Source organism: Nannobrachium achirus, assembly GCF_963921795.1.
Source record: "Nannobrachium achirus genome assembly, chromosome: 23".
NCBI classification, from domain to species: Eukaryota; Metazoa; Chordata; class Actinopteri; order Myctophiformes; family Myctophidae; genus Nannobrachium; species Nannobrachium achirus.
The window spans coordinates 5,301,207-5,364,808 of NC_137830.1; the positions used below are offsets into that span (position 1 = coordinate 5,301,207).

A 63,602-nucleotide genomic window follows, 5' to 3' on the forward strand; every position below is an offset into this window, starting at 1 on the left:
TCCCAACCCCATTCACTGGGGTCTGGGATCTTGGGAGCTTTGGAGAGGGACAGCTTCCAGACAAAGGCTGCAGTGTGCAGGGCACGTTTCGCATGCTGGAATAGAGCATTCTTGGTTGGGGGAATTGAATCCAGCGATTTGAGGCTATGGGTGAACAGGAGCTTCCTTGCTTCATTCACTGAGACTGCACTGCAATTCTTGCTGTACATGAGTACAGTCCATTGTTCAAGACGTTGCATGTGCACTGATTCCAGTGTGAGGCTGGTCGGGTCTTGGGTGATTGCTTTGACGGTGTCTGTGACTTCAGGAAAGGCTGCCCATGCATTCCATGCAGTCTTTTTGCCAATTCCAAACATTGCTGACACAACGTCACACCCTGTGAATGCATGGAAAAAGGGCAGTGCTTGACATTTTTGAGATCCCAGCATTTGAGAGATGTGGTGGACTGGGATGTCTTTATATGCCTTTCCTGAACCAAAGCCGATCCACAGCTCTGAGAGGCCTAGCTCCTGGAACAGGTTGATGGCCAGCACAACCACATCACTATCTACCGTCCTGAGGTAGGCCTTGGTGTGACCTTGCTCGGCAGCATGACGCAGATGGAGCATCATCCGTGTGTCTGCTTCTTCTTGCTGACATGGTGACAAGGCTGCTAGGTCACCGAGGGACCGAACGACCGACCGACCGACAAAGCCTTATGTAGGCCGACCCCCTGGGTCTGGCAAAAAGTGACATTATATAACAATCTAGTGCAAAACATTGCTAAGATATGACATTTGTACCTTCCAGCAAGCACCAGATTAAAGTGATTGCAAACAGGCCACTAGGGGGGCGAGCCCAACTTGTTTGCGATGGTTTTTGAAAACCTTATGCCCATACCTAACACCATACCAAAAATCGAAAACTCTTCACCAAGTGCAGATTTATTATGATTTTTTACACATTAAAACCCAGTTTATAGGCATTTTCAGCTCCCGGCAGCCATCGTGGACGCCATCTTGAAAATGGTGCCTTTACGCTAGTTATTTTTTCCAGATTTTTTAGTATGTTGTTTATCATACCCAATAGTAACAGAATCCATTGAAAAATCTCTTATATCAATTATTTGGGGTTTCAACCATATACTGATGTATCGAATATTTGATTCATCGCAAACAGACCACTAGGGGGCGAGCCCAACTTGTTTGCGATGGTTTTTGAAAACCTTATACCCATACCTAACACCATACCAAAAATCTAAAACTCTTCACCAAGTGCAGATTTATTATGATTTTTTACACATTAAAACCCAGTTTATAGGCATTTTCAGCTCCCGGCAGCCATTGTGGACGCCATCTTGAAAATGGTGCCTTTCCGGTAGTTATTTTGTCCTGAATTTTTAGTATGTTGTTTATCATACCCAATAGTAACATAATCCATTGAAAAATCTCTTTCATCAATTATTTGGGGTTTGAACCAAAAACTGATGTATCGAATATTTGATTCATTGCAAACAGACCACTAGGGGGCGAGCCCAACTTGTTTGCGATGTTTTTTGTAAACCTTATAACCATACCTAACACCATACCAAAAATCAAAAACTTGTCACCAAATGCACAATGTTGATGTTTTTTGACGGATTGCCTCCCAGCTATATGTAAAGTGTCATACAAATAAGAAATTATGTGTCTGATCTCAGCTGCATGTTTTAAACATCCATATCTGGCCTTGCAGTTTCAAAATCAGGAATATGTCTCCTTACATAACTCCTAATCTGGAAGTATCTAAACACATCTTGCTGGGGGAGGCTATATCGCTCTTTTAGCTGCGCGAAGGAAGCAAATATCCCGTCCATATAATATAGATCTGTAACACGCACTATTCCTTTTTCCCTCCAGTCAAGGAAAACGCCATCCATGTTGGAAGGAGCTAACGAGGGGTTTGCTGCAATGGGTAGCAAAAACTACATCGCCCTGAGTTTGAAGTGCTTTGTGATTTGTTTCCAGATCCGTACAGCGTTATAGATGATTGGGTTATTATTGTATATCTTTTTGTTTAATGAAACCGGTGATAAAATGACTGCCCCTATGGTGAATGGTAGACAGTCCTCTCGCTCCATCTCCAATCCGTCAGGCAACAACGCTAGGAGAGGGATTGAGTGTTAGAGGCCCACTAGTAATAACAGAAATTTGTAAGTGACAACCCCCGTCCATTTTGGATTTACACAGATGAACTTTCCCTATTCTATGCGTTTTATAATCCCACACAAAAGAAAGGATAGTGGAGTCCAGACGCTTGAAGAATGCTTTGGAAATAAATACAGGTATGTTCTGGAGTATGTATAACAGCTGCGGAAGAAACACCATTTTTACAGCATTTACACTCCCCACTAGTGACTGAGGAAGTGTTCTCCAAAACTGGATATTGTTCTTAAGTTTGTCTATCAGGGGGTCCAAATTAGCTTTAGATAGCAAGCTAAAATCTTTGGTGATAATTATTCCGAGGTATTTAAATCTCTCCTTCGTCACTTTAAAGGGACTGCCGTAGTCATTCATTATCTACACTCTAAAAACTGCTGGGTCAAAAACAACTCAACTTGGGTTATTTTTGATCCAACTCACGGGTCAAATAGGGACCGATGCCCAGTTTGGTTATTTTAACGCAAGAAATTTGGTTATGAATGTTGACCCATAATTTGGGTCAAATAAATAACCAAATTATTTGTTTAAAATGACCCAAGATTGTAGTCAATATAACCCAAGTTTTGGGTTGAGTGGGCTAAATGAATACAACCTACATTATGCATGGTCTGGAGAATGACAATGCCAATATTATCTAACATTAACATAATATCAGAAATGTTTCAGGGTTTCTTCTCAGATGATATGTTCAAAGTTTAGTAATATCAACATAAAAGTGCATAATTAATTATATATGCAACAATGTTGATAATACTATAATCAGAAAAGTTTAGAGAAGATAAACAAATTAATCTCAAATGTATTAGTGATGTGTCGTTCATGAGTGATTCGTTCATAAGATTCGAATCATTAGCATGACTCGTGAACGATTCGTTCAAATCCCTGAAATGGGTCGTTCACACTTTCGTTCACACCCCCGCCCCTCCCCCTAAAAGCCCCGGCCAGCAGACAGGACGCGAGGGCGGGCTGTACTCGCGACGTAATAAAAACGCTCCCGCGATTGTGTTTTTCACGGGACGATCGCACTATGAACGAATCATTTGAACGAATCTTTTGAACGGATCATTACCATGAACGTGAACGAAATGATCCGATCACTGAAATGAACGGGATTGCCCATCACTAAAATGTATCATGAGTTCTTCTCTTTCAGACCAGCTGGGGGAGGGAGCTCAACCCTAAGCTAGCAGCCAAGCACCTATACGGTTAGGGTTTAGGTTCAAATACTGACAAATCAAATTCAGACATATGACAGTCAGCTTGCCGAGACAGACACATAGATATGACATATTTAGCATTTTTAGCTCCCAACAGCTTAGAAAATGTCTCTGGAAACCTAGACAAATGCTTTTCCCAGCATGCTTTGCAAACAGGTTTATGGTGCCTGTCCCCTGATTGGCCCAAAGCTAGACCACTGACCCAAGTATATGGGTTACCACTAACCCCCAAAACGCAGCAAGAACCGTGGACTCTCTGCGTCCACGTCTGAGACGCGTCTTATGACGCGTCTGATGACGCGTCCGTGCTTAAATAGCGGTCAAGACGCAGCTTTGCGTCCAGGACGGAGCTCCCGCGGCTCAAGACGTGAAACCGCGGCTCAAGACGCGATTCGAGTCAAAGGACGGGGCTTTGACACTACAATCGCGTCTTTTCGCGTCTTTTCGCCAAAAGACGCGGCTTGGATCGCGTCTTTGAGCCCAAAGACGGAGCTGGGACACTACAATCGCGTCTTCCGTCTCATGACGCGTCCGTGCTTAAATAGTGGTCAAGACGCAGCTTTGCGTCCCTGCACGGAGCTTGAGTCTTCTAGACGGCTCAAGACGCGATTCGAGCCGAAAGACGGGGCTTGGACACTACAATCGCGTCTTTGATCCCAAAGACGTGGCTTGGAGGCTACCGCGTCTGGCTGGAACTCGGAGCGGAGTCAAGTTCATTGAAAATAACGGGGCCGTATGTTTTGACGCGGCGCCTCCGTGAGGCCGATGAGGCTAGTGTGTGTTCCCCTTCAGACGTCTGCTGTCTGCTCTCCGTGGGAAAAAAAAAAAAAAAGGGTGTCTATTGTATGTATTTTTTGATGGAGAATTCAAATATGACCTTCTTTTTTGCATAGGACAACTCTAACCTGCATCAATTGGTATTTTATGATTGCCAATTGTACCCTATCCATCTAAAAAAAACAAATTGGATCTCTATTGTATGTATTTTTTGATGGAAAATTCAAATATTACCTTCTTTTTTAGATAGGACAACTCTAACCTGCATCAATTGGTATTTTATAATTGCCAATAGTACCCTATCAATCTAAAAAAACAAATTGGATCTCTATTGTATGTATTCTTTGATGGAAAATTCAAATATTGCCTTCTTTTTTAGATAGGACAACTCTAACCTGCATCAATTGGTATTTTATAATTGCCAATAGTACCCTATCAATCTAAAAAAACAAATTGGATCTCTATTGTATGTATTTTTTGATGGAAAATTCAAATATTACCTTCTTTTTTAGATAGGACAACTCTAACCTGCATCAATTGGTGCATCAACCTTCTCTCTATCTATCTATCTATCTATCTATCTATCTATCTATCTATCTATTTATACTTCACCTTTAGTCAAGAAGAGAGTTCAGCCTCAGGAACTTGCACACCTGGAACTGTGTCATGACTGTGTCATGGAGCTAAGCAGAACTATGTGAAATACTCACAATGAGTCTGATGGACCAATCAGAGTGGTGGTGGGGGGAGGGATCAACAATAGACAGAAACTGGATAATGCTTTGTTAACTGTCCCACCTAAGTCCCTGCTAGTCTGAACAAATCACCTTCCCTCTCAGAACACTACTACTACTACTACTACTACTACTACTACTACTACTACTACTACTACATTTATATAAAGCTGCTCTTGCATTTGAATTCAAGTCTGACACAAGTTAAGGTTAACTTAGGTAGTAGTTCATTTTGCTGGCTTTTGTGTGTGAGTGTGTAGGCCCACAAATTATTATAATTGTCTGTCATTAAGTGACTCAAAGGGAGACGTCTAATGGGTGTTTATTATTTTAATATTAACTGTGGGAAGATTATATATATTTTATTTTGCACTTAAAGTGTTGTGATATTATTCCTGAAGGAAGAGGGGTATTTTCACAGCCCAGGCTTTGAACCTAAATGCTGTTTACATGCTCTATAAATATTTATTTCTATATAAAACTCAGTTGTGTGGAGTTATTGTGTGCCTTTTCTTGTAGCTAAAGAGTCCATTTGTTCACTAGACATTAAGTCAAGGTTACTATTTTGAGTTGAAGCCAAGTGTTTTATTACTTTGTGGTTTAACATTATTTAAAAGGCAAATTCATAGTTATGGTTACTTTAGAAGACTGCTTTTGCATTCATGAGTTATAAAGAGAGCCAAGCTAATTCAAAGAGTTAAGTTAAAGGAACACAAAACGTGACTTAACTCACAGCTGCCATTGGACAGACAGTTATAACATACTCTTATCTTTCACAGAACAGACAATTATCATTTAGTTTATCTATTTGAGACATGTAGCTGCTCTAGGGGAAATAGAGCATTAATTTGGGATCAGCCTATTCAATTGATAATGACCAATGGGTGCCAGTTTCTAAGTAGTTAAGCATATTACCATAACAATATATGTGGCCTAGACATGGATATTGCCCACTCAACTCGTAATCTACAGAAATGTCCACCACATCACACAGTATAAAACCTAGTAGAGAAATCTGCCTTCTCCTGTATTGTATTAGTGACATTCATTAATAAATAGTAAAATAACAGGACAGAGCAGAACAGGCCTCTGCTGTGTCTTTATTATGGGTGCATTCCAATGCAAATGGATACTCTGGAACAATCTGAAACAATGTATCTTTCCTGTGGCTGTTATAATGAACACAAACAGATCAGAACGTAATTTAACATTAACCAGTTACATTTATCATACAACAATGTAAGGGATGGATTCCTTTCTATTGTGTGAGTTACTTAAATGCTGATCAATATGTGAATCTGGCTCTTATCAGGTGGGTGTTTTCTCTCCCTGGCCTGTGCTGTCCTCAGTTAAACCAAGACAGTGCTGTTGTCACCAATGTGGAAAAAGCTTCAGCTCAATTTATTATCTCAAAGTAGACCAGAAAATACACACAGGAGAGAAACCATACGGCTGTGTCCAATGTGGGGAAAAGTTCAGTTTAATGGCTGCTCCGAAAGTGCACCAGAGATTTCACACCGAAGAAAAGCCTTACTGCTGTGAACACTGTGGCAAACGTTTCACTGTAAAATCTAGCCTCGTACAACACAAGAAGATTCACACTGGAGAGAGACCTTACTGCTGTCACCAATGTGGGAAAAGGTTCACTCTGAAGACGGCTCTGAAAAGACACCTGAAAATCCACACTGGTGAGAAGCCATATACTGCTGTCTCCAGTGTGCGAAAATGTTCAGTGATATGCATCATCTTCGGTGTGAAATCTCTGGTGCACTTTCGGACTATCTTTTCACCACATTGGACACAGCCGTATGGTTTCTCTCCTGTGTGAATTCGTTCATGTATTTTGAGATAAGACAATCGAATAAAGCTTTTCCCACACTGGTCACAGCAATAGGGCTTCTCTCTAGTGTGAATTCTCTGGTGTTCTTTTAAAATCCCCTTTTGAACAAATCTTTTCCCACACTGGTCACAACAATAAGGTTTCTCTCCAGTATGTGAACGCTTGTGATCTTTTAGCAAAATACTTCCCACAATGTTCACAGCTGAATGGCTTCTCTCCTGTGTGTATTTTCTGGTCTACTTTGAGATAATAAATTGAGCTGAAGCTTTTTCCACATTGGTGACAACAGCACTGTCTTGGTTTAACTGAGGACAGCACAGGCCAGGGAGAGAAAACACCCACCTGATAAGAGCCAGATTCACATATTGATCAGCATTTAAGTAACTCACACAATAGAAAGGAATCCATCCCTTACATTGTTGTATGATAAATGTAACTGGTTAATGTTAAATTACGTTCTGATCTGTTTGTGTTCATTATAACAGCCACAGGAAAGATACATTGTTTCAGATTGTTCCAGAGTATCCATTTGCATTGGAATGCACCCATAATAAAGACACAGCAGAGGCCTGTTCTGCTCTGTCCTGTTATTTTACTATTTATTAATGAATGTCACTAATACAATACAGGAGAAGGCAGATTTCTCTACTAGGTTTTATACTGTGTGATGTGGTGGACATTTCTGTAGATTACGAGTTGAGTGGGCAATATCCATGTCTAGGCCACATATATTGTTATGGTAATATGCTTAACTACTTAGAAACTGGCACCCATTGGTCATTATCAATTGAATAGGCTGATCCCAAATTAATGCTCTATTTCCCCTAGAGCAGCTACATGTCTCAAATAGATAAACTAAATGATAATTGTCTGTTCTGTGAAAGATAAGAGTATGTTATAACTGTCTGTCCAATGGCAGCTGTGAGTTAAGTCACGTTTTGTGTTCCTTTAACTTAACTCTTTGAATTAGCTTGGCTCTCTTTATAACTCATGAATGCAAAAGCAGTCTTCTAAAGTAACCATAACAATGAATTTGCCTTTTAAATAATGTTAAACCACAAAGTAATAAAACACTTGGCTTCAACTCAAAATAGTAACCTTGACTTAATGTCTAGTGAACAAATGGACTCTTTAGCTACAAGAAAAGGCACACAATAACTCCACACAACTGAGTTTTATATAGAAATAAATATTTATAGAGCATGTAAACAGCATTTAGGTTCAAAGCCTGGGCTGTGAAAATACCCCTCTTCCTTCAGGAATAATATCACAACACTTTAAGTGCAAAATAAAATATATATAATCTTCCCACAGTTAATATTAAAATAATAAACACCCATTAGACGTCTCCCTTTGAGTCACTTAAGGACAGACAATTATAATAATTTGTGGGCCTACACACTCACACACAAAAGCCAGCAAAATGAACTACTACCTAAGTTAACCTTAACTTGTGTCAGACTTGAATTCAAATGCAAGAGCAGCTTTATATAAATGTAGTAGTAGTAGTAGTAGTAGTAGTAGTAGTAGTAGTAGTAGTGTTCTGAGAGGGAAGGTGATTTGTTCAGACTAGCAGGGACTTAGGTGGGACAGTTAACAAAGCATTATCCAGTTTCTGTCTATTGTTGATCCCTCCCCCCACCACCACTCTGATTGGTCCATCAGACTCATTGTGAGTATTTCACATAGTTCTGCTTAGCTCCATGACACAGTCATGACACAGTTCCAGGTGTGCAAGTTCCTGAGGCTGAACTCTCTTCTTGACTAAAGGTGAAGTATAAATAGATAGATAGATAGATAGATAGATAGATAGATAGATAGATAGATAGATAGATAGAGAGAAGGTTGATGCACCAATTGATGCAGGTTAGAGTTGTCCTATCTAAAAAAGAAGGTAATATTTGAATTTTCCATCAAAGAATACATACAATAGAGATCCAATTTGTTTTTTTAGATTGATAGGGTACTATTGGCAATTATAAAATACCAATTGATGCAGGTTAGAGTTGTCCTATCTAAAAAAGAAGGTAATATTTGAATTTTCCATCAAAAAATACATACAATAGAGATCCAATTTGTTTTTTTAGATGGATAGGGTACAATTGGCAATCATAAAATACCAATTGATGCAGGTTAGAGTTGTCCTATGCAAAAAAGAAGGTCATATTTGAATTCTCCATCAAAAAATACATACAATAGACACCCTTTTTTTTTTTTTTTCCCACGGAGAGCAGACAGCAGACGTCTGAAGGGGAACACACACTAGCCTCATCGGCCTCACGGAGGCGCCGCGTCAAAACATACGGCCCCGTTATTTTCAATGAACTTGACTCCGCTCCGAGTTCCAGCCAGACGCGGTAGCCTCCAAGCCACGTCTTTGGGATCAAAGACGCGATTGTAGTGTCCAAGCCCCGTCTTTCGGCTCGAATCGCGTCTTGAGCCGTCTAGAAGACGCAAGCTCCGTGCAGGGACGCAAAGCTGCGTCTTGACCACTATTTAAGCACGGACGCGTCATGAGACGGAAGACGCGATTGTAGTGTCCCAGCTCCGTCTTTGGGCTCAAAGACGCGATCCAAGCCGCGTCTTTTGGCGAAAAGATGCGAAAAGACGCGATTGTAGTGTCAAAGCCCCGTCCTTTGACTCGAATCGCGTCTTGAGCCGCGGTTTCACGTCTTGAGCCGCGGGAGCTCCGTCCTGGACACAAAGCTGCGTCTTGACCGCTATTTAAGCACGGACGCGTCATCAGACGCGTCATCAGACGCGTCTCAGACGTGGACGCAGAGAGTCCACGGCTGTCTCTCCCAAAACGGGTCACCCCCAGATAAATATTACCTAACTCGAACAACCCTGGAATTGGGTCAAAATAATATCCCAATAACTCAAGGAAGGGTTGTGGCTCTGAGAAATGACCCTGAAATTTGACCTAACACAAATGACCCATGATTTGGGTCAAGAAATGACCCATGAGTTTTTAGTGTGTAAGGCTAAGTCTTTGAGCTAACATATTTCCAATTATTTTTTGGTCGGAATTTAACAACGATACTGGCCTATAAGAACCCACCTCCTCCAAGTCCTTCCCTTGTTTTGGAATCAACGTAATAATGGCCTCATTCAGTGTTTGGGGGAGTTCTCCATCAACAAATGCTTGAGCGTACATTTTATTTAAATGAGGGACCAATAGGTTGCTGAACCTCTTGTAAAATTCATTACTAAACCCATATGGTCCTGGTGTTTTACCATTTTTCAACACTTTGATTGTTTCTGTGACTTCGCCATATTATGTAAGCTCAGCTCCCAAAAGGTCACGGTCCGTTTGACTCAGAGTCGGTAGATTGCACTCATCTAAAAACGTCTGCATTACATCGGGAGTTGCTGTCATCTGGGATGAATATAATGTTTCACAAAACTGTTGGAATCTTTTATTAATATCCACATAGTTCAGGAGATCCCCAGCTCCAGATTTAATTCTATGAATTGTTCGTTCACTTTCCATTTTGCGTAGCTGTCTTGCAAGCAGTTTTTGGGGTTTGTCACCAAATTCAAAATATTTTTGCTTTGTGAACAAAAAGGCTGTAGTGATTCTTGCAGACAGTAGGCTTGAACCTCCAGGTTCCGTGGCGCCTAAGAGTATCTGGGAGTCTTAGAGAGAAAGTTACAGGGCCGTGGTCAGAAATAATAATAATATTGTATTTAGCATTATAAGAATATGGCAATAAGTTCCTGTCTACTAGAAACTAGTCCAATCTTGTGTGCACATTATGTACAGGAGAGTGAAAGCTATATTCCCTGCCCACTACTGGGTTAGATGCCCTCCACAGATCACACAAATTCATGTTCTCTATATATGTCTTGAGGAGCTTACTAGCGTTGGACTGAGGTTTAGTTTGTGTTGACGATTTGTCGAGATATTGGTAGAAAATTGCGCTAAAGTCTCCACCGATAATCAAGTTGGTAGTGGCAATATCAGGTATTAGTCCCAGCACCTTCCTGAAAAAAATTGGGTCATCTTGGTTAGGTCCATAAATATTTAATAATGTTACTGGTGTAGATTGTAATTCTCCCACTAAAACATATCTTCCCTCCCTGTCCGCAATGGCAGAGTGATGTTTAATTGGAATCCCTTTGCGAATTATGATGGCTGTTCCTCTAGCCTTCTGATTGAAGGTAGAGTGGTAAACCTGACCTGCATCTGAGTCTAAGGTGTGAATCCTTCTCTAAGAACCTTTCATGCAAAAACACGATCCCAGATCCCAGAGATTTTAAGTGTGCAAGCACTTTGCCTCTTTTAACTGGGTTATTAATCCCTTTGACATTCCATGTAGTAAAGATGATTTCACCCATTTCTCCTTAATTTGACGTAATTTATCCTGAGTCGTATTCCCACGCCATGCTGTAACGACGGCAGCACTTCTCCCACTTCTTCAGGCCGTGCTATTGCGATACTTTTGGAGAAAAAAAAAACATAACATGCGCTAATCAAGGGATTGTGGTGGTTGTGCAACAAGAAACGACATTTCCAAACAAAGTCCATGGGAGTAGTAGATATGGACAGTGTTGTACCCGAACGCGTTCAAAGAACGATCGTTCATGAACACGTTCATATTTTGGGCGAACGTGAACTGAACGTAATTGTTTTCACTTGATGAACGATATTGTCGAACGCGGTCATTCTGACGCCCGTGAACGGAGTTCGTCGGCGTTCGTCGGCCGTTCATGCGGCGGTCCGCGCCTCCGCGGTCGTCTGTCCTCTAGTCTCTCTTTTTATTCACATGCTCCAATAGCACACACTGCACGCAGCCCCGGTGCTGTCTGACTCTGCACTCTGCAGCCTCACTGTGAATCTCCTCCTCGTTACGTGTCTCTCGCAAGCCTGACTATACTTTGTCCTATGTGTGTTGCACGGCGAAAATAGCTGATCTGCAAGCTCACAACGCGTCGCATCCACGAGAGAACGTGAGCTTGTAGATCAGCTATTTTAACCAACGCGGAAACATGCTGTGTGCAAGGTTTAGAAACGTATGCCTTCTAGTGGGGTTCCTTGTATGTCATTTTTAGTTTTCATTTCAAATGTGTGTTAAAGTTTATTTTTCACTTCCAATTTGTAGATTATGGTCTATAGAACAATTTTGGTTCGAGTGTCTGAATTGTCTGGATTGAAGAAAAATATATTTTTTGCCCTATTTCCAAAATGACCAAAACCGGAATTGTGTTTTTTGAACAATGTCTTAGTTTTCCCACAACTGCTGTGTGATATATATTTTTTATTGCTATATCAAGTCAATACTGTGTGGGGAATCAATTGGAGTCAAATATTTGTTTTGAATATTATGATATTTCACACAATGAGACAATAACATGGTTATTACATTCAGCCCTTCACAATAAGGGTGCAGGAAGACTGGGAACTAGGCAGTGGGCACATAAATATTGTGGGCACCTCAATGTTAAGTTGGATGAAATTATTGCTGTGTGTGGCTCTATATGGGCTGTGTCAATAATTTTGACAAATAATAGCATGCAGCAACGTCTAAACATTTATATAATACAGTATATATATAGACCTAGGCTATATATTTTTTTCTTCTTTTTTTTTTTTTTTGAATAGCCAAAGTATAAAAAAAAATATGGTTAAAAAAAGAACTAAAAAAGAACTATGTAGTTCATTTTGGGGAACCATGAACTTTAGTTCATAATGGGGAATTATGAACTAAAAATGAACTAGTTCATTTTAGAAGTTCTGAACTTGAACTTGAACTAGTTCCTTTTTAAAGTGAACTTTCCCAACACTGGATATGGACAACACTTGTTGTCGATCTAAGGATAGCATTTTTAGTTCCCTTTATAGAGTTTAAAACGACCAATTCCACCGGAGCTAGCATTAGCCATTAGCAGCACTGTGTAAGGGTAGGGTGTTGCCAGATTTCTGTTTTGCGAGATAAACAAGCGAACAGGTATATAAAACAACTTTGGCAGCCACTAACATATCTTGACTCTCTCTTCTCCTCGAAAAACATTTGCCTAAATTAAATAGGCATATTATTGATTCTGCTTTTAGATAAATATGCTATTAACCAAGTAAGAAGAAATGTTATTGAATATAATTGAAAGATAGTGACATGGTGTGTTAAAGGATGAGTTCAACAATTTTCAAACAGGAATTTCATTATTATTATCACAAGAACAATGACTTTCATGCATTTCATTCATCCCTCCCTATAGCACATTAACTTTCAGGAATAGAAAGCCTGTAGTTTCTATTAGCTTGGATTCCCGATCGGTGGTATGACTGGTATGCAGGTTTCTGAAATGCCCACATCCCTCCTAAGAGACACAGACCAAATAGACAAATATTCTGACATTTTATCATTAGTGAGGACCATGTATATGAAAATATATCTAATATACAACCAAGCTAAAGGTTGAATTACAATGAAACAAAATACAATATCGAGAATAAAATTAATATTGATGAAACCAACAGGGTAAAGGAGGTAGAGTAAGTAACATACCAAGGTCTTTGTTTTCCTCCTGTTCAGCAGAGTTGAGTTTGAGAGAGTTCATCTTATCCTGAAGTCCACAGTCAGAGGACAATTTGATACTCAAACAAAAATGTTGAATTTGCCAGAAACAATGACAATATATGGCCCCAATGAGACACAGAAGTTATCAAGTATCAATATCATTAATGTTTTCATTTTGCCAACGGTCCCTTGCCATTTTGTAATATGAACCACATGTTCAGCTATTTTAGTAGGCATATCCCTAACATAGGGAGACAGAAAGGAAGTCAGATCTATATAATCCATTTGTTTTGTTTTCATATTATTGCTAAAAGTTAAATAAATAGATTCTTCTTTGGATTCAGCAGCACACATGAAGATGTTCTTTGTCACAATGACGTTTTACTTTATGGACTTTGATATCTCAAGAAGTAATGGGAGAGAACTGCACAACCTATCTGACTTTGGAAAGTAAAATATAAACAGTAACGGTGACTTAATGAAACACCTATTCTGCCCTACAAAGCCAAAGTACATAACTACATTGTTGGACACACATAGCCTGGTCATTAAGACATCTCCATGAATTGTTTAGTAACAGCTGTGATGTACTACAACGAAGCACTATGAGCCCAAAATAGCAATCATGTGTCCTTCACCACACCAGGTTGTATTGTTCTGAAGGAATTTAGAGCAATCGTGTGCAAATGAAGTTTCTCTATAGGAACTTGAATGGCCTTGAATGTGTCTTAATGGCTCTGCTTGAATAACAACATAAAGAAGAGAGACTCTCTTTCACACATGGGGACATTGATAGAGTTGTTTAGCATTTAAATATTCAATGATAGGGATATATTATTGCTATAGAGATATGTTAATATATTTATATTTTTGTCATAAATAGATCATGTTGTTAGATGGTCAGTGGCCTCCCTTTACTTTTTGAGAGTCCATAAAGTCCATGAATTGAAATGTCTGTGTACAGAATGCATGTTTACATTTTCACTGGAGTCCACATTAGTTATTCTATTTATGTAACTTTTAGTAATAACATGAAAACAAAACAATTAGATGAATCAAGCTTCCTTTCTGTCTCCCTAACAGATATACTCTAATAGCTGAACCTGTGGGGGCCAATTGGTAAAATGACAACATTAATGATACTCGATAACTTGTTTTCTGACAAATTAAACATTGTGTTTTTAATATATAGATATTTTTGTCATGTTAAGAAAATGTAGAAGGTTGCATAGAGCATGTCTGGGGGGAGGAGGGAGGGGTGGAGCACACTAGCCTATGCTAGATTGTGATTGGTGGAGAGATGGTTCTATTGTTGTCTTTGGCCAATCATTCAGAGCAGTCAGTGTTTCACCCAAGACTCTCTAGTATAAGAAGAGTTGGTCTGTGTCATTTCTCCACAAGTCTTCCAGGATATCAATCATTTCTGATCAGATCTGACTGTGGACTCCAGACTTCAGGATAAGATGAACTCTCTCAAACTCAACTCTGCTGAACAGGAGGAAAACAAAGACCTTGGTATGTTACTTACTCTACCTCCCTTTACCCTGTTGGGGTCATTTTATTCACAATCTTACACAATATTGTTTATTATAATTGTAGATTAAATGGAGATAATATATGTTGTTCACAACTGTTAATCAACTGAATCATCCACAAATAACGCTAGTAATTTTAATATTACTTAAGTCTCAAGATACCACATATATTTTTATGGCATGCAACATTTCTAAGTTAAGTCATAGTTAAATAATAGGATTTTTTGTAATGTTATTTCTTACTATACAATGAACAACAAGGTTAAAGTGTTAAGTCTACCTCTCAACAATCTTTCCTTTGTCTTTGTCCCAATCCAGTGTTGCATCATCAGTCTGGCCTCCCTGTCCTACCAGAGCTGAATGTAAAAAGAAGGTTGGCGAAGCAAAAACAACACAGCTGTGATCAGTGTGGAAAACACTTCCCTAGCAACTCTAGCCTTAAAAAACACCAGAGAATGCACACTGGAGAGAAACCATATGGATGTGATCGGTGTGGACAACACTTTTCTCAAATATCCAGCCTTAAAAGACACCAGAGAATTCACACTGGAGAGAAACAATATGGATGTGATCATTGTGGACGATATTTCTCTGAATTGTCCAGCCTTAAAAGGCACCATAGTATCCACACTAGAGAAACCCCCTATGGCTGTAAGCAGTCTGGACAACACTTCTCTACCGTGTCCACCCTTAAAACCCACCAGAGAATTCACACTGGAGAGAAACCCTATGAATGTGATCAGTGTGGACATGGCTTCTCTGCGTTGTCCGCCCTTAAAATACACCAGAGAGTTCACACCGGAGAGAAACCATGTGGATGTGTTTATTGTGGACAACACTTCTCTACTGTGTCCACCCTTAAAACCCACCAGAGAATTCACACTGGGGAGAAACCCTATGGCTGTGATCAGTGTGGACAACACTTCTCTCAAATGTCCAGCCTTAAAAAACACATGAAAATCCACACTGGAGAGAAACCCTATGGATGTGATCAGTGTGGACAACACTTCTCTGAAAAGAGAGACCTTAAAACCCACCAGAGAATTCACACTGGAGAGAAACCCTATGGGTGTGATCAGTGTGAACAGCACTTCGCAAAAATGTTCAACCTTAAACGTCACCAGAGAATTCACACTGGGGAGAAGCCCTATGGATGTGATCACTGTGGACAACACTTCTATGAAAAGAAACAGCTTAAAAGCCACCAACGCATTCACACAGAGAGAGACCATATGGATGTGTGATCAATTTGGAAAATACTTCTTTCTCTAATATGAAGGGCCTTAAAAGCCACCAGAAAATCAACACATGGGAGAAAATACTTAAAAGACACCAGAGAAACCATATAAATGTGTGATCTTTTTTTTTTTTTTACTATTCAAGCATCTGAAAATGCCATGAGTGCACTCATGTGAAAGATACATTTGATTTGTGATGCTATTAGGACAACTGCTTCTCTTGAGAGGGTGAAAAACATCAGCTTGTAGAAGGACACCATTATTTCACCTGTTTTAAACACATTACATGTACAGTATATGACCACATTGATTATATTGTATCATTGTGTTTGTGGAAAATGTCACACATACATTTCTGTATATTTAGTCATACGGTTCTATTGCTCTGAATAATTGTTTGTAATGGTTGTGCAGTCACAAATAAAGACAAACATTCAAAGTCAATAAATGTTTTTGGATTTTTTTTTTAAATAGGAGTACTGTGTGTGGTAATTTCAGTCAACCACAGGAAAATAGGGATACACAAACGTGCTACGTGTCCAAAAGGTAGTTGCTACGCTTTGTCTTTGTAGGGCAGAATACGTGTTTAATTACGCTACCTTTATGGTTTTACCTTTTGAGATATCAAAGTCCATAAATTAAAACATCATTGTGCCAAAGAAATTATACATCTTCAGCTGTTGAAAATCCACCAAAGTTATTCTATTTATTTAGCTTTTAGTAATGACATGAAAACAAAACAAATGTAAAGATGATAATAGATCAGAATTCATTTCTGTCTCCCTATAGGGGTACGCTTTCAAATGTTGTGTCACATTCGCTTTCAAAATGTGTTACACATTCAAACATACTAATTATTCTGTTCTCCTGCAAAGCCATCTATCCCATCACGCTTTTGGTTGTTGTTTAATTGTTATGCTAATATCGGCAGATAATATCGAGAGGCATATCATATTGGACATCCCTATTTTGGTAGAATAGATAGATAGATAGATAGATAGATAGATAGATACCTTTATTATCCCAAGGGGGAAATTCAGTTGTCCAGTAGTAGCACAGCAGTATACAGTTATTTACAAAGTTACAGAGACGTAAGAAAAAAAAAACATAAGAGGGAAAAAACAAAAACAAAAACAAGAGCAGTACAGTACCAATAAAGAGAAGGTGCATCAGTAGAGGGGGCGAATAAAATATAAGTATATATACATAAAGTGTCTTGCAAAAGAGACCATTAGCAGTCAATGCTAGTTAGTGCAAACAAGTATCTCACTGTCATTGTTAAACAAAGCAGAATACTCAGAAACTACCAACACAACCTAATAGTGCAATGTCAAAAATCAGTGCAAAAAAAGAAGAAACAAAAACAAAAAAACAGCTCAGAGAAGAAGAAACTAGGAAGCGTGTCACCGCAAGACGCACATGAGCACTCTTCCTGGAAGGTTCTTAGAGGTCAAAGTCAATACAGCAATAGTTCCTTAGAGGTCAAAGTCAATACAGCAATGGTTCCGTAAGTCTAAGTTAGGAAGGGAGACCTTTTCAAGCGTCCGGTATGTGTCTCGTTGTACAGCTTAAGGGCAGCCGGTACAAAAGATTTTCCTAATCTCTCACATCTCCGTCCTGGGTAGGTAAAGCGGTCGTTTCCTCTCTTACTCCAGTAACTGGTGATCTCTAGGTGGAGGGGGTGGGAAGAGTTCTCCAAGATGGAATCTAGCTTCCTCGCTGTGCGCACCCTGGTTACTTCCTCCACCCCCTGCAGAGAGGACCCAACGACAGAGCCTGCTTTCTTCACCAGTCTGTTTAGGTTAAACGTGTCACCTGCTCTGTTGTTGCCACCCCAGCATGTTATACCAAAAAAGAGGACACTTGCCATGACAGACTGATAGAACATCTGTAGCATCCTATTGCACACCCCAAACGATCTCAGTCTTCTCAGGAGGAACAGCCTGCTTTTCCCCTTGCTGTGAATCGCCTGCGCGTTGTCCGACCAGTCCAGTGAACTATTCAGGTGTACTCCGAGGAATTTGTAGTTATCCACAAGCTCAACCACCTCGCAGGTGACACGTTTAACCTAAACAGACTGGTGAAGAAAGCAGGCTCTGTCGTTGGGTCCTCTCTGCAGAGGGTGGAGGAAGTAACCAGGGTGCGCACAGCGAGGAAGCTAGATTCCATCTTGGAGAACTCTTCCCACCCCCTCCACCTAGAGATCACCAGTTAATTGTCTTTAACTTCAGTCACCCTTCAGTTAACACCAGTTGCCTTTATCTCTATATCTTTTTTTTTACTTCCACGTTCTACTAATCACATTAATTTATCAATAGGCTACTATTTTGTAAATACAGCTTCAATTTAATTTGCATTTCAAACCCCAGTTTGAATGCAATAACACACCATAGTGTCCTTTGCGATACACGTATGCCGTTGTATCAAAAAAGGGTAGTTACTGCACTTTGGCTTTGTAGGGCAGAACAGGTCTTACATCACCTTTGCTGTGTGTGTGTGTGTGTGTGTGTGTGTGTGTGTGTGTGTGTGTGTGTGTGTGTGTGTGTGTGTGTGTGTGTGTGTGTGTGTGTGTGTGTGTGTTAATATCAGTCAACCACAGGAAATAAGTCAATTACACACCTTGTAATCACCTTTGGGATACACAAATATTCATGTGTGTTGAAAAGCACGGTTTTTACGGTTCATATTTTACTTTCCAGAGTCAGAGATAGGTTGTGCAGTGCAGTGGTCTTCAATTACCCTTTGAGATGCCATATGTGTAGCCATGAAATAAATATAACAGATCAGTAACTTCTTCTATGCCAACTTGGGAGTTTCACCCAATAGAAAAGTAGAGTAAACACCCTGAATTGCAATTGGGCAATCGTGTACAAATGAAGTTTCTATAGGAACTTGAATGGCATTGAATGTGTCTTAATGGCTCTGCTTGAATAACAAGGAGACAAGAGACTCTCTTTCACAAATGGAGACACAGATAGATGTTTAACATATAAATGACAGAACAATATGCAGAATGAATAGCAGGGACTTTTACAAAGTCAAAGATAGTTTATGAAGTGGTCCCCCATTACTTTTGTAGGTAGATTTCCAAGTCCATTAAGTAATTTCCCATGTAACAAAGAATTGTGCATCTTGTCATTGTGACACACACAAATATGTAGTCAAATGTCTTTATGTATTATGTATTGGTTTTATTGTATTTCTAAGAGCCTTATTGTGTATTGGAATAAGCGCAGCAGGAAAAAGCAGTAACATTAAGAAAAGTGCAAAAAGAAATCAAAGAAAAACTAGAAGCAGTGTTCTTCCGAGAACAGGTCTCCGGCAGGTCAGGTAGGTTTCTTTGGCCACCTGGTGGCGCTACAATAGGCCAAAGTGAAAATATAATATCGCCTGTAGACTTTTAGGATTTAGTTACAAAGTTTCATCTTTAAATTAATTTCACTTCCACTTAATATAACTAGAAGACCTAGCTGTTGTTAGAACAGGGATCCCCTTAATGCCCAGTACAGAACAGTCACCAGGCTTCATAGACCACTTTGCATTTCAATACATCCTAGGTGTCGATGGGCTGCTTCACCATTTGCAGCTGGGTGGTAAAAAGTGGTATTTTATAATACAGGTGTAAATGTCCTCAAAGAGGACAATTGGATACTCAAACAAAAATGTTGAATTTGCCAGAAAGATCGACAATATATGGCCCCAATGAGACACAGAAGTTATCAAGTATCAATATCATTAATGTTGTCATTTTACAAACGGTCCCTTGCCATTTTTGTAATGGTTCAGCTATTTTAGTACCCCTAAAATAGGGAGGCAGAAAGGAAGTCAGATCTATATAATCCCTTTGTTTTGTTTTCATGTTATTGCTAAAAGTTAAATAAATAGAATAACTTCTTTAGATTCAGCAGCACACATGAAGATGTATAATTTCTTTGTCACAATGACGTTTTACTTTATGGACTTTGATATCTCAAGAAGTAATGGGAGAGAACTGCACAACCTATCTGACTTTGGAAAGTAAAATATAAACAGTAAAGTTGACTTAATGAAACACCTATTCTGCCCTACAAAGCCAAAGCACAGTAGCTACATTTCTGGACACCCACAGCCTGGTCATTAAGACATCTCTATGAACTGTTTAGTAACAGCTGTGATGTACTACAACAAAGCACTATGAGACCAAAATAGCAAGCATGTGTCCTTCACCACACCAGGTTGTGACGGAATTTAGAGCAGTTGTGTACAAATGAAGTTTCTCTAGGAACTTCAATGGCATTGAATGTGTCTTAATGGCTCTGCTTGAATAACAACATGAAGATGAGACTCTCTTTCACACATGGGGACATTGATAGAGTTGTTTAGCATTTAAATGACAAAATGCAGCAGAGATCTTTACTACGTCAAGGATAGTTTGTGAAGTGGTCCCTGATTTGTATAGATATTCAAGTCCATGATGGGATCTTGCACGTGTCAAAGATTAAAATTGTACTTGTGAGTTAGCGTAGTTATTTCACGCTTAGTAATAAGATGGTTACCTGGACCTGGTCTCCTCTCCACCACACAAGGGTTAATAATGAGAACATATACATCCCTTTCTCTTTAGGATTAGAGATTCCTGCTTTGAGCCTGACAGTGCCTGTTCTTTTGGATTTCTATTGACTCCTGCTTTAATATATGTATATGTGATTCTATATCACTAAGATTTTTGAGTCCTGTTGACACTGTAAATACATTCAAGTTATTGATTGCATTTGTTCCATAGTTTATATTCATACATATATTAAATGACAGGGGTATGTTATTGTTATAGAGACAGTTTAATATGTTGCAATTTTCTTCATAGATAGATCATGTTGTCAGATGGTCAGTGATCTCCCTTTACTTTTTGAGAGTCCATAAAGTCCATGAATTGAAATGTCTGTGTACAGAATACATGTTTATATTTTCACTGCAGTCCACAGAAGTTATTCTATTTATGTAACTTTTAGTAATAACATGAAAAGAAAAAAATTAGATGAATCAAGCTTCCTTTCTGTCTCCCTAACAGAGATACTCTAATAGCCGAACCTGTGGGAAACATTACAAAAATGGTAAGGGGTCATTTGATAAAATGACAGCATTAATGATACTTATTAACTTGTTTTCTGACAAATTAAACATTGTGTTTAATATATAGATATGTTTGTCATGTTAAGAAAATGTAGAAGGTTGTATAGAGCATGTCTGGGGGGAGGAGGGAGGGGTGGGGCACACTATGCTAAATTGTGATTGGTGGAGAGATGGTTCTATTGTTGTCTTTGACCAATCATTCAGAGCAGTCAGTGTTTTCACCCAAGACTCTCTAGTGTAAGAAGAGTTGATCTGTGTCATTTCTCCACAAGTCTTCCAGGATATCAATCATTTCTGATCAGATCTGACTGTGGACTCCAGACTTCAGGATAAGATGAACTCTCTCAAACTCAACTCTGCTGAACACGAGGAAAACAAAGACCTTGGTATGTTACTTACTCTACCTCCCTTTACCCTGTTGGGTTTCCTCAATATTCATTTTATTCACAATCTTACATAATATTGTTTATTGTAATTGATGTAGATTAAATGGAGATAATATATGTTGTTCACAACTGTTTATCAACAGAATCATCCACAAAGAATGCTAGTAATTTTAGTATTACTTAAGTCTCAACTTACCACTTAATACATATATTTTATGGCAAGCAACATTTCTAAGTTAAGTCATAGTTAAGAAAATGTTTTATATGTATTTCTTTATACAATGAACAACAAGGAACATTTTAATGTATTTCTTTATACAATGAACAACAATGTTAACAAAGTGTTAAGTCTACATCTCAACGATCTTTCCTTTGTCTTTGTTCCCAATCCAGTGTTGCATCATCAGTCTGGCCTCCCTGTCCTACCAGAGGTGAATGTAAAAAGAAGGTTGGCGAAGCAAAAACAACACAGCTGTGATCAGTGTGGAAAACACTTCCCTAGCAACTCCTTACTCAAAACACATAAGAGAATTCACACTGGAGAGAAACCATATGGATGTGATCATTGTGGACGACATTTTTCGGACTTGTCCAGCCTTAAAAAACATCAGAGAATTCACACTGGAGAGAAACCACATGGTTGTGATCAGTGTGGACAACACTTTTCTCAAATGTCCAGCCTTAAAAGACACCAGAGAATTCACACTGGAGAGAAACAATATGGATGTGATCATTGTGGACGACATTTCTCTGAATTGTCCAGCCTTAAAAGGCACCATAGTATCCACACTAGAGAAACCCCCTCTGGCTGTCAGCAGTCTGGACAACACTTCTCTACCTTGTCCAACCTTAAAACCCACCAGAGAATTCACACTGGAGAGAAACCCTATGAATGTGATCAGTGTGGACATGGCTTCTCTGCGTTGTCCGCCCTTAAAATACACCAGAGAGTTCACACTGGAGAGAAACCATGTGGATGTGTTTATTGTGGACTACATTTCTCTCAAATATCCAGCCTTAAAAAACACATGAAAATCCACACTGGAGAGAAACCCTATGGATGTGATCAGTGTGGACAACACTTCTCTGAAAAGAGAGACCTTAAAACCCACCAGAGAATTCACACTGGAGAGAAACCCTATGGATGTGATCAGTGTGGACAACACTTCTCTAAAATGTTCAACCTTAAACGCCACCAGAGAATTCACACTGGGGAGAAACCCTATGGATGTGATCAGTGTGGACAACACTTCTATGAAAAGAAACAGCTTAAAAGCCACCAACGCATTCACACAGAGAGAGACCATATGGATGTGTGAATAATTTGGACAACACTTCCTTCTCTAATATGAAGGGCCTTAAAGGCCACCCGAAAATCAACACATGGGAGAAACCCTTTAATTGTTCTGAAGGATTAGGGATTCCTTCATGTTCTCGCGTGACTTCACTGGCCTATCAACCTTAATGACTCTAATCATGAGTATTGTTTAAGTTAAGGAGGTATGATATTTTTGGTTATTTTTAGGGATGTCTGATAACTGATGTTGTCCAACTCTTAATTTCCGATCTTGTACTTGTATTTTTTTTTCCCCATTTCATATGAAAACAGAAAATCACATCAAAATAATGACAAATCGGTTAATTAGATTGATTGAATAGTTTTGAAACAAATCACCATTTGTTACACATTCAGAGATACTAATTATTCTGTTCTCCTGCAAAGCCATCTATCCCATCATGCTTTGTGTTGTTTAGCATTTCTGATGGGCTGTTCTTTTAATTGTTATGCTGCTATCGGCCGGTAATATCGAGAGGCATATCATATTGGACATCCCTATTTTGGTAGAAAAGTTAATTTTATTTTACTTCAATCACCCTTCAGTTAACATCAGTTGCCTTTATCTCTATATCTTTGTTTAATTCCTCGTTCTACTAATCACATTAATTTGTCAATAGGCTAATAAAGCTTCAATTTAATTTGCATTTATAACCCTTGGTTCAGGTGACAGGAGTTATTTCACGGTGTGTCTCAGGACCCCTAGACTGGGGCATAACAGTGTGTATTCCTTTACTGCTTTGTTACGTGTAAATAATAGTTGGTGCACACAAATAAAGACAAACATTCAAAGTCAATATGTGTTTTTGGAGCTTCTTTAGTACTGTGTGGTAATTTCAGACAACCACAGGAAATACCATTTTGAATGCAATAACCTTCCATAGTGTCCGTTGCGATACACAAATATGCCGGTGTGTCAAAAAAAGGGCTTTGTAGGGCAGAACAGGCCTTACATCACCTTTGCATTTTGCATCATATGAGTCATCATGCTGCATCATATGATGCAAAATGCATCATCATTCTTGCTGAAATACTAAAATATCTCAAAACACAGATTGAACACAAAAAATAACTCAGGATTGTGTTGATCGTGTCCCAAACAACAATAAAATAAGATCTGGTTGTCCCAGAGGTGAACTGGCCCTTTAAGTAATTTCCCATGTAACAAAGAATTGTGCATCTTGTAGTTGTGACACACAAATGTGTAGTCACATTTCTTTATGTATTATGTATTGGTTTTATTGTATTTCTAAGAGCCTTATTATATATTGGAATACGCAGGGAAGTTATAGTTTAGGAACAGACATATCCCACTTTTCGCCACAAGGTGGCAAAAGCCACAGGTGAGACAGGTATTAATAGGTGGTCAGGTGACATCTCTGTGCAGATCAACAAGGAAGGAGAAACAAACAACACCTAAACTGACTCTGTCTCCCCTTTGTCCTGTTTTACCAGGTAAATTACCTGTTAGAACATAACACCTGATCACTGTGAGCACTTTGTAGTAGTAAACAAAGCTTGTCTTGGTCATTTACCGGAAATGTTGTGGGTTTAAGTTTAATGTTTGTCGAATCTGAGTGTAAACAGCAGATTCATGGCAGCCATTGCTAGCCTGGCTCCAGCCAAAAGACCCGCCCACTCTCATTATTTCATGATTAATGCCATTCAATGGTTATGCATTAAATTAGTTCATGATATGTGACATTTGAAAATGAATTAATTCTAAAAAGATTATTGGTAAAGGGTGAAAGTTCATTAACACTGATAACAAAATATGGGAATATGGGAAAATATGGGAATGGGAAAATAAATGTGATTTTTTTTTATTAATACATGAAAGAGAAGGAAATATGGGTTCATTTTAATTTTGTGAGAATTGATTATAGTAAATGACTGAAACTCTTTAAAACAAAGATAGAAAATAGTTAGGTAAAGTTAGCCAAAAGTTAAACCAATCTGGGAACTAAATCAAAATCAATATCTTTCTTCACAAATGTGTTCATAAAGGTGTCAACTATCACCTCTGAACTTTTTCAATCACAACTCCCTTGGGGAACTTTGTGGGAACCAATAAAAGTTGGGGGTATCGGGATACCTGGGCCTGGGATTAAAGGTGATAAAATAAAAAAAATGCCAATATGAGCATATGGGGTGGGTAATTAGGGTATTTTTGGGCTGCTGAATCCATTCCAACCATTAGTTATCAGTAAAAATGACTCCTTGGCCATAAAATAGGCCACAACAAACTACCTTTTTGTGTCCAGCCTTAAAAGACACCAGAGAATTCACACTGGAGAGAAACAATATGGATGTGATCATTGTGGACGACATTTCTCTGAATTGTCCAGCCTTAAAAGGCACCATAGTATCCACACTAGAGAAACCCCCTCTGGCTGTCAGCAGTCTGGACAACACTTCTCTACCTTGTCCAACCTTAAAACCCACCAGAGAATTCACACTGGAGAGAAACCCTATGAATGTGATCAGTGTGGACATGGCTTCTCTGCGTTGTCCGCCCTTAAAATACACCAGAGAGTTCACACAGGAGAGAAACCATGTGGATGTGTTTATTGTGGACTACATTTCTCTCAAATATCCAGCCTTAAAAAACACATGAAAATCCACACTGGAGAGAAACACTATGGATGTGATCAGTGTGGACAACACTTCTCTGAAAAGAGAGACCTTAAAACCCACCAGAGAATTCACACTGGAGAGAAACCCTATGGATGTGATCAGTGTGGACAACACTTCTCTAAAATGTTCAACCTTAAACGCCACCAGAGAATTCACACTGGGGAGAAACCCTATGGATGTGATCAGTGTGGACAACACTTCTATGAAAAGAAACAGCTTAAAAGCCACCAACGCATTCACACAGAGAGAGACCATATGGATGTGTGAATAATTTGGACAACACTTCCTTCTCTAATATGAAGGGCCTTAAAGGCCACCCGAAAATCAACACATGGGAGAAACCCTTTAATTGTTCTGAAGGATTAGGGATTCCTTCATGTTCTCGCGTGACTTCACTGGCCTATCAACCTTAATGACTCTAATCATGAGTATTGTTTAAGTTAAGGAGGTATGATATTTTTGGTTATTTTTAGGGATGTCTGATAACTGATGTTGTCCAACTCTTAATTTCCGATCTTGTACTTGTATTTTTTTTTCCCATTTCATATGAAAACAGAAAATCACATCAAAATAATGACAAATCGGTTAATTAGATTGATTGAATAGTTTTGAAACAAATCACCATTTGTTACACATTCAGAGATACTAATTATTCTGTTCTCCTGCAAAGCCATCTATCCCATCATGCTTTGTGTTGTTTAGCATTTCTGATGGGCTGTTCTTTTAATTGTTATGCTGCTATCGGCCGGTAATATCGAGAGGCATATCATATTGGACATCCCTATTTTGGTAGAAAAGTTAATTTTATTTTACTTCAATCACCCTTCAGTTAACATCAGTTGCCTTTATCTCTATATCTTTGTTTAATTCCTCGTTCTACTAATCACATTAATTTGTCAATAGGCTAATAAAGCTTCAATTTAATTTGCATTTATAACCCTTGGTTCAGGTGACAGGAGTTATTTCACGGTGTGTCTCAGGACCCCTAGACTGGGGCATAACAGTGTGTATTCCTTTACTGCTTTGTTACGTGTAAATAATAGTTGGTGCACACAAATAAAGACAAACATTCAAAGTCAATATGTGTTTTTGGAGCTTCTTTAGTACTGTGTGGTAATTTCAGACAACCACAGGAAATACCATTTTGAATGCAATAACCTTCCATAGTGTCCGTTGCGATACACAAATATGTCGGTGTGTCAAAAAAAGGGCTTTGTAGGGCAGAACAGGCCTTACATCACCTTTGCATTTTGCATCATATGAGTCATCATGCTGCATCATATGATGCAAAATGCATCATCATTCTTGCTGAAATACTAAAATATCTCAAAACACAGATTGAACACAAAAAATAACTCAGGATTGTGTTGATCGTGTCCCAAACAACAATAAAATAAGATCTGGTTGTCCCAGAGGTGAACTGGCCCTTTAAGTCATTTCCCATGTAACAAAGAATTGTGCATCTTGTAGTTGTGACACACAAATGTGTAGTCACATTTCTTTATGTATTATGTATTGGTTTTATTGTATTTCTAAGAGCCTTATTATATATTGGAATTAGGCCCCTGCACGGGCCTAAAATGTGGGCCCGGGCCCGGCCCTGGCCCGTGGACTTCAGTCCAGGCCCGGCCCGTGGCCCGTTTGGTGCTGCTATTTAAAGCCCGAGCCCGGCCCGAAGCCCGTCACCTTATTATTAATTAATTATTTGTGTGCGCTGCGCGCTGCTGCAGCTACACTCTCAAGGGGAGTCCATACTGTCACAGACCACCGAAATTTGCGTCGGAAAGGTCCAGTTCAACTACAAAATGACATCTCTTGCAACTTCTGAAAAGGATTACTCCTAATTTGAGTTCGGAAAGCTGCACCCACGTCAGAAAGTCGAAACTTTCCGACGAAAACTATGGTCGGAGAGGACGGAGACTGAGAGATGTATGTACAGCCCTCTATAGCTGTGCTCGTCTTGCGCTCTGATTAAAAGAAAGAAGTCAACACAACACAACACAACAGCACAGCAAGTAATTACACACACATCACATCACAACGCAAGAAATCTTCCTCCACCCACCGTTTGTTATGTTACTGTATATCTTCACAGCAATTAGATATTGATATTATTGTCGGCTTGCCGCCCGTGGCCATCTCGTAAAATACAGAGTATCGTCGCACGGTAACAGGTAGAGTCGCCGAAATGAAGCTCGCCGAGAAACGGGGGGTGCGTTCGGAAATGCACACCGGGTGGGGCAACGGTGCGCTTTTTCAGCCTGAACTCTGAAGGTAAACTTTATGAAAAGCAGCAGTTGCTAACATAATGTTGCTATTGATGTTGTTTATAAACTAGGGTAAATTATGGTGATAGTCTTAATCTCACAGTATCATAAATGTTAATGCTAGAAACAACAAACATGTAAAGTAGGACACACAATCACAGTATGCCTTCTTCAGTATCAATATGAATTAATATTCTAATATTCTATTATAATTTACCCTAGTTTATAAACATCAATAGCAACGTTAGGTTAGCAACTGCAGCTTTTCAGAAAGTTTACCTTCAGAGTTCAGACTGAAAAAGCGCACCGTTGCCCCACCCGGTGTGCATTACCGAACGCACCCCCCGTTTCTCGGCGAGCTTCATTTCGGCGACTCTACTGGTATTCTCGTCGCACGCATCCCGTAACTGATACGGGACTCGGGAGGTCGGGGAATCATTACAGGGCGATTTATTTGAGAAATGACGGTGAAATGGGTGAAACTGCAGTAGTGCTCCTAATGTTCTAGTCTCGCTGTGTTCGCAGAGTCGCAGAGTAGACTTGTGTGACTGTAAGAAAGAAAAGCCGTCAAGCCCTCGGCTCGTTGCGGCTCTCCATTGGCTAATGTACTCATGTCACGACCAATCAGAGCCGTGGTTGCTATAGATACGGATAGAACCCATAGCCTAGAAGGCTATTAGCCTAGAAAGCTATGGGAGGCAGCACTCACTCACACACCACACTCCATTCTAGCTAAGCGCACACACAGAGACGTCATGTGTGAAATTCACAGCGCGAAATGTTCCGAGCATGGTTCTAAGCCCGGGCCCGGCCCTAGGCCCGTTGGTGAGTTTCGAAACGAGCCCAAGCCCGGCCCGTTTTGGCGGGCCGGGCCGGGCCCTGGTCGGGTCCCGTCGGGCTTGCAGGGGCCTAATTGGAATACGCAGGGAAGTTATAGTTTAGGAACAGACATATCCCACTTTTCGCCACAAGGTGGCAAAAGCCACAGGTGAGACAGGTATTAATAGGTGGTCAGGTGACATCTCTGTTCAGATCAACAAGGACGGAGAAACAAACAACACCTAAACTGACTCCGTCTCCCCTTTGTCCTGTTTTACCAGGTAAATTACCTGTTAGAACATAACACCTGATCACTGTGAGCACTTTGTAGTAGTAAACAAAGCTTGTCCTTGTCATTTACCAGAAATGTTGTGGGTTTAAGTTTAATGTTTGTCGAATCTGAGTGTAAACAGCAGATTCATGGCAGCCATTGTAAGCCTGGCTCCAGCCAATAGACCCGCCCACTCTCTGAGTTTATTGTAATTTTAGTAAATTACTGAAACTATTTAAAACAAAATGTAGAAAAGTAAAAAGTCATTTAACCTGACTAGAAGCTCGGCCAAGGGTTTGTTTACAAAACAAAGGCTTCTGCAGATTAGACTTTCACTGTTAGATTTGACCTGGTGTCTTCTCCACCACATAAGAGTTAATAATGAGAACATACACATCCCTTCTTAGTGTGTGGTTAATAGGAGCTCTGTGGGTTATGCTCATTTTACACATTCCATTTAAAATGACATGCTTTGATGCAGGCCTGTCATATATTCTGAACACAACAAGCAGTTCTACATTCTAACACATTGGATAATGTGTTAGTTAAATTAAAAATGTGTTAGTTAATTAAAAAAAAGTTGCCTATGTGTGTCTTAATTTATTTGTTTATTTTATAACAAAGAGCCTGGTCATTAAAACATGTGTTTAGTAACAGCTGTGATTCTACAAGGACACACTATGAACCCAAATACCTTCACCACACCAGCTTGTATTGTTCTGAAGGAATTTAGAGCAATCTTGTACAAATTAAGTTTCTATACGAACTTGAATGGCCTTGAATGTGTCTTAATGGCTCTGCTTGAATATCAACATGAAGATGAGACTCTTTCACACATGGGGACATCGATAGAGTTGTTTAACATGTAAATGACATAACAATATGCAGAATGAATAGCAAAGTCAAGGATAGCTTATGAAGTGGTGCCCCATTACTTTTGTATGTTCACGTCCATTAAGTTATTTTCCATGTGTCAAAGATTATTCAACTTTTAGTAATACAATGTTTACAAAACAAAGGCTTCAGTAGATTATACTTTCACTGTTAGATTTGACCTGGACCTGGTGTCCACTCCGGCCACCACACAGGTTAGGATTAGATATTCCTGTTTTGACTCTGACAGTGTCTGTTCGTTTGGATTTCTACAGACTGCTGCTTTAATATTTTATATTGATATGTGCTTCTATACCACTAAGATTGTTGAGTCATGTTGACACTGTAAATACATTCAAGTTATTGATTGCATTTGTTCCATAGTTTATATTCATACATATATTAAATGATAGGGATATGTTATTCTTATAGAGATAGTTTAATATGTTGACATTTTCTTCATAGATAGATCATGTTGTTAGATGGTCAGTTGTCTCCCTTTACCTTTTGAGGAAAGTCCATACATTGAAACGTCCTTGTACCGAATACATTTTTACATTTTCAATGGAGTCCACAGAAGTTATTCTATTGATGTAACTTTTAATAATAAATGAAAACAAAACAATTAGATGAACCAAGCTTCCTTTCTGTCTCCCTAACAGAGATACTCTAATAGCTGAACCTGTGGGAAACATTACAAAAATGGCAAGGGGCCAGTTGGTAAAATTACAACATTAATGATACTTGATAACTTGTTTTCTGACAGATATTTTTGTCATGCTAAGAATCATGTTAAGAAAATGTAGAAGGTTGCATAGAGCATGTCTGGGGGAGGAGGGAGGGGTGGAGCACAGTATGCTAGATTGTGATTGGTGGAGAGATGGTTCTATTGTTGTCTTTGGCCAATCATTCAGAGCAGTCAGTGTTCCAAGTGTTAACAATCTTTCATTTGTCTTTGTTTCCAATCCAGTGTTGCATCATCAGTCGGGCTTCCCTGTCCTACCAGAGGTGAATGTAAAAAGAAGGCTGGCTAAGCAAAAACAACACAGATCAGTGTGGAAAACACTTCCCCAGCATCTCCTTAATAAAAGGTCACAGAGAATTCACACTGGAGAAAAACCCTATGGATGTGATCAGTGTGGACAACACTTCTCTCAAATGTCCAGCCTTAAAAGACACCAGAAAATCCACACTGGGGAGAAACCCTTCCATTGTTAGTTGTGTGGAAAAGCTTTCAGTCAATCAAAAAGTCTAAAACGGCATGAGCGCACTCATATGAAAGATACATCTGATGTGTGTGAACAGTAGGACAACAGCTTACCTAGATTGGGTAAGAATAATTAGCACATCAACATAAAGTGTAGCATGTACAGTACCTTCCCTATTATACACACATTTCTTTAATTAAGTGTGCCTGCCATGCAATGGCAAAACACTTATTGTAATCTGCCATACTTAAGTAGTAAGTATATTAAGTAACAATTTTGCCACACATTTCGGCACGTAATAACTGCCACAAGATTTACGCCACCCCCACAATACATCAAAATGTGCGGCTCCCCAATATCTCCCCCAACAGCAAACGGTGAGGTGAACCAAACCCTGTCCTCCAGCAGAAAACTTAGACAAGCTGGTGGATAAAATGGAACACCTCAAAAGACAGTCTTTACCTTGCAGCCTGATGGCCCGTTATCCCACCTTCAGCTCAAGAAGCTTTGCTTTTAGCAGTGGTGTAAGAGAGAGGGCGAGATCATTTAGCGACCTACAACTGGGTTGCAACCTGGTCGGTAGTTTTCACCGACTGGGTCGCTAAATCTACCGTCTGGGTCGCTAAATATACCGACTGGGTTGCTAAATATACCGACTGGGTCGCTAAATCTACCGACTGGGTCGCTAAATCTACCGACTGGGTCGCTAAATCTACCGACTGGGTCGCTTAATTTACCGACTGGGTCGCTAAATCTACCGACTGGGTCGCTAAATCTACCGACTGGGTCGCTAAATCTACCGACTGGGTCGCTAAATCTACCGACTGGGTTGCTAAATCTACCGACTGGGTCGCTAAATCTACCGACAGGGTCGCTTATCCACCGACCGGGCTGCTAACCCTAACCCTAACCCTAACCCAAACCCAAACCCTAACCCTAACCGTCGGTAGATTTAGCAACCCAGTCGGTAGATTTAGCAACCCAGTCGGTGATTTAGCGACCCAGTCGGTAGATTTAGCAACCCAGTCGGTGATTTAGCGACCCAGTCGGTAGATTTAGCGACCCAGTCAGTAGATTTAGCAACCCAGTCGGTGATTTAGCAACCCAGTCGGTGATTTAGCGACCCAGTCGGTAGATTTAGCGACCCAGTCGGTAGATTTAGCAACCCAGTAGGTGATTTAACAACCCAGTCGGTAGATTTAGCAACCCAGTCGGTAGATTATTTAGCGACCCAGTCGGTGATTTAGCGACCCAGTCGGTAGATTTAGCAACCCAGTCGGTGATTTAGCAACCCAGTCGGTAGATTTAGCAACCCAGTCGGTAGATTTAGCGACCCAGTCGGTAGATTTAGCGACCCAGTCGGTAGATTTAGTGACCCAGTCGGTAGATTTAGCAACCCAGTCGGTAGATTTAGCGACCCAGTCGGTAGATTTAGCAACCCAGTCGGTGGATTTAGCCACCCAGTCGGTAGATTTAGCAACCCAGTCGGTGGATTTAGCGACCCAGTCGGTAGATTTAGCGACCCAGTCGGTAGATTTAGCAACCCAGTCGGTGGATTTAGCGACCCAGTCGGTGAAAACTACCGACCAGGTTGCAACCCAGTTGTAGGTCGCTAAATGATCTCGCTCCTACTGGTAAAGTAACTAAGTAGATGTACAGTACAATGGTGTGGTATTTGTACTGTACTTCAGTATTTCCAATTTCCAATACTTTTACTTCTACTCCACTACATCTCAGATCCAAATATTGTACTTTTAATACACAACATTTATTTGAAAACTTTAGTTACTAGTTACTTTGCAGATATAAATCTACAAGCTCACAACACCTCGCATCGCGACGCGTTGTGAGCTTGTAGATCGGCTTCTTTCAAACATTTTGTAATATGCTTTTGTTACTTTTAGGACATTTTGATGCCGATACTTTCGTACTTTTACTCAAGTACATTTTAAATCCTTGACTTTTAACAGAGTCTTTCTACATTGCAGTATTGAAACTTTTTCTTAAGTTTAAGATGTGCGTACTTTTTACCACCATTGCAGTTCCTGAACTTCGGGTAAAGGATCGATTTGATGCACAGGTCAACGACGCACATGAATCTCCAGGGAGGTGATGGTGTGCCGGTGCGATGACTTATCGGAACGGCACCGGCATCTCCAGCCACTGCATTCCAAGAAGGTCTGGCAGGGGTGGACCTCGCACAGCAGGGTGCTGCAGTGCAGGTAGTAGGTGGAGACGGTCTTGTCCTGCTGCTCCATGAAGTGGAAGGCCGGGAAGGAACAGCGGGCGATCTGGCTGATGCCGTTCTGGATCACGGTGTTGAGCTGGTCGTCGGCACCGCAGGGAATGTTCAGGTAGGAGAAGCTGGAGCTGCTGGGGAGCGGCGAGACGGAGGCGTAGCAGCGGTCCAACAGCACATTGTATTGACCCATCAGGTTGGTGGCCGTCAGCTCCACGTAGATCCTGGTGCTTTTTTTATTTTTATTTTATTAGAAAAAAAAGGAGAACAGTACAAGTATAGTCAATACAATATAGAAATATAGTACAGTACATGTACAGTTAAACAACCAGCCTAAAAGGAACATTCCAAATAAGACCTTTTACGGTCTTTTTTACGTTGGAATTCCTCTGTATTTAATTCATGGACAACAAATAGCAAGCAAAGAAAACATTCAATAATATTGCAATTATAAAAACACTATATGTACAGGATAGGGGAAACAAGGGGGGGGGGATGCCTGTCTATGTATGGGAAAAGTGATAACTACCTCCTTCTCTGGCCTCCTGAAAGGTTTCAGGGCAGTTTTGAAGGATGCCAGTGAGCTACATGTTTTAAGGGAGGTAGTCAAGGAATTCCACACCTGGGTGGCAGTGTTGTAGAACAGGTCTTCAACAGGGGGTCCGGGACCCCTTGGGGGTCCTCAGAGTTACTGCAAATCTTTGTGTGATAGAACCTTTTTTTCTCCTTTTTTATAATAACCACTTGAACCCCTATGGTGTCCATATTCGGAGACCTTAAGGCAAAAATAGCAGATCCACAAGCTCACAACACCTCGTTGTGAGGCGCCTTGTAGATCGGCTATTAGATCGAGCTTGTAGATCGGCTATTTTCGGCTAAGAGCTTTGGTGTAGAGGGGAAAAAGAGCAGACTAAGTACAGTGAAAGGTCAAGTTTTTTAAGTATAGACGGTTCAAGTGGTTAAAGTACAACTTTGTTTTTTTACAACAAGGTTTCATATTTTAGATTGTAATTAGAGAACAGAAAAGATGAGTGTTAAAATGTTTTCATTTACTGCTTTCTATTTTAGCGATTTTAGTATTTTGATTTCAGTGGGTGGGGGCAAGCGTAAATGAGGCATTCTACCGAATTGGTTCAAATTCAGAGTTGGAAATTGTGTGAAATTTGTAAGCTATTTTGGAAAAACTTTGACCATATCCATGTAGCACCAGTTCTAAGGAACACATATTTAGTAAAAGCACAGTCAATCTTCATATTGTATTTTTATACGTTTTTGGAATATATTTCCTCTCCCAAAATATGTCACTACCGAAACATGAACTTACCTTCAGAATTAAGATAATTATATTAATCTATTCATATTTTGTTCTATTCCCCCATGTACAGGCTATTTCTAAAAATTAATGTAGGTGGTTTCCATAATTAACTACATTTAAATTCATATTTTAACATATTTTGTAATGTTGTATTTTTAGGACTCATCAAATTCAAAACTCTATATTCTTTGTAAAATGTATAAAATTGATTATTGTGATGGCACCTTTAAGGATAGTTGACATTACACATACTCCTAACCTATCATTAAATATTAATTGATAATTCATTATCTTTTATTTTTGATAAAACAACTGGTGTTTCGGTAGTGACCCTACTGTTTCGGTAGTGACTGTTTTGTTTCGGTAGTGACCATAGCATTGAATTAATACTATATGGTCACTACCGTAACAATACAGTATAGTAAATATTCTTAACTCTTTTAGCTACATATTAACTCAAAATGCATTATGTTGGAAATATTATAAACACAGGATCAATAGATTCAATAGAATTAATTTTATAAAAGACAACAACTGGTTTCATATTCCATATCCATTTATTTGGAATGACAAACAATAATTTGCAATTATCTTTGAAACCAAGTGAAGTTGTTCTGGAAGACCATACAACATCTCAGGAGGGGAAAGTGAGGAACCATCCAAGCTGTGTAAAACAAGGAAGGGAATCTGCTGACTTTAAATAAGGAAGTTGTAGGGCGGTCGTAGGAAAACTTCGAGTAACTCCTAAACCATTTACATCAGAACCACCCTCCTGTCCTGGTCCTGATTCTGTCCAAGTCGTGGGACAACTGACCAGCTATTTAATCTTGCAGGGATGCTGTAGAGGGCCCGGGAGTATGCATATCCTGTCTACATGCGTCTCACTGCACCACTTTTTACCATTTTTGGTGTTTTATTTATCCCTGCAAAATCACAAATAAAATAGAACTCATGTAAAAAATGGTATTATTATTATTAATAATAATAACAATAACAACAGCAATAATATATATGCATTAAACTAATGAACATACCTTTTTGTCACTACCGAAACCATAATGTCACTACCGAAACATTACATTAATGTGTTAATTGTTTCGGTAGTGACAATTTAATCTATGTTTTAGCTTAACTCAACAATGATTGGCTAAAAATGGATAGCAAACACAGTTCTGAACAGGTGTACACAGATAAAAACATAATATTTAGCATTAAAAAACAAAAGTGTTTGATAAATAGCAGAAATGAGGTGTTCGGTAGTGACATTCCAAATGAAGACACACTGATTTTCAGACTTTGGAAGACATTTACTTCAGACTGATGTAAACTTATCACTCACCAGGTGGCCATTGAGGATCAGGAAGTCAGTGCCAGTTTCTGGATGATGGTATTTAGGGTGTGGTCAAAAGCAGGCTCCGTCTATGGACTAAAACTCTTTGTGTTTCGGTAGTGACATGGAAACAAGGGACAGCATTTTTGACATGAAGTTTTTTAATTTAAACAAAATCCACAAAATCTATCTAATAATTTCAAGTTCCCTATTAAAGAAATCAAACGGGTGTATTTAAAAACAGTGGCAAAAAAAATTGCAAAAATCATTTAAGTACTTTTTTCATGAATTGAAATTTGGGGGTTAGAGGTGGGGACAGCCAACTTCCAATAGTAAGTGACATATAATGGCTTATTTTTAATATATTTAATTTTGCATTATCTCAATTAATGTATTGTGATCAATTAGACCATAATATTATATTTGTACACATGCAAAGTCTGAATACTTAAATGTTTTTTAAAATGGGTTTTTCATAGGGGGACTGCAATTTGCACCAATTCGGTAGAATGCCTCAAATATGTCTTTTTAGACACAATACGCCGGCAATTTCTTTTTGCGGTGCATCTTGGGAATGTGCTTATTGTGTCTAAAAATACATATTCAGCCACTTGCATGCATGCCCCCAACCTGGGGGCATGCATGCAAATCAAAAATAGTTAAAATCACTCAAACAATAGAAAGAAGTAAATTAAAACATTTTAACACTCATCTTTTCTTTTCTCTAATGACTATCTAAAATATGAACCCTTGTTGTAAAAAAACAAAATTGTCCTTTAAAGATCTGAAAACACAAACTGACATGAATCTAAAATACACTGATGATTGTGCTGTCAAAAGATGAAACTACATGGAATCTATTAACAGGTTTTGGGGGGTCCCTGCTTCATCTCTCTCTCAACTTAGGGGTCCTGAAAACGTTGAAGGTCCCTGCTGTAGAAGGAGAATTTACCTCAGCTCGATGCCGTCCTGTGGCATCACCAGGGGCCTCTCGTACTGCTCGTCACTGAACAGCCCCAGTCGCAGGGTGCCGACGAAGCTGCCGTTCTTGTCCGTCAGCGCGATAGACGGGGCCGACACGTCGATCTGGGTGTTGTAGATCCGGTACTCTAAGGGGTAGGCGCAGGAGTAGTAGTACTCCATCTCTGCATTCCCCGTGGTGGGATCAGAGGCTCGCACGACGCCGCTGACGTTGACGGAAGCGCAGGTGGTCCTGAATACGCTGCCACAGGCGTGGGCGAAGTTCAAGGGGAAGCTGAAACGCACCACGGGTGGAGATACGGATATATCCAGGGTTCCCCTGCAGTCTGGGTCTGAGACGTTGTTCAGGATCATCATTTTGCAGCCGGTGTAGACGATGGGGCAGGCTTGGATTGCCAGACTGATGTAGTCGGTGCTGCATGTCACCTCGATGTCAGTGCTTAATGGACGCCTCCTTTCTTCAATATCAGTACATAGTTTAAAGAGGCCATGGAGCGGTTCAACCCATGAACAATGAAAAGGGGGGCAACTATGACTGCTACCTATGACGGCAGCGACGATTAAAAAAAAGTGAAAATTCATCTTGGCTCTGTAAGCAGTGGTCCACTCCGGTGTCTGGAATCTCTGGATAGCTTGTGTCAGTCGGCTCTGATGGCAAACGCAGGTTGATGCTGGTTGATGGGTGTTCAGGAGTCTTTTATAGTTCTGTCTCTTTCACCGCGATTGGCCCAAAACAAGGTCGAAGCTTCCAGCTATATGTTAAACAATGGCATTGTGTTATAAGGAGAAGGGTGCCAGTGTTGCCAGCGTGGAATCATACCCTCGGGGCAACAACCTGAGATCCGAAGCATATTGTCTTCAGAAACCGGAGCAAAATAAAGATACTATCTATGACGTACAGTAAACCATATCTGCCTAAAGATCCCATTCAAATCCTCCAGATAGGGAACATTTATAAATGACTAGGATCATGATTAGGATCATCTGTGGCATTGAATGTGTCTTAATGGCTCTGCAACATGAGGATGAGAGACTCTCTTTCACACGTCATGGGGACATTGATAGAGTTGTTTAGCATTTAAATGACAATATGCAGCAGGGATCTTTAGAAAGTCAAGGATAGTTTGTGAAGTGTTCCCTGATTTGTATAGATATTCAAGTCCATGAAGTGATTTTGCACGTGTCAAAGATTAAAATTGTACTTGTGAGTTAGCCTAGTTATTTCACATTTAGTAATACAATTAAAGGCTTCTGTAGATAAGACTTTCACTGTTAGATTTCATATGGACCTGGTGTCCTCTCCACCACACAAGGGTTAATAATGAGAACATATACATCCCTTCTTTAGGATTAGAGATTCCTGCTTTGAGCCTGACTGTGTCTGTTCTTTTGGATTTCTATTGACTCCTGCTTTAATATATTTATATGTGCTTATATGTGCTATGTTACTTAGATTATTGGATCCTGTTGACACTGTAAATATATTCAAGTTATTGATTGTGTTTGTCCCATAGTTTATATTCATACATGTATTCAATGATAAGGATATACTATAGATATGTTAATATATTTATATTTTTGTCATAAATAGATCATTTTGTTAGATGGTCAGTTGTCTCCCTTTACTTTTTGAGAGTCCATAAAGTCCATGAATTGAAATGTCCGTGTACAGAATACATGTTTACATTTTCACTGGAGTCCACAAAACAATTAGATGAATCAAGCTTCCTTTCTGTCTCCCTAACAGAGATACTCTAATAGCTGAACCTGTGGGAAACATTACAAACATGGCAAGGGGCCATTTGATGAAATGACAACATTAATGATAACTTGTTTTCGGACAAATTAAACATTGTGTTTAATATATAGATATGTTTTGTCATGTTAAGAAAATGTAGAAGGTTGCATAGTGCATCTCTTGGGGGAGGAGGGAGGGTTGGATCGCAGTATGCTAGATTGTGATTGGTGGAGAGATGGTTCTATTGTTGTCTTTGGCCAATCATTCAGAGCAGTCAGTGTTTTCACCCCAGACTCTCTAGTATAAGAAGAGTTGGTCTGTGTCATTTCTCCACAAGTCTTCCAGGATATCAATCATTTCTGATCAGATCTGACTGTGGACTCCAGACTTCAGGATAAGATGAACTCTCTCAAACTCAACTCTGCTGAACAGGAGGAAAACAAAGACCTTGGTATGTTACCTACTCCCCCTCCCTTTACCCTGTTGGGGTTCCCCGATATTCATTTTATTCTCAATAATACCGTTTGTTTCATTGTAATTTAGCCATTAGCCCCTTCCCTCAATGACCTAACATAGTTAATTTAATTAACTATGTTATTGTTTTTTCTAGATTGATATTCCTATGCATGTATTATTATATAAAAGTGTCTGCTAAATGCCTAAATGGTTAACTGTAAACTGTTGTAGATTAGATAGATTTTCATATACATGGTCCTCACTAATGATAAAATAGCACAATCCTAGTCTATTCGGTCTGCGTGGAGGGATTCAGAGGGATGTGGGCATTTCAGAAACCTGCCTACCAGTGACATCATTGATAGGGAATCCAAGCTAATAAAAACGTCAACATTTATATTTCTGAATGTGCTACATCGATGGGTGAATGAAATGCATGAACACCATTGTTCTTGTGATAATAACCTAGACATTTTTGTTAAAATATTGTTTAAAAATCTGTCTGAAAACCTGTTGGAAAACTCGTCCTTTAACAACTTGCAAATGTCTTTGTTTCCAATCCAGTGTTGCCTGGCTTCCCTGTCCCACCAGAGGTGAATGTAAAAGGAAGGTTGGCTAGGCAAAACAACACTGCTGTGACCAGTGTGGAAAACCCTTTCCGAGCATCTCCAAACTTAAAAGGCATCAGAAATGTCACACTGGAGAGAAACTATGGCTGTCTACGCGAAAACAACACTGTTGTGATCAGTGTGGAAAACCCTTCACTTGCATCTCCCATCTTAAAATACACCAGAGAATTCACACAGGAGAGAAACCCTATGGATGTGATGAGTGTGGACAACACTTCTCTACATCGTCACACCTCAATAGCCACAAGAGAATTCACACTGGAGAAAAACTGTATGCATGTGATCAATGTGGACAACGATTCTCTCAAAACTCCAGCCTAAAAAGTCACCAGAGAGTTCACACTGGAGAGAAACCTTATGGGTGTGATCAGTGTGGCCAACATTTCTCTGGAATGAATGGCCTTAAAAGCCACAAGAGGATTCACACTGGAGAGAAACCCTATGGGTGTGATTTGTGTGGACGGCACTTCTCAGAGATGTCCCATCTTAAACGCCACCAGAAAATTCACACTGGAGAGAAACCCTATGGATGTGAGCAGTGTGGACAGCACTTTTCAGAGATGTCCAGTCTTAAAACACATAAGAGAATTCACACTGGAGAGAAACCCTATGGATGTGATGTGTGTGGACAACACTTCACTTGCATCTCCAATCTTAAAAGCCACCAGAGAATTCACACTGGAGAGAAACTACGGCTGTCTAAGCGAAAACAACACTGCTGTGATCAGTGTGGAAAACACTTCACTTGCATCTCCCATCTTAAAATACACCAGAGAATTCACCCTGGAGAGAAACCCTATGGATGTGATCATTGTGGACAACACTTCTCTCACACGTCCAGCCTTAAAAGCCACCAGAAAATCCACACTGGAGAGAAACCCTATGGATGTGATCATTGTGGAAAACACTTTTCTGAAATGAAGAGTCTTAAACGCCACCAGAGAATTCACACTGGAGAGAAACTACGGCTGTTACAGGGTTTGCATATCGATGTTATCAGTGATCTGCTTGTAGGACTTGTATGAGCATATAGCCTAGACGTTGGGCTTGTTGTACCAGATTCATTCAGTTCAATACAGAGCATACTACCTGACCAGCGTGTCTGTCGTTTCTTATACTAAGCACTCTACACTTTCAAACATGGTGTCAGAAAGTGGTGACTCGCGTTTATAGTTTGTAGACGCGAGTTACGTTAAGTGTCGGCATTCAGCGACGTTGATATTGTAGCCCTAAAGTCAGAGTGCGGAGCTGCGGACTGGCTACATTACCATGGCTGCTAACATTCCCCCACCGGCTGCAATGAGCTTCACGGGCGACTGGAGTACGAACTGGGACATTTTCCGGGACGAGTTTGAGGACTACATTCACGTTACGGGAATAGCGGAGAAGGATAAAAAGATCCAGGCGGCAACCCTACGGAGCGTTATGGGGAGCGAATGCAGACATATTTACCGACACAACTTGAACCTTTCGGCGGAAGGACAAGGGGACCCGGAAATGATACTGGAAGCTTTGGAAAAGTACTTCAAACCGGCAAAGAACATAATCTATGAAAGATATGTGTTCGGGAGCTGTAAACAGGAGGAAGGCGAAACCATAGACACGTTTGTGACCAAACTGAGGGAGAAGGCAGCAACGTGTGAGTACGGACAGTTAAAAGATGAATTGATCCGTGATAAAATTGTACTGGGCATTGCTAATGAGAGTACAAGGCGTAGGCTTTTGAGAGAAAAAGACCTCACTTTGATTACTGCTATTGAAGTGTGTCGTGCTGCAGAGCTAACCGAAGTCAGAATGCGAGTGATGGAAATGGCTAGTAGCACACATGCTAGTACACACAACAGTGAGACGCTACACTCCGTTGCTAAGCAACAAAACAGACATTACAAATCGAGACGGAGCTATTCACCCAAAAAGTCAGACGCTGCCAGCGCCTATGCTTGTAAATACTGTGACATTCAAGAGGAAGAGAGCATTGCCCAGCTTTTGGGAAAAAATGCAGATTATGTGGAACTAACAATCATTTTGCACAAGTATGTCAAAAAAGCAAACGAGGGAGCACTACAGGAAAGGTGCACTGCATGGATGAGGAGCTCTCAGAGCAGAGCAGTGATGGGGAGTCACAGTTGTACACTGTTGAGTCAGTCAGTGCAGTAGGACAAACTAAAGGAAAGAAATGGTTTGTGACATTACGTTTCAACAACAAAGCACAGAGATGTCAGTTGGACTCGGGGCCACATGTGACGTAATGACTCTCTCAGATAAGCAAAAACTTGCACCCCATGCAAAGCTTCGCCCAAGCAAAACCAGTCTAAGGCTGTATTCGGGGAGGCTAGTGAGCTCATTGGGCATCTTTGACACTGAATGTACAGTACGGGGTCGCAAATACAAGCTCTCGTTTGAGGTCGTAAAAAAGGGACAGCATCCGCTTTTATCGGGCGACACCAGTGAACGCCTTGGGTTTATGCACTTCACGATCCCTGAGGAGGTGCTGAAAGTCGAGCATGTAACCAAGGAAAGTCCAGGCTGCAACGTTAAACATGCACTGCCCAGACCTCTAACAAAGGAAAATCTAATCAACAAATACAATGATGTGTTCACTGCACCTGTAGAATCTGTGCCTGGTGAAGTGCATTTTGACCTCGATCCCGAAATTCCAGCTGTTCAGTGCGCTCCACGCAATGTTCCCATTGCTATGAAAGCAGCAGTCAAAGCCCAGCTGGACAAGTATGAGGCTGAAGGCCATATTACTCCGGTCACTGAGCCTACTGACTGGATCAGTAATCTAGTAATTGTGAGCAAGCCAGAAAAACTGAGAATTTGTATCGATCCTAAATTTCTCAATAAAGCTCTGCGGCGCTCACACTACATTATGCCCACTCTGGAGGATGTACTGTACAAATTGCCTAAAGCACGAATCTTCACCTTAGTCGATGCCAGAGATGCCTTTCTGCAGTGCAAGTTGGACAATGAAAGCAGTCTCATGACCACATTCTGGACCCCTTGGGGGCGGAAACGGTGGCTCAAATTGCCATTCGGGGTGTCGGTGGCACCTGAAGTATATCAAAGGAAGCAGCATGAGCTGCTGGCTGGCCTCAAAGGCATAGAGCCCATCGCTGACGACATACTGGTCGTGGGCTGCGGTGACACGGACAAAGAGGCGGAGTCCGACCACGACACCAAGCTCATAGCGCTGCTGGACCGCTGCTGAGAGGTCAAACTACGCTTGGGTGTCAAAAAGCTGCAGTTCAGGGTGCCAGAAGTTCAGTTTCACGGCCACATCCTCTCAGCTGCTGGGCTGAAGCCCGATCCAGAAAAGGTAAGGGCCATCATTGATATGCCCAATCCAACGGATGCCAAAGGTGTACAGCGCCTTGTTGGCTTTGCTAATTACCTAGCCAAATTCATGCCACACCTGTCAGGTGTTTGTGAGCCGTTGCGTCGTCTCCTGGATAAAGACACTCTCTGGCACTGGTTGCCTAAACATGAAGCGGCAATACAAGAGCTCAAGCGGCTGGCCACAACCATGCCAGTATTGCGCTATTATGATGTGACCAAGCCTGTCACTATTCAGAGTGATGCCAGCCAAAGCGGGCTCGGGTGCTGCCTCATGCAGGAGGGACAACCTATTGCATTTGCTTCTAGAGCTCTCACTCCAACAGAAAGAAATTATGCACAAATCGAGAAAGAATGCCTCAGCATCGTCTTTGCCTGCCAACGGTTTCACCACTATTTGTATGGCCGAGATCTCATTACAGCAGAAACGGATCATAAACCCCTGATATCGATCTTTGGCAAGCCGCTCCTCAGTGCGCCAAAGAGGCTTCAAGGCATGCTTATGACCCTACAAAACTACTGTCTGAAAGTCATCTACAAACCGGGGCAGGAGATGTTCATCAGCGACACACTTAGTAGGGCTACGGCAGAATGCACTGGCAGGGGGACGGCCTACCAGCGGCATACTATCTGCTCCATACAACAAGAACAAGAGGACATGCAATACGTAAATCAAGCAGACTTTCTCAACGTGAGTGACCAACGGCTGGAACAAATCAAGAAGCACACAGAGCAGGATGAAAGTCTTCAGATGCTGAAATCTACAGTCCTGTCAGGCTGGCCAGAAGTCAAAGACAAGGTACCTCTCAACATCAGAGGGTACTGGTCCTATCGTGATGAAATCAGCGCTCAGAATGGTATCCTATTCCGAGGGCCAAGAGTGGTTATTCCAAAATCACTGCGCCCAGAGATGCTTGCTCGGATACACACCAGTCACATAGGAGGAGAGGCGTGTTACCGCCAAGCTAAAGAAACCCTATACTGGCCAAACATGCAGGCAGAGATTAAGGACTTTGTGAGCTCCTGTACTACTTGCAATGAGTATGCCCAGAACCAGCAGAAGGAGACCATGCTCTCACATGAATTACCAACTAGGCCATGGCAGACAGTCAGCATGGACCTTTTCAGTTTCGGGCGGAAGGATTATTTGCTCATTGTCGATCATTACTCAGACTTTTGGGAAATTGAACTCCTCCCTGATCTAACTGCAGAGACTGTTATCAGACGCTGCAAGGCACAGTTTGCACGTCAGGGCTAGCCAGACAAGGTCATTACGGACAATGCCGGCCAATTCTCGTCACAATTTGCACGTTTTGCCTCAGAATGGGAATTCGAGCATGTGACCTCCTCCCCAAGATACCCCAGAGCGAACGGCAAGGCCGAGTCGGCCGTGAAGATTGCAAAAAGCCTGTTGCGCAAGGCCTTGCGAAAGCAATACTACATTGGAGAAATACTCCGACTGAAAACATGGACAGCAGCCCGGCACAAAGGCTCCTGTCTCGTCGACTGAAGACGTCCATTCCTGTGACCAACCGACTCCTTACACCGACTGTGGTGCAGGGGGTTACAGAAAAGCTGCGTCACAAGAGGCAGATTGCCAAGTCTTTCTATGACCGGACTGCGCGAGTCTTGCCGGAACTGGAGGTCGGCGAGACTGTGAGAATGAAGCCCCTGCCGGGTGACAATACTCGGTTATGGAGAGCCGGGACCTGTCTCGGAAAAGTAGCGCCTAGATCATATCTGGTGGACATTGATGGCTCTATCTATCGACGTAACCGGGTCGACCTGAGAGTAGCGGAGTCAACCGCTGCTCAGGCCATCTGCAGGACAGCTGTGGATCTGGACTGTGGGGCACACGAGTTGGAGCCGGCCCACAGTGGGGCTGCAGAGACCGTAGAGATGTCTCCAACTGTGGCTGAGCCAATCATGGCCGAGCCAAGCCCTGCTAAGGTCACACCAAGGGCCTCAACCGGACTTATAACACGCACCAGGGTTGGACGGGTGTCAAGGCCACCAGAGAGACTTGGGTATTAGTATAGTAGGCACGTTTGGAGAATAAGGGAAAAAAAAAAAAAAAATGGGAAGAAAGGAAAAAATGGAAATGTAATGTAATGTATTGCAATGTGGGTTCACTGTGGTTTGCATGCCTAGGTATATCTGGGGGGACTTACTTTAGAAAAGGAAGATGTTACAGGGTTTGCATATCGATGTTATCAGTGATCTGCTTGTAGGACTTGTATGAGCATATAGCCTAGACGTTGGGCTTGTTGTACCAGATTCATTCAGTTCAATACAGAGCATACTACCTGACCAGCGTGTCTGTCGTTTCTTATACTAAGCACTCTACACTTTCAAACAGTCTAAGCGAAAACAACACTGCTGTGATCAGTGTGGAAAACACTTCACTTGCATCTCCCATCTTAAAATACACCAGAGAATTCACACTGGAGAGAAACCCTATGGATGTGATCATTGTGGACAACACTTCTCTCACACGTCCAGCCTTAAAAGCCACCAGAAAATCCACACTGGAGAGAAACTCTATGGGTGTGATCATAGTGGAAAACACTTTCCTGAAATGAAGAGTCTTAAACGCCACCAGAGAATTCACACTGGAGAGAAACCCTATGGATGCGATCAGTGTGGACAACACTTCTCTGAATCGTCCAGCCTTAAAAAACATCAGAGAGTTCACACTGGAGAGAAACTATATGGATGTGATCATTGTGGACAACACTTCTCTCACATGTCCAGCCTTAAAAGCCACCAGAAAATTCACACAGAGAGAAACTCTATGGATGTGTGATCAGTATGAACAATAATCTTAAACAAAGGGCCTTAAAAGCCTCCAGAGAATTCAATCATCACGGTAACGTGCAGGCAGGGCAGGGGTATATACAATGGTCACTCTCCCATCTATTTTTTGACCTATCCAGTCCTACGATTAGCAGGGAAGATAACAGGATACTGTACACCTTAGAAATGGTTCTAGTCATTGACCTCAATTGATGACATCTCCGGGAGTTTCCATTGTTCTCGACAATTAATTCGTATAAAATGTCATAGATGTAGATATTTTTAAAAAAGTATGTCTGGCAAGTGCATGCACTAGAACTCTAGTGTCCATAGAGTATTATTTGGAGTGCTTGCAGTGAGGCAGTTGGACGTTTTGAGGGTCAGTGGGTTTACTAGCTGGACAGAGGACCACCGGCTACAAGATTTATTTTTGTTAGAATATTAAAATGTTTTCTCAATGTTTCAATATTTGTTTTTTTCCCGATGCAACACGGTTGTGAACCTGAACTGAAAAAAGGGAGAACTTGAAAATGTGCTGCATAGCCTATATTTGTATCTTGCATATGCAATGCAACAAAAATGCATACTCAACATTAAAAGTAAGGTTGATTAATGCGTCAAACAGCTGAGTATCAACCTTTCTTGCTTTTTCAGCCAATTACAAGTTAAGATCAGATCATTATCAAAAGAGGAGTTTGTTTTCACCATCCGCCAGACACAAAAGGATAGGGAAACATCTCCTCTTCTTCCTCCTCCCTCTCCTAAATCTTCTCCTTTTATGAAGGAGAAATAGGAGGACAGTATAAAACATTTTTTGTTGCCCCCCGTTGTGCGGCGGTTTGTCTGTCGAGATGACATCGGGCTGTGTTAAGGGTAGTCTGTCATATTTGCTGGGGACCCCTTAAGGAACCCATGCAGGTCTCCGGACCCCACTTTGAGAACCATTTGTCTTACCATTACTACTACCACTTTGCTAGTAATATGGTGACTGAAAATGTCATTTTCATGCTAAATGTAAAATCTCACAGTGGGGCTTGCTTCACAGGGCCTGCCCTACAGTCTAAGGCAGCGTGAAAGACTTGTGAAAGGTTAACTCTTTTGCCGCTTTGGACATTCCCGTTCGCCCCATTTTTCACGGCGGCGCGCCGCCAATAGTACGTTCTTTGGCACCTTGTTTTGATGTCTGTAAACTGATGAGGGGTCGCGTGGGTGTGTACCGTTAACACATCTCCCGTAATAGTGCTCTCAAAAATCCACTGGACGTTAGCATCAATGGAGTAACAAAACACTTCCTTGTTATTTTCTCTGGGTCTATTGCTCTGTAGCGATTTAGTGGTCTTGACAGACGGCAGCCGACCGCGGCCATTTCACATTAATTCTTGCATGAGGCTGCCCTCTACTGCCAGTATAGCCAAAGTACATCTATGTAATGAGAAAAGAAAATAATAATTAAAAAAAAAATGAATACATCTTTGTCTATAACGTCGCAAAGGTAAGGTGCTTTTGCTGGCACAAGACCCAATAAATAAATAAATAACATCTGGCAGTAAAACTGTTAAGAACCAACATGGACAACCCTCCTGCCACCCCCCAAGTACCAGCCCATCTATGGCCATGTGAGCAAATTCATTACGTTGGATATGAGCGCCTCTACAGAAGAAATTATTATGTTCACTTGTGAGCTGTGCAAGCAGAAAATAAACTATCTATCCACCTCTTTCCGTGGAACGCAGAACCTACATTCTCAATGTACAGCTGAATGGTGATCAATGTCTGTGTGTAGCATATGCTCAATCATGAGATGACATTTTGACGATAAGATTTAGACAAGCTCTGCCACAGGCATTACAACATTTGAAGTTATATGATGATATGTGTGTTGCTCATGAGATAAACATTACACCAAGAAAACACCTGAACAAAATAAGAGATGGGGATATTGTTTTCACAATATTGCTTGCTTTGGGTCTAAAGGTATGGTCATTAGATCGGATTTCTTGTCCAAACATGACGGACACAGATATGTTTTCACTCGTCTTGAGCACATTTGCACACCAAATGTGAAGCTTTGGTCTGTAAAAATGGATAGGTTCTTGTAGTGGAACATGACTGTGGAAAGAGTGTAGCAATCTCACTGTGAGGAGTCAACTGGTTTAAATAGCAGGTGTGGGGAATTTTCCAAATCAAGCTCAGACTGTGGTTGCCATGGCAATCAATTGGCCAGAGCCTCTTTTACACTCAGAAGACACTGTTTTGTGCACTTTGATCAGTGAAATCGCCATTTGGTAATTGTTATTTGTTTGATTCCTACATAGTTTAGTTTGTTAATTTGAACACCCAATTCAAACAAAATGTAAAGGTATTTTTTGTGTTAATTTAAACACCCAATTCAAACAAAATGTAAATGGGGATTTTTGTTCATTTAAACACCCAGTTCAAACACAATGTAAAGGGGGGGGGGGGTTATAATTGTCACGGACATACACAAATGTTTATGTAAAAAGATGCAATAAAATAGTCAAACAATTTCAGAAATTATAAGATTCGGACAAGCTCTGCGACATCACAACATTTGAAGTTATATACATGTGTGTTGCCATCATGAGATGTGGCATTATCAAACATTTCAGCAAAAAGAAAACACCTGAACATAAAGAGGGATTACAAAAGTATTGCAATTTAAGTTGTATAGGCTACATTTTCCCTGTATGTATCTGGATGTTTTAGTTTGTTATTTTGATTGATCATAGTGAATTGTCATGTTGGTTAGTTTTTGGCTCTTCGTTTGTCAAACTAAATGGGGAAACAGTCTTTTGTGTTCACATGGGCTGGGTTGCTCAACCGCCTTCAGTAGGCAGATGGACCAAGCCTAACTTCATCTGGTATCTGTCATCCTTGCCCTAATACCTAGCAAATACATTCATAAAAAGGCTGCCGTTCCGGACCTATACAGGCCATCGGACGGTAACCTTTCCTCACAACAACACACATCTTCTCACTGTAGTTGTTTGGTTCACACTGGGCCAGGGCAGGCAAACACACTGGAGTATATATAGACCCTCTTAACAGGACACAGGTGAACACTGTGGGCAATTAACACGTGATTGGCTATGAGTCTAATAGGACACGGTTGATTGGCTATGGGCCTAACAGTTACCTACTCGACCCCGGTACTTGAGTAAGAGTACAGATACTCTACACAACAAGTAAAAGTAGCTCAGTCAAAATGTTACTTGACTAAGAGTAAAAAAAAAAGTACTTGCTTTTAAATGTAAGTATTCAAGAGTTCATGATTTTAAATGTATTAAAATAAAGGAGCACATTTAATACTCACATCAATGGATGAATTACTGTATTTTTTTCACAATTAATTTATAGGACCTTGAGACTTTTGTTTCAGAGAATTTTAAACCACCTGTTGATTCTCACATTTTATTAAACACCCACCGCACACACATCAGGCAGGGACATCTCTACTTCCCCCTCACACAAGGTCCATTAATTATTCTGCATTTGAGCCACGGACCATTTGATGAGATTTAGCCTCTCAGAGCCAAGATTTTGTTTTGTCCACAATTCCATGCTGTATTGATGTGGTGCCGTAGGAGATCACAGGCAACGTTGATAAAAATAACAATTCTTTAAATATAGCTGCAAGCAGCACTGAGGTGGCCAGGTGGGGAAAAGCAAAACAAAGTTGCGGGGGAAAAACAGTGGGAAAAGGAATCAAAGAAAAACAAAAGGCTGCTGTCCTAGAAAGCTTTGTTCCCTTCAAAACCACTTTGTCCAGAGTGAGCGTTTGAGAAGGTTCCACAATACGCTCTATGGCAAAGCTGTTATCGTTCGGTTCCATTCCAACCCCATGGGCAATACAAAAATTTGCTAAATAATAAAAATCTATTATAGTAAGTAAGAAACAAAAAGTTAAGACGCTATACCTGCTACCCATTACGCTGACTCATTTATTTGCGCATGAAGGTGTGTCCCGCTCTGCCACCTGCTATGCCACTTCGTTTTGTAGAGAGCGAGTGTGCTGACAATGAAAGGAATACATGGACGCTGGAGTGAGGCGCATCTCTTCTGACCTCATTATCCACACATCTCAGTAGTTCTATTTACCATAATCAGCAGAATTGAGGGTCAATTCCTTGTGACATATATTAACATTATTTTTGGTGCTGAAAATGATCTCTCTCTTCCATTGGGGGGACAAAAAAGAAATCCTATCACACAAAGATTTGTTTCAAATATTTTTATTGTCAAGCACCTTCAAAATTACCAAGCAGATTAAACGGTGCTTCCTTTTTTTTAAACAGAAAGACACACACACACACACACACACACACACACACACACACACACACACACACACACACACACACACACACACACACACACACACAGGAAGGAAAATAAAATACAATACAGTTAAAGAGAACAAATCTTCTAGGTGTAGATTTAAATGCACATTCAAAACCAAATACTATATTAAAGGCTTCCAAGTCCTTTCGAAATCTTCCAATTTATCTTTGAGTATGAATCTAATTCTTTCCAAGTGCAGAGTTTCTGTCATCTCATTGAGCCAAAGCTTGACTGTAGGGACCTCTTTCTTTTTCCAAAATAAGAGTATCAATTTCTTTGCGGTGATAAGACCATATGATGGCAAACACTGTTGAGTTACTCGAAGTTTCCTTAAATCTTCTGACACTCCCAAGATGACCAACACCGGGTCTGGCTTTATCTCGACCTCAAGTATTCTGGAGAGATCCTGAGTCGGTCGAAACATGTCGGCTTTTATTATTCTGTTATGAAATAAAGTACACAGCTTTTACGTCCGTTCCCCTCCTTTTTAACTTTTTGAATGCTCAAATCCTTCTTCTCTTTTTCAAGTTTCATCCCACTGGTCCTAGAAGCACCCACCACACGTTTTTTTACTTTGCTGCTACCTCCTGAGCACCCAGTTTCTCTTGTTCTTTAATTCTGGAGAGTAGTCTGAATATTTCAATCCGAGGAAGAGTTGCGTCTGCTGAATTACTTATCACACTGGGGGGAGATGTTTGGGAATATTTCATGTAGTTTTGCTTTTGAATAATGTAACCTATTTAATATTTTAAATTGTATTAAGCAATGTCGCGCATTAATCGAACAGGTATGTATGTCTTCCATTCCAGATGTCTTCAGTCAGCTGTATGCCTAGCTCAGCCTCCCACTTGGCTTTAATGGAATCAGTCGAGACCGGAACCATACTATGTAAAGTGTCATACAAATAAGAAATTATGTGTCTGATCTCAGCTGCATGTTTTAAACATCCATATCTGGCCTTGCAGTTTCAAAATCAGGAATATGTCTCCTTACATAACTCCTAATCTGGAAGTATCTAAACACATCTTGCTGGGGGAGGCTATATCTCTCTTTTAGCTGCGCGAAGGAAGCAAATATCCCGTCCATATAATATAGATCTGTAACACGCACTATTCCTTTTCCCCTCCAGTCAAGGAAAACGCCATCCATGTTGGAAGGAGCTAACGAGGGGTTTGCTGCAATGGGTAGCAAAAACGACATCGCCCTGAGTTTGAAGTGCTTTGTGATTTGTTTCCAGATCCGTACAGAGTTATAGATGATTGGGTTATTATTGTATATCTTTTTGTTTAATGAAACCAGTGATAAAATGACTGCCCCTATAGTGAATGGTAGACAGTCCTCTCGCTCCATCTCCAATCCGTCAGGCAACAACGCTAGGAGAGGGATTGAGTGTTAGAGGCCCAACAGAAATCTGGAAGCGACAACCCCCCGTCCATTTTGGATTTACACAGATGAACTTTCCCTATTCTATGCGTTTTATAATCCCACACAAAGGATAGTGGAGTCCAGACGCTTGAAGAATGCTTTGGAAATAAATATGGGTATGTTCTGGAGTATGTATAACAGCTGCGGAAGAAACATCATTTTTACAGCATTTACACTCCCCACTAGTGACTGAGGAAGTGTTCTCCAAATTTGGATATTGTTCTTAAGTTTGTCTATCAGGGGGTCCAAATTAGCTTTAGATAGCAAGCTAAAATCTTTGGTGATAATTATTCCAAGGTATTTAAATCTCTCCTTCGTCACCTTAAAAGGGAGCTGTCGTAGCCATTCAATAGTGACCTTAAGCAACGCTACGGCAACGGCAGATGACAACGGTAACCGGAAATGATCCGCACTCGATAGATAAACCTGCCGTCACCGCAGCCGTCTCTACTACGGCAGAAGGTCCCTTCCCACGTAGCGCCTACTCCGTCTGCTGCGTGTACGCGTCGCCATGGGAACCAAAGCGTTCAGTGAAAGGGGTGGGAACCCGTCGCCGCCGAGGCTTTGCTTAAACATTTTGACCGCTACGGCGATTACGTCATAGCAGCCGTAGTCCGCCTGGCGTTGCCGTCCTGAAAATCATCGAGCTTAACTCTTTTACTGCCACAGAATTGAACAAAAAGCTCAATCCACTGCCAGCTAAATTGAGAATTGTCGCTCATCTTTGAAGGCCTACTGGAGAAATTTGGTTTCGACTATAAAGACAACAATTATATGGCAACGAAGAATAGAATGTCTACTTTGCAACAGAAAAAGATTTCGAGTTTTTATCTTGTTCTGTTCATTAGCTAGAAGCTGCAGAATGTGGCCTAAAAACAGCTCTTTGAGAACATAAAGCTGAGAAAAATGCATTTTTGTGAAGAATACATTTTCAGGCAGAAATCTCTCTTTAGCCTTTTATTGTTGGCTTCAGTAACATCACACCTATGATCAGTGGTTGTTTACAAACAAATTCAAAAAAATAAAAACAAGAAAAGTGTCTTTTTACACACTTTTAGTGTGTAAGAGAAGTAAGAGCAGTAGTAAGAGCAGTGCAGAACATTGACACAGTGACATGAGCTTCAGCCTGAATCCTGCTTCAGCTTTCAGGGTTCTCACATGTCTACAGAGTGTAGAGTGTATATGTGCGTGTGCGTGCGTGCGTGCGTGCGTGTGTGTCATTCAGCCTGCACAGGGCCTGGGGCTCCATTCTGTTTCACTCCAGCCAGGCTCCTCCGGAAGGGCTCCACCGGGTCTGCTGAACTCGTACACGAGCCCATGGTCGATCTGTAAATTATACAAATACATAATTACTATAAAATACATGAAAAATAGTACACCTTCAAGCTCACAACGCGTCACAGCAGAATGCGTGGAGGTTGGGGGCCTACTATTTTCATCAAAAGGCCGTTTTAGAAATGTCAACCCCTGCCTCTCTAACATTCTATGCACTTCCTGCTTACCACACAAATATATATATATATATATATATATATAGTAATTATGTAAAAACAGCATTCATGGTCTGGAGAGGGCACTTTTTACAGATGGATAAAAGGGCAGGGGCTCAAGCCCCCTTTGATGTCTATGTGAGCATGTGCATGGTGCTAAGTCTGATTTACAAAAAAAGTTTGTTTTTTCTTTACCTATCCTTGTCCTTGGACGACCACGATGTGGAAATGAAGAAGTAGGCTCATCATCATCGTCGACTCATCATCTAAAATCATAGCCAGGAAAATATCAAATAGTTTATATCTAAACAAATCAATTTACAATTTTGACATTTAGCAAATGACTTACAATAAGTTCATATATAACATAAAATGCAGTTATAGTAAATAGTTACCATGCATTTACTGTCACAGTGAAATTCCCTTTATACCCTGTATACCTATATAAAATGTCACAATGCAACATAGCTCTGTTTACACAAAGCTGTACTCCCTCCAACTGTATATATGTTCCCCATTTTCAACAGTTTTTATTTGTAACACTTGCTTTGGCAATGTAAACGTATGTTTTCTCATGCCAATAAAGCTCCTTTGAATTGAACTGAAAAGCTACATCATCAGCTACTGATGATGATGATGATGATGATGATGACGATAAAAAGAAACCTCTCCCTCTCTCTCACACACACACGCATCGTACGCACGCACACACAAACTAAGCCAATAAATCCTAAATTCCCATCAAATAATCCTAGTAGGCTGTGCAGTGCACGTACACTACACGCGGTACGTGCACGCGCGTGATAGGAACTCCACGTGTGTCCTGAGTAGCGACAAAAACAAACCAAGCACGTGGATCCTAACTGCTTGGATCAAGTTACTGATCCGGTCCGGATACGGAAACATTTCTTGCATGTATGTGTACGTGTAAATAGCCGGATGCAGTAGGCGGGCTCTAGACCGGATCCCAATGTCGGAGTGGCAACACGTCGCAATGGAAAACCGTTACCCTATCTCACTGATCACTGACCATCCCCCCATCCCAGGCTTCCAGTTCCACACGGATGCTCTGTTATCACACAGTATACAACTATATACAGTATACAACTATACAATACATACATGCACTGGATTGGAAGTCTTACTTTGGACAGTAGAATCGTGGCCTCTGTTCTCCGAGGGGTCTCTACGCGGAAGCCATTCTTCATTGGCCAAATCGCCCAGTTCGTCCGTCTTTTCGCGGCGGTACATGGGTCTCTGCTGCTGCGGCGATGTGAGCCCCCGGGCGGGGGGATCCATCCTACACGGGGGTCGAGCTCCGTCGGGATCGGTTTCCACAATATCACGAGGCTCTTGATCCATTTTTGGACCCCGGTTCTTCGCGACTGGCACCATCTTCAATCTTTTTATCTTCAATAACAATGGCTACAGTGATCTTTTTCTCTTCTTCTTCATCATCATTATCATCATCATCATCATCATCACGACCACCACCACCATGGGCGCTGGTCCTGGGTCACCAACACGGGTAGGTTGTGTAATCCTAATTCTAACAAAGTTTATTTCTATCGGTGGATCTGCTGCTGCTGCTCCTCGGCCAGGGGGGGTTGGGTCGCACTTCGGCGGAATGATACCAGCAAGTTGAGGCTGAGTTGGCCTAATACATCTCAATATTCTAGTACTGCTAAATACTACTACCTACTACAATTACTATACTACTAATACTATAAAACAACTGATTTCCGACAAAATGATCGCTTTTACCAACGTTTCTCTCTCTCTTTCTCTACTAACAGCCCGATGCATAAAACAATATAGTCCCTCAAGGCTGCTAGCAGCTAGCAGTGGCGTCAGTTCAGAACAAGCTAAGGTATGGCAACATGACTGGTGTCTGGTGAAGACACCAGTCATGTTGCCATACCTTAGCAACAGGCACGATGAAAAGTACATTTTTATTATTTCCCCCTGTCAAGGTATGGCAGCTGCATACCCCTGCCATACCCAATTGACGCCCCTGGCAGCTAGGCAGGCGCAGAGTCGCTCTGGGCAGGCGGAGCCAGGATAGTCTGTTTACTTTTTTTTTTAATGAACGGTTTCCGGCTGTCCTCAAAACGACACCGACGACCAATTATGCATTCAAAAGTTGCGCAAGGACGTCTTTTATCATAATCCATAAAAAACATCAAACGAACGAACGGCCGTATTGGCCCTACTCGACCTCAAGAATTGGGGCGAACAGGAACGTTCAAAGCAGTATAAGAGTTAAAGTCGCTATTATCTCGGATATGGACTGGCATAAGTTTGCTCTTACCCCAATTGATTCTGTACCTTGCAAATGTTCCAAATTGGTTTATTAAATCCAAAACTGCTGCCACTGATGTCCGTGGTTGTGTTATGAAGAGAATAATATCATCTGCATAAAGTGATATTTTATTGACTGTGTACTTTGTGTTATACCCATGAATCTGTGAATGCCCTTGAACCCTCTCAGCAAGCGGTTCAATCGCTAACGCGAAGAGCAGCGCTCTCAAAATGCAACCCTATTTTGTCCCTTGTTTTAATTTGAAAGAAGAGGAGAGTGTTTGATTGTAGCGGGGCAGATAAATGCATTTTTGCACTAAAATACTTCACAAGTGGAAAGAAACCTAAAACTTTTCACAGGTACTCCTTAGGGGTTGTTCCTATGATAAAACACGTTAGACACTGAAAAATCTAAATGGCTGCCATGTTTCCAAGATGGCTGCCTCTGAACAGTACGCCAGCCAGTTAATGTCCGATTTTCATAATATTAGAGTTGTTTTGTAGGTTTTAAAACATCATGAGTTCATTTATTACACTTTTCAAGCAGCCAGAATAACTTTTCTGACTTTTGGTTGGGGTCTTTCCTCACCTGGGACCCCCCAAACAGACCCCTGAGCTTATCTCAGTAATCGCTTTGCTCCTGCTCCAGAGCAATGTTAAATTAGATCATAACTGAAACATTAAAGTTGTTGTAACTGTGCTCTGAAAGCAAAAATGAGTAGTAGCAAATACCCAGGGGTCTTCCACAGGGGGTCCGGGACCCCTAGGGGGTCCTCAGAGTTACTACAGGGGGCCTGCCGAATCTTGATGGGGAAGTTTTTTTTCTTTCTTTTTTTTTTTAAATATATTTGAAACTGTTTTTATTAGTATTCTCAGTATTATTTATAACATTTGTGTGTTAGACAGACAGGTACACAGGTGTTACTGCAGGGATTGCAAGAATTAAGGTATTGCAACTTCTCACTTTGGGCGCACAGTCTAACATGTCCATTTATTGCACTGCACTCACACTGACAACACAACACACACACACCTCTTTGTTATCGTCACCCCAAAACCCACACCCTATCCTCTTAAAGAGCTCACGGTCAATTGTACCCAAAGAAATTCACTACTATACATGTCCTCCCTAATAGTGTTGATAGTTTCCACTATAGCATTTGCAGGGAGGAGAGTGCAAGACAGGTTATTGTGAGCAGCTGCACCGTCCCTTGTAACCTGCTTTGCATTGCCTGGTTAATAAACCAGAACGAACACAACAACACCCCCTGGCGGTAGTGGTGTTGTAGTACAGTTTGGAACTGATCCATTGAGATTCTATTTCCTCAACCAGCTTCAAGTGTTGGCCAATCAGGGTTGTGTACTTGGGGCACGTGGTTTGGGGCTCGCGTCACTAGGCTTTAGCCCGCCCCCCAGAAATGAAAGCTCTTCCTGAAATCCCAGACTCTCTTCCCAAAACGAAGTGTGATAGAGGCTGGCAACGCTAGGCAATGCTTTGCAAACACATTTGATGAGCTTTGCCTTTGCAGCAGGGAGGGCAAGAAACCTGACTGGAACATACCCTCCACTCTCTGAATTCCATCTATTTTTTCAATTGATGGAAGCTCAGGGCAATTTGTCAGGTATGACAAAGTAGGCATAATAATACGAGACCTTCATCAAGGGACATGATTTTGAGAAAGTGCAAACACATGAAGAGGCTGATACCCCGATTCCTTATCAAGTCCTTGCCTCCAGTACAAAAAAAGGAAATTGATATATTCGAGTGAGTTCAAGTTATTGGATGTTACAAATGTCAAGGGTTCCTTTGCGTACATAGTTTTTCAGGTGCTGACTGGGGAAGAACATTTGTTGGAATCACCAAAAAGACATGGGTCAATGCCTACTTGATGATGACCAAGCCATTAACCGCTTCAAGGACCTTGGCAAGAGCTTATAAATGGTGAGCTTCCATCAACATTGCAGTCGGAACATTTTGCATGCCATGTTTACAGTTCAAAAGGTCCAACAACCCTGGGATTACTCAGATGGGAACTATTTCTGTCAAAGAACTTGGAGGGTGAGATGCTACCTCCAACTCGTGCTGCACTGCTACCACATTACCTCCGTGCCAACTCCGTCACAATGCAGGATAAATCATACCTGACAAATTGCCCTGTGCTTCCACCAATCGAAGAAAATAGATGGAATTCAGAGAGTGGAGGGTATATTCCAGGTTTCAGGTTTCTTGCTCTCCCTGCTCCAAAGGCAGTACTTGAGCTCATCAAATGTGTCTGCAAAGCAGGTTGTAAGGGACGGTGCATCTGCTCAAATAACCTGCCTTTCACTCTATGCTATGGTGGAGACTGTGTCAACACTAATAGGTTGGACATTGAAGATGATGATGATGATGATGAATATATATCCTGCATGTCTGAAATTACTGTATTGTAGTGAATCTCTTTGGGCGTAATTGACCATGGGCTCTATAAGAGGATAAGGTGAGGGTTTTGGGGTGACAATAACAAAGAGGTGTGTGTGTGTGTGTGTGTGTGTGTGTGTGTGTGTGTGTGTGTGTGTGTGTGTGTGTGTGTGTGTGTGTGTGTGTGTGTTGTCAGTGTGAGTGCAGTGCAATAAATGGAAATGTTGTTCTGTGAAAAGTTGCAATACCTTCATTATTGCAATCCAGTAACAGCTGTCAACCATAACTGCTTAACACAAAAACATTATAAATAATACTGAGAATACTAATAAACCATCACAGTACAATACATAAAACCAGGATACATAAAAACACTTCGAAGTTTAAAATGTAAAAAAAAAAAAGAAAAGAAAAAGATTTGGCAGGCCCTGTAGTAGCTCTGAGGACCCCCCTAGGGGTCCCGGACCCCCCGTGGAAGACCTCTGTTATTTGTTACTAGTAATTTTTTTATTTCAGGGCATATTTCAGATCTAATTTAACATTGTTCTGGAGCAGGAGCAGAGCTAAATAGGCTCAGGGGTCTGTCTGGGGGGTCCCAGGTGAGGAAAGACCCCAACCAAAAGTCAGAAAGGTTATTATGGCTGCTTTAAAAGTGTAATAAATGAACTCAGGATGTTTTAAAACCTTCAAAACAACTCTAATATTATGAAAATTCGATATAAACTGTCTGGGTTACTGTAAAATATATCCGAAAAGGCGGCCATCTTTAAAACTGGCGGCCATTTTGAAAATTAAGTGTCTAATGTGATTTTTCTAAAGAATGACCCAAGAGGTACACTCTGTCAAATTTTGGTGCTTCTTTCCAGAACTGAAGTATTGTTCTCCTTAACTGCCCCGCTATATTGGTCAGTATTTTGGCACTGGGGTTGTTATAGGGGTTTTTCTAAGTAGGGGTGTTTCTGAATAGAGGGCTGCCCCCGTTATGTAATACTTTTATCCATGAAATGAAATGATCTCCCATTTTGAATTTTTCAAGCACTGCGAATAAATATGCAAATTCCAGCTGATCAAAAGCCTTTTCTGTATCAAGTGACAGTATCATAAGCTCCTCCTTAGTGTGTCTTGACAAGCGCATCATTTTAAATAAGCGCCGCAAATTAAAAAATAATGTCTTCATGGGATAAATCCAGTCTGATCCGGATGTACCAGCTTTCCTGTCAAAAGGCTAAGCTTTGAGCTAACGTATTTTTTGGTCGGAATTTAACAACGATATTGGCCTATAAGAACCCACCTCCTCCAAGTCCTTCCCTTGTTTTGGAATCAAAGTAATAATGGCCTCATTCAGTGTTTGGGGGAGTTCTCCATCAGCAAATGCTTGAGCGTACATTTTATTTAAATGAGGGACCAATAGGTTGCTGAACCTCTTGTAAAATTCATTACTAAACCCATCTGGTCCTGGTGTTTTACCATTTTTCAACACTTTGATTGTTTCTGTGACTTCACCATCTGTAAGCTCAGCTCCCAAAAGGTCACGGTCCGTTTGACTCAGAGTCGGTAGATTGCACTCATCTAAAAATGTCTGCATTACATCGGGAGTTGCTGTCATCTGGGATGAATATAATGTTTCACAAAACTGTTGGAATCTTTTATTTATATCCACATAAGAGTTCAGGAGATCCCCAGCTCCAGATTTAATTCTATGAATTGTTCGTTCACTTTCCATTTTGCGTAGCTGTCTTGCAAGCAGTTTTTGGGGTTTGTCACCAAATTCAAAATATTTTTGCTTTGTGAACAAAAAGGCTGTAGTGATTCTTGCAGACAGTAGGGTTGAACCTCCAGGTTCCGTGGCGCCTAAGAGTATCTGGGAGTCTTAGAGAGAAAGTTACAGGGCAGTGGTCAGAAATAATAATAATATTGTATTTAGCATTATAAGAATATGGCAATAAGTTCCTGTCTACTAGAAACTAGTCCAATCTTGTGTGCACATTATGTACAGGAGAGTGAAAGCTATATTCCCTGCCCACTACTGGGTTAGATGCCCTCCACAGATCACACAAATGCATGTTCTCTATATATGTCTTGAGGAGCTTACTAGCGTTGGACTGAGGTTTAGTTTGTGTTGACGATTTGTCGAGATATTGGTAGAAAATTGCGCTAAAGTCTCCACCGATAATCAAGTTGGTAGTGGCAATATCAGGTATTAGTCCCAGCACCTTCCTGAAAAAAATTGGGTCATCTTGGTTAGGTCCATAAATATTTAATAATGTTACTGGTGTAGATTGTAATTCTCCCACCACTAAAACATATCTTCCCTCCCTGTCCGCAATGGCAGAGTGATGTTTAAATGGAATCCCTTTGCGAATCATGATGGCTGTTCCTCTAGCCTTCTGATTGAAGGTAGAGTGGTAAACCTGACCTGCATCTGAGTCTAAGGTGTGAATCCTTCTCTAAGAACCTTTCATGCAAAAACACGATCCCAGAGATTTTAAGTGTGCAAGCACTTTGCCTCTTTTAACTGGGTTATTAATCCCTTTGACATTCCATGTAGTAATGATGATTTCACCCATTTCTCCTTAATTTGACGTAATTTATCCTGAGTCGTATTCCCACGCCATGCTGTAACGACGGCAGCACCTCTCCCACTTCTTCAGGCCGTGCTATTGCGATACTTTTGGAGAAAAAAAAGAACATAACATGCGCTAATCAAGGGATTGTGGTGGTTGTGCTAATCCTCTCGCTCTCTGTGTGAAGTTTGTGTGTGCGAGAGAGCAACAACAAACGACATTTCCAAACAAAGTCCATGGGAGTAGTAGATATGGACAACACTTGTTGTCGATCTAAGGATAGCATTTTTAGTTCCCTTTATAGAGTTTAAAACGACCAATTCCACCGGAGCTAGCATTAGCCATTAGCAGCACTGTGTAAGGGTAGGGTGTTGCCAGATTTCTGTTTTGCGAGATAAACAAGCGAACAGGTATATAAAACAACTTTGGCAGCCACTAATATATCTTGACTCTTTCTTCTCCTCCAAATACATTTGCCTAAATTAAATAGGCATATTATTGATTCTGCTTTTAGAGAAATATGCTATTAACCAAGTAAGAAGAAATGTTATTGAATATAATTGAAAGATAGTGACATGGTGTGTTAAAGGATGAGTTCAACAATTTTCAAACAGGAATTTCATTATTATTATCACAAGAACAATGACTTTCATGCATTTCATTCATCCCTCCCTATAGCACATCAACTTTCAGGAATAGAAAGCCTGTAGTTTCTATTAGCTTGGATTCCCGATCGGTGGTATGACTGGTATGCAGGTTTCTGAAATGCCCACATCCCTCCTAAGAGACACAGACCAAATAGACAAATATTCTGACATTTTATCATTAGTGAGGACCATGTATATGAAAATCTATCTAATATACAACCAAGCTAAAGGTTGAATTACAATGAAACTAAATGCAATATCGAGAATAAAATTAATATTGATGAAACCAACAGGGTAAAGGGAGGAGTAAGTAACATACCAAGGTCTTTGTTTTCCTCCTGTTCAGCAGAGTTGAGTTTGAGAGAGTTCATCTTATCCTGAAGTCCACAGTCAGAGGACAATTTGATACTCAAACAAAAATGTTGAATTTGCCAGAAACCGTTTCAGTTGTTAATAATATATGGCCAATATATGGACAATATATGGCCCCAATGAGACACAGAAGTTATCAAGTATCAATATCATTAATGTTTTGCCAACGGTCCCTTGCCATTTTGTAATATGGCCCACAGGTTCCGCTATTTTAGTATCCCTAAAATAGGGAGACAGAAAGGAAGTCAGATCTATACAATCCCTTTGTTTTGTTTTCATGTTATTGCTAAAAGTTAAATAAATAGATTCTTCTTTGGATTCAGCAGCACAAATGAAGATGTATAATTTCTTTGTCACAATGACGTTTTACTTTATGGACTTTGATATCTCAAGAAGTAATGGAAGAGAACTGCACAACCTATCTGACTTTGGAAAGTAAAATATAAACAGTAAAGGTGACTTAATGAAACACCTATTCTGCCCTACAAAGCCAAAGTACAGTAATTACATTGTTGGACACCCACATTAAGACATCTCCATGAACTGTTTAGTAAAAGCTGTGATGTACTACAACGAAGCACTATTAGACCAAAATAGCAAGCATGTGTCCTTCACCACACCAGGTTGTATTGTTCTGAAGGAATTTAGAGCAATCGTGTGCAAATGAAGTTTCTCTATAGGAACTTGAATGGCCTTGAATGTGTCTTAATGGCTCTGCTTGAATAACAACATGAAGAAGAGAGACTCTCTTTCACACATGGGGACATTGATAGAGTTGTTTAGCATTTAAATATTCAATGATAGGGATATATTATTGCTATAGAGATATGTTAATATATTTATATTTTTGTCATAAATAGATCATCTTGTTAGATGGTCAGTGGCCTCACTTTACTTTTTGAGAGTCCATAAAGTCCATGAATTGAAATGTCTGTGTACCAAATACTTGTTTACATTTTCACTGGAGTCCACAGAATTTATTCTATTTATGTAACTTTTAGTAATAACATGAAAACAAAACAATTAAATGAATCAAGCTTCCTTTCTGTCTCCCTAACAGAGATACTCTAATAGCTGAACCTGTGGGGGCCAATTGGTAAAATGACAACATTAATGATACTTGATAACTTGTTTTCTGACAAATTAAACATTGTGTTTTTAATATATAGATATTTTTGTCATGTTAAGAAAATGTAGAAGGTTGCATAGAGCATGTCTGGGGGGAGAAGGGAGGGTGGAGCACACTAGCCTATGCTAGATTTTGATTGGTGGAGAGATGGTTCTATTGTTGTCTTTGGCCAATCATTCAGAGCAGTCAGTGTTTTCACCCCAGACTCTCTAGTATAAGAAGAGTTGGTCTGTGTCATTTCTCCACAAGTCTTCCAGGATATCAATCATTTCTGATCAGGTCTGACTGTGGACTCCAGACTTCAGGATAAGATGAACTCTCTCAAACTCAACTCTGCTGAACAGGAGGAAAACAAAGACCTTGGTATGTTACTTACTCTACCTCCCTTTACCCTGTTGGGGTCATTTTATTCACAATCTTACACAATATTGTTTATTGTAATTGTAGATTAAATGGAGATAATATATGTTGTTCACAACTGTTTATCAACTGAATCATCCACAAAGAATGCTAGTAATTTTAATATTACTTAAGTCTCAAGTTACCACATATATTTTATGGCATGCAACATTTCTAAGTTAAGTCATAGTTAACTAATAGGATTTTTTTTAATGTTATTTCTTACTATACAATGAACAACAAGGTTAAAGTGTTAAGTCTACCTCTCAACAATCTTTCCTTTGTCTTTGTTCCCAATCCAGTGTTGCATCATCAGTCTGGCCTCCCTGTCCTACCAGAGCTGAATGTAAAAAGAAGGTTGGCCAAGCAAAAACAACACAGCTGTGATCAGTGTGGAAAACACTTCCCTAGCAATTCCAGCCTTAAAAAACACCAGAGAATGCACACTGGAGAGAAACCATATGGATGTGATCTGTGTGGACAACACTTTTCTCAAATATCCAGCCTTAAAAGACACCAGAGAATTCACACTGGAGAGAAACAATATGGATGTGATCATTGTGGACGATATTTCTCTGAATTGTCCAGCCTTAAAAGGCACCATAGTATCCACACTAGAGAAACCCCCTATGGCTGTAAGCAGTCTGGACAACACTTCTCTACCATGTCCACCCTTAAAACCCACCAGAGAATTCAAACTGGAGAGAAACCCTATGAATGTGATCAGTGTGGACATGGCTTCTC

The 63,602-nt window shown here is 40.6% G+C and overlaps 1 protein-coding gene across 1 annotated transcript; it reads right to left on the reverse strand.

Annotated features, from left to right (window-relative positions):
• Positions 1-33,029: 33,029 nt before the first annotated feature.
• LOC308308505 (zona pellucida-like domain-containing protein 1) lies at positions 33,030-37,664 on the reverse strand (the record flags this gene model as incomplete). Its single annotated transcript, XM_080753919.1, has 3 exons — positions 33,030-33,411; positions 36,785-37,271; positions 37,634-37,664. 3 exons carry the CDS (start codon positions 37,662-37,664, stop codon positions 33,030-33,032), a joined length of 900 nt encoding a protein of 299 aa, XP_080610045.1.
• Positions 37,665-63,602: the final 25,938 nt, after the last annotated feature.